Raw genomic sequence first — 71,239 nt, forward strand, 5'->3', positions numbered from 1 at the left:
GCGAAGTGTTGGTACATTCGAGTCATTTCAGAAGATATTAAAGGGGAAAGGGAGTTGGGCAATTATTGAAGACACATACAGGTAAACATCCAGGCTGAGGAGCCAAACACATTCTCCGTGATAGTTATAGCTCAAATATCGCACTTCGTTGATAAACGTTGGCTGACGTTCGCTCCAGAGTCCAATTAATTTACACGGCAATCAAATGAGCTTATTGTGCATATATTGACAATGCATGTATACAGTCACTGTACGACGTAAAGGTACAGCCTGCATACAATGTTGACAACTGTTGGCTCGCGGGCTCCACCTCGTGGTACTGTCAAGGGGCCGTGTTCTGGGTTTCGCTCAACCCCGGTCGACATTTACTCACCTTTGAAAAGGCTACATGAGCTGGAGAAAAAAAAACACAGGTCAACCAACACACTGATTCCCGAGAGAGAGACATATGAGCCTGTTTAGCACCTACCTCAACAGTAGGGGGTTGTTTTCTCTCTCTCTTTCTCTGGGGGCAACTACGGCTGTGTGCGCTGTTTTGGTTTGCAGCAAGGCGAAAGGCTGTACTAGAAGGAGCCACACCTTTCGGCACAGGCGATCCTATTCGAGCTCAATGTACAGTGAACACCCGCAGTTCGGGAAGAAAACCCCTCCGATAACAAATTAAATGTAAGAAAACACGAGAGCCGCTCCACCACATGGCGTTTGAGGATTAGGCCTGTTCAATGGTGGAGAAATCCTGGAACAAAGTTACTTCTCGCGATTACAAAACGCAACTTAATTAGCACAATTAAACAAATGCGTCCTACCGTTGGTTTTCTCTTCGATCCCATTCGTTTCCATCCCTACTGAACTGTAGGCTATCTCTCTCTCCCCTCTGCGTTTGTTTTCCCCTCCTGTTCACTTGATGCGCCGTGTCATTCAAAATTGCTCCTCCAACCTACACAGGTACGAACACTTCCAAAGGCGGCCACACACAAGTGGATATCTACTTGCAGTCGGAGCGGTGTCACTCCCAAAGGCTCCAACACCGGTTTGACAAGACTGCCATCCGAGCTGCGCTGCTGATGTCACAACAGGGAAGGTTACACCTCGACGCGTGTGCCATCAGGCGTGGGACTGATCACCACGACAGACTGACTCAACAGTCGGCGAGTTAAAGCGTGTCACACGTTGCAGCAAAAATGGAAAAACTGTAATTCACGCCATTCATTATTCAGCTCTTTTAAAAAACTTCCTCACCGAAAAGTAACTCTGGGTGTGAATACACAGGGAGGGGGATGTTGACCTTGTAGGCACCCATGAGCCTCAAGGGACTTTGTAACAATGTGGGAATTCACTTCACGTCTATAGCTGATATTGGCTAAAGCAATGTTTGGAAAGTTTGTAATTTCATGCAGACACTTGAACCTCATTTGAACTCAAGGTAAACATGATCAAGAAGGCCGAAAAGCAGGGTTGGCTCACTGCCAGACCCCATATTTGACAGTGATTTGGAGCATATTTGTTGCACTGAATGGATTAGATGAAAGATGTTGTTGTTGTTGTTGTTGTTTTTTCAGTTTCTCCTTGCTTTCCTTTTCATGCGCAGCTTAGCCTTCGCAGGATAATAGCATTGCGATCACTGGTGCGTTGGGGCTCTTGTGGCTCTCAGCACTTACCTTTCAGGCCTGGCTTACCCTCAGCACAATGTCAGCATTAGGATGAGTGGGCTTTAATGCAGCATCAGGGGGAGAGCTTCCGCCCCATGAGGCAGGAGGGAGGTACATACTTTTGCTCTAGTTAGATAATTTAGGATTTCTTGTCCCCTCATTTTAGCCATGTAATTGTCTCAAATAATTAAACACAAAACTGAAGCATCAGCCATCCCATAAACCGGCTGCAAGTCCATGTGTGGAAAACCAGGAAAAGTCCTTACGCGGTGGACATCAATGAAGTGCATCACACAAAACTTCAAAACACTGCAAACAGAAAATGGTGTGGACTTCTCTTGTTAATCGAGTCCCTATTTGCTCGGTGACCGTGCCTGTTGAACAAGCAAGAACAGGCCCCACTGTTTCCTCGTATAACAGCTGATATCATCTGATGCCATGCTGCTTTCCCCCAAAACAACCTCATGCCCTGGGGCCAAATGTGTCAGTGAATCAATTCCTGGATTAGCACAGGATATAGGGCAAAAGAGGAAGTTACATAGGGAACTATAAATAAAAAAATATGTAAACAGCTATCTGATGTGTGTGTATCTGCTGCAAATATTATAGTTATTATTGTTTTAAATACAGTGAGGTATGAACACTGCATCTGTTGAGTACACATGACCATTTGTATGCTGCCGAGTTGTAGGAAGTGACCAACATTAAGTCAAGCACTGTAATAAAGTAAAAACATTTAAGTATTTGTGCTTTTTCTTGAACATTTCCATTTAACCTCATTTTCTCCACTCCACTACATTTTAGACCAACATATTAAACTTTTTACTCGTCTACATTTACTGTGTTTCACAGCTAGAGTTATTACATAGGCCTATACTTTCTGACATTTTACATAAAAAACCTACAATGTCTTTATAAAAACAAGGACTTGTCATATAGCTCAAACTACCCAGCATGATATAAATCACTTAAAGTGAACACCACCTTGACCAGCTACAATATTGAAGTACTTAGATGTTAACAGGAAGGTATTATTTTGTGTAATTTGATTAGACCACTAAATGTTCAACATACAAAATGCATTTCATTTGCCATGAACATGTTTGTAGGCGTTTTAAATAGAGAAAAAAAATATTTATGGAACTCAAATTCTCTGGCGGAGTCCCATTTTTTGTAAAGGCGCGAAATGTTTAACCTTCCACCTATTCTTAGGCCCTTTCCTCGAAAGTTGCATAGCCAAACTAAAAAGGGTGCATCTCTGCAACCACTAGGGCTATTTGAATACTTTGGGCTATAATACAAGGTACACATGTGAGATTTAGTTCAGATGTGGAAATATCAGTCTATATGTTACTGGTTAAGAGTAAATGAAGATGACACACAGAAAAAAATGAAAAGGTTTCAGGTCCACCTAGAAAAAAAGCACTTTCAGGATGATTATTTCTTTGAAATGATGCAGCTGTAAGGTCCAACTCTAATCCAAATCATAGCACAATATGTGAACATTCTCTCTGCAAAGGTTGACTTTGATAAAGTGAAGCAGAACAAAGTTAGAGAGGGTTTAGTACAGAGAAAATTCAGGCGTGGATTCCAACATTTGCATTGGGGCACATTTGCACAAATTTGTGTGCATCTGTGACATTTGTATTTTTTTCATGTACCAAACCATATATATTTCACTTGTATATTATTTATGGTTTTCAATACATCCAAATACAGAAGTTTTGGGGCTTTTTTGGGGTCTCCCCCCTCTTTCTAAAAGGTTTTAATGGTTGATATTTGAAGTAATCTAAAAGTATTCTGATTAGATAAAATGTTTGGTGATCCAATGCATTAACTGAATATTAATCATAAAATGAGTAACTTGTATCTAGTAACTGACTACATTTGAAAGTGATCTAAACTATGTATGTTACTAATCCAAAAATATAACAACCGTCCATTCTGCTCTATGAATACTTTTTCCTTTTGTTCTTTTAGGATTAATTTAATGCACTTTTACTTGTAATGGGAGTAGTTTCTATATTATAATACTCCTCCCACGTATTCTTGTGGCATTTCCAAGAGGACTTTCAAATTCCACTGTACACTAAAGCAACAAATACATTAAATAAAGAAATGCAAGAAAGAAAGAAAGAAATACAAGAGGCCCACACTATGTCGGGTGCACTTTACAGCTTGTCCGTTGTCGAAAGACCAACATATGCATATCTCTGAACTTTATACTACACTTAATACTGTGGTCCCAAGTTTCCGAGACGTTCGGCAGACTTTGCCACACTCAAGATGGCGACGTCTTCCGCCTCCTGAGTTCCTACGTAACGCGGTGCGTCAGTCGTGCGTAAGGTTGTGTTGACAGCAGCGGTAGGAGTTGTCAGCGGACCAGCAGCATCACCGGAGCCGAATGGAGTAACCACAAAGATATTACTCCAGACAGCGTCTCTGTTGTTACTCAGAAGCATTGTTTACGCCCTTCCAACAACGACATCATGGCCGACGACCAGTCTTCTCAATCCTGGACCATCGACCGGGATGACTACGAACTCAACGAGGTGTTAGGTGAGTAGCTCAGCTTGCTAAAGTTAGCCCCCCCTCAACGTCTCTGCAGCGGTGTCGGCTGCCAACAGCCACTAGGTTAGCTAGCACCGCACGTCTGTAGCTAACAGAAGGCCACAGCCCTGAGCGAAGTTACGTCGCAGGGAGGTTAACAGCTCCGCGAACCTCGGCGCCCCCCTCCAGCTAGGCCGCGTTGATACACCGGTTCTCAGTCGGTAGAGGAGCCGAACCGAGACGCGGGTCCTCGGCAGGTCGGCAAGGATCTAAACGGCTAGCTAGCGCGGGTTAGCTCACAGTGCGTGAAGCTCCGGCAGTTTTTGGAGAGGGTGGTGCTCTTTTACTGGAGGTATGACACGGATTATCGTGAGCTAGTCACTCTGGACTCTCGTCGAGGGGACGTGACTAATGACTTCTAACAAAAGAAAAAGAAGGAAGAATGACTGATGCTGTATTGTGTAATACAGTACATGACCCCAGTCCTCAGTCTTAGAAACTAGTTTCAACTCAAATGGTGGGTTTGTTCCGACTGCTGTCTTCAGAAAGCTAAAAGGCCCTGTAGCTCCCGCAGTGGGCTGACGGTTTCCGGTGCTGGTCTTGTTCACAGGGAGCGGAGCCACTGCGGTTGTCCAGGCAGCATACTGCAAGCCGAGGAAGGAGAAGGTGGCCATCAAACGCATCAACCTGGAGAAGTGTCAAACCAGCATGGATGAGCTCCTGGTAAGAACCCAGAGTGGGCCAGTATCTTCAGTCCAGATGTTCTTTGCATCACGGTGGTGTAAGACTGGTAGCTCAGATCAGGGGAGGACAGAGCGAAAGCTGGATGCCACAGCAACCACTGAGTACTGAAGCACAGAGCGAAATCAATGAACACGCACATACACACGCACAGACAAATTACATGTGAATGAATGTAGTTCCTGTGTGATAATGTTTTTCCGGATAGGACTGAATAATGTCTTTTTTACATAATATTTATTTTGAATGTTAAGTGAGATGAGAGTAAAGTCAGTCAGTCCTGCATACACTTCATCACTTTGTTATGTAGGTCACTGGCACCAAATTATTAGTTGGAATTTGACAATCTTCTTCCAAACCAGTGGTAATCAATGGGGTTGACTATTGGTTAAATACTTATGTAATGTAATTTAAAGTGTTTATTTTCAGCTGCAGAGAGCTTGGGAATAGGGTGTAGAGGCCAGTGCAACAGAAAGTTACATCTTTCCCGGACGTTTCTGCAGAGTAACGGGGCAGGATTTTGCCGTATTGCACTTGAAGTGATTGTTGTCCAGTGACAAGCTAGACCATGAGATGAGATGCCTCAGGATTTCTCTGGTTCACCTCAGCAGGTGATTGATGAATCGATCGCTTTAGCTTTGCTGTCAGTTTTCTGAGCAGCATGTTTCCATGTCTGGAAAAGGAAAACCTTTTGAGTACCTATTCCCAAACTGGTTAAAATACAGATAAAAGGTCACAATCAGGTTCCGGTTAAACACCAGGCTGAAGTCAGTTTTACAATAGTATTGACCAATTTATCTTTGGGAAACCTTGTAATGTTCCCTGCATTTTAATTGAGAAAAAAATCATATCCAGAAGGGATTTTCTTTTTTAGTCTAATCCAATAAATTAAAAATTTGACAAATCAAGGTAATTATTCACATTGATGCAATGTCATGTAAACCTAACATTACCATAAAGCAGTCCTCATCCTTGTTTCCTACAGGTCTATCATAACCATCAATCTTAGAGAGATGGCTCCTTTCATACAATCAGTTTAGCAAAATCTTATTTAGTTGTCATGTCTCTATCTCATGGTATGCATATATATTGCCTATAGGTTAACAATACTGTACAGCTACAAGTATGACTTTTTTAAATGTGCTTTTTGTGCTAATGTTTATTTATAGCCCTGCACCAGAGGGAATCATTTACATGTGAAGTTGTTTTTATATTTTATTTTTTGTCTGTAAATTGCTGCTACTTCGACACCAAATTTCCCCTTGGGGATTAATAAAGTATATATTCATTCATTCATCATTCATTGATCAGTCATCTCGTCCTCTTCTCAGTACAATTTTTTTTAATTTTTTTTCAAGGACTGTTCAATATTGACATTGCAATGTTAATATTTGTTAATATTTTTTAATAATGCCCTGTCTCTCTGGGCATCCCCCTAACCAGTCCACATATGATGTATCAAGGTCCTGAATTCACCTGTGTCTGTCCTGTCATAATGTCTTGTCCTGGTGGCTTTGTGATTTGCTTGTTGCCGCACCATTTCTGCTCCCTGTGTGACCTCGTCTCTCATATTTCCTTCTCTGTGTAGAAAGAGATCCAGGCTATGAGCCAGTGCCACCACCCGAACATTGTGTCTTATTATACCTCCTTTGTGGTGAAGGATGAACTGTGGCTGGTGATGAAGCTGCTCAGTGGAGGTATGTGCTGTTGTGTTTTAAAGAAAGAAACTCCTGACTCGATGTGGCTAACTCTTATCTTCACCTTGACTTTGACTTTCTTAGTCAAATGTCCTTACTCTTTTAGTTTTTAATCTCAATAAACCTGGGATTGAACTTGCACTTTGACTGACTGTTTTGCTCCCAGGTGACATATTCTGGCCAAGTAGTAGGTTGTGTTGTTCTTGCTGCTGTCATTGCCTTTTATACCTGGCGATTCAGCGTTTTCTGTTTGATGGTCTGTTTTTCTTACTCCGAGAGATACCGGCCACATGTGGACAACTTTACGTAGTATCAATTTAGTGCAGCCACAATGTCTGATGGTTTATATAACATGAATGTAAACATATATCCTCGTCAGTTCTTTCTTATTGCTCATTGTTTCTCTGTACTAGGACCTGTGTATATTTATGATATCTTCTTACTGGGCTAATGCCACACTCGTATTATTTGCTCCACATTGTATCTATTAAAGTGAAAACCAAATGAATTCAGTGGCCTCACTGCAACATGCTACACCATTTGACTGAGGTGGAGGGACCCAGTTTATAATCCTGAGCACCTATTCCAGAGGTATAGGAGGTCTGGTGATCCCGTTGGCAGGCTGTGTGTTTTGTTGATTTGGGAATTGCTCCATGTACCATTAGCGTGTCTTGTGACTGTCATTTGCTTCTCTCAGGCTCGGTGTTGGACATCATTAAGCATATCATTTCTCGTGGCGAGCACAAGACCGGAGTGTTGGACGAGGCCAGCATCGCCAGCATCCTGAAAGAGGTCCTGGAGGGGCTGGAGTACCTTCACAAAAACGGGCAAATTCATCGGTGAGTTCTAATGATGTGTCACCAGGTATCTATCTATCTATCTATCTATCTATCTGAGCGTGTGGTTTTAACTAGACCTCGCTTCTTTTGAATATTTATACATAAAAGTTCCTCCCAGGAACACTGTAAACCATCGCTGAGAAGAAAGGCCTCTTCGTAGCCTCAGTGGATCGTTGTAGTTTTGAAGACAAAAAACTGTTTTTTGTTTTTTTTTGAAGGTGTTTTACACTAAACACATGATCTATCTCATTGGAAATGTGGTGATTGCCTTTGAGAGTGAGTAGACATTATTTCAGTAGACCGTGAGAGCAGCTGCTGATTGAGCTCCGATGCTGAGGCTAACTCACTTACTCATAACTGGGAGAGGTTAATCCGCTCCCATTCTTTGGGCATAATTTGGACTCAATGTATGCAAACAGAAATCAGGGTAAGTCAAATGAGGCAGATCAAAAGCCGAAGCTTTAACCCGTTTGTGCGCTCGAGTGAAGAGTGTTTGTTCATTTGCAGGGTCAGTGTGCACAGTGTGGCTTAACCACTCCTCTGTTTTCATCCTCCTCTTCACGCACAGGGATCTAAAAGCTGGAAATATTCTTCTCGGGGACGATGGCTCGGTGCAAATTGCTGGTATAGTGTCTCTGCTTCCTCTGTTTCTTTGTGGCTTCATGTTTGTCTATTGACAGTTTATGTTTTGGATTTGTGTGTTTTAAGAATACTGCAAAATGTTTCAAGCTTAATAAACAAGGTCCACATTGTTGCCTTTTTTTTTTTCTTCTTCTGGAGATTAGTTTGTCGAGATCTTTTCGTGATTAAAAAATAAATAAATAAATTATGTTCTCACACACTCCACAGACTTTGGTGTGAGTGCCTTTCTTTCAGCGGGAGGAGACATGACGAGGAACAAGGTTCGGAAGACATTTGTGGGCACCCCATGCTGGATGGCGCCTGAGGTCATGGAGCAGGTAGTAGGCTTATTGTAGATCTCACTCCCCCCTCTACTGTCTGTCTGTAACGCCTCATAACTGGCTGATGGAAGGAAGACAGGAGCGCTTTGTTCACTCGGATCTGTTATTCATGTGCAGGTCCGCGGCTATGACTTCAAAGCTGACATCTGGAGCTTCGGGATTACAGCCATTGAACTGGCCACTGGTGCTGCACCATATCACAAATACCCACCGATGAAGGTAACTTCATGTGGGCTTGTTGGTACCGCTGTCTCTTTGGGTTTAGTGGTGGAAATGCTGGCGACTTTAATTCTGAAGAAACTTTTGGAGTCCATTTGTTTCTGTCAAACCAGTGGCTTCGATAAAGGTGTCCTCAGTTTTGAATGAACAGCTTGTTGAATCAGTTTACTAAAGCTGTTCTTTATGTGTCCATAGGTGTTGATGCTGACTTTGCAGAACGACCCTCCCTGTCTGGAGACGGGCATCACAGACAAGGAGATGGTGAAGAAGTATGGCAAGTCCTTCAGGAAGATGCTCTCTCTGTGTTTACAGAAAGATCCAGAAAAAAGGTCAGCTGGTGCTAAAACCCACTTCTTTTTTTTGCCTCATGATTAAAGTTGCACTTGTTTTTCTTACCATTAGATTCCCCAGTTGTTTGATTAATATAATGAAAAGCCTTGTCTCTTTTTCCTATTCAGGCCAACTGCAGCAGAGTTGCTGAAGCATAAATTCTTCACAAAAGCCAAAGTGAGCCAATCACTATTATTAAAATACACTGAAATGTGTTTTATTGTGTGTTTCAGAGATAATCTTTTATAGATCCTGTAATTACTGTTTGTCTTTCTGTTACAGAACAATGAGTACTTGCAGGAGAGGCTTCTACACAAAGGTCCAACAATAACAGAGCGATCCAAAAAGGTTAGTCAATACTAATGCACACTAGTTGAAGATGTAATAGTCTGGCTATAGCTTTGTGTTGCTCTGCACTGTTGTGCCGTCTTGTCTAGTGCGTGTCCCAGTTTCCAAACTTGGATCTTGTTGCATCTTTTCTTTTTTGTATTATGCATTGTGCAGGTACGTCGTGTGCCCGGCTCAAGCGGCCGTCTCCACAAGACGGAGGACGGCGGTTGGGAGTGGAGCGACGACGAGCTGGACGAGGAGAGCGAGGAGGGCAAAGCTGCTGTGGCAGCTCTGCGGGTGAGCCTCCGCACGCCCGTCTCTTCAAATGTTCAGTTTACTTTATAAGGCCACTTTCCTGTGTTTCTTTCTGCACACAGCGTCCTTTTGGCCAGCAGATGGTGCTAGTGCAGCGTTAGTCTGAACATTTCTTAGCCAAGCTGCAGTGTGCTTTTGCTTCAGCCTCCTGCCTCAATGTAGTGCAAATTTAGGTTACACCAGACTCCAGTGATGTATCACGATCTGTAGAATGACTAGACCCGACACCTGCTCAGATCGCCTGTTTTAAATTATTCTGTTCAAACTCAATTCATGTCTTTGGTGTGGGATTTTACTGTCTGTTTTCTTAACTGTGATTTCAGTTAAGCCCTGTGTTTAAAGTCACCTTGGGTCAAATTCCTTTAATCCTACAATACTCCATCAGTCCATTCATTGGGGGGATAAAAGGAGAATTGCATGATTTTAATCCTGACAATCTGTCATGTCCATTCTGCAGTCCCCCAGAGTGAAGGACGGGCCCGAGAATATGGAGGTGAGTCCATTTGTAGTGGACATGACCTGAAAATCTTGATTTGTTGCAATGCCTTACTTGAGCGATCTGCATGACTTGTCCTGTATGTGTGTCCATGTTTTCCATTCATGCAAAACCCAAAACACCCGCCGATTTTAATTTTCAATCGTGTCTCTTAGCTTTTCCCACCAGCTGATGGCACCTCACAACATCTGCAGCCGCCTGGTGCTGCGAACGAGAGCCCTGCGAATGTGGTCCAGTCAGGGGAAGATGCTGCACTGCAGGCTCCCACTCAAACAGCAAGCCCTTCACATGCAGCTACTGCTCAGGTGAGGGCAGGTTCTATGTGAAACATGAACGTGTACTTTCAGCCTAGTGTGGGAAAAGTTATACCATTCAGCACACAGGTGAGCACTGAGCACACACACCAGCGGACAGAGAGCGTCGAAAAATATGTTGCATGAAAAGTAGACCGCTATATCTGCGTTTTAAACGCTCCCAGGGTGAAGATGCAACAGCAGCTCTCCTGTGAGGAGCAGCGGAGTTCTCCTCGCACCGGAGCAGCTCTCTGAACCCGGAGCAGCTCTCCTGCTCCAGGTGAAACGAGCCAAAGTGCTTGTGTCTTCTACCAACAATGAGCTGTCATTAATAAATACATGGACAAATGCCTGTACTTTCGGGTAAATGATTACGGTACGCTGTTAACAGGTTACGCTTGCACATGCGCGATTTGACGCGACGCCGTGAGCTCCTTGAGCTCGTCTTTTCCTGCTGTTGCGTTTCTCAAAATAATAAAAACAGATCTAAGCTCAATATTGAGCATGAATTGAGAGAGGCTACAACCCTACCAATCTACAACCCCGTTTATAACATGTGTCGAGGAAAGCAGCTCACATATCTGCACTCATTCTGTTTTGTTTGGCAAAAAAAATTAAAAGCTTATTGTTTTCCACAATTAGCTATTTAGTATTAACTAAATAGGAGTTATTTTTTGCACAGATAGAACTTACACAAAACATTGTCTGATGGGGCAATCTGATTTACTTGAAAGTGATTGCAATTTTCTTTATTCTGTTATTTATAAAAGCACAGATGAGTCACACAATTATGTTATTTACAGAAAAAGTTTGAGAACCACAGCTTTAAGTGTTTGTGTCGGAGTCGCCGCCTATTTTGCACTATTACAATACTAATAGGCAACTAGTTATCATGTCTTCCGCTCCATGAAACGCATGTTAATGCTCAGTACACATTTGGTACTTTAATGTATTTGCATTGTAATAAAATGTGATAATTTTAAATGGACATATATGCAGCTGAAACGGGTAGCCTAGTGCATCCCACATTTTTCAACATAACATTTTAAAACATTATAGTCATTATGGCCTTTATAAAAATGATTGTTTTGGGGGGAGGTGGGGTAGTGCACTATAGGCCTCTGAGACGCGGCTTAAGAGTTTGTCCTTAATGGAAGAAAAAAAATTCCCCTTACATTACTTTTACTTTTATACTTTTAAGTAGTTTTTAAACCAGTACTTTTACACTTTTACTTAAGTAAAAAGCTTGAGTTGGTACTTCAACTTTTACAGAAGTATTTTTAAACCCTAGTATCTATACTTCTACTTGAGTAATGAATATGAATACTTTTGACACCTCTGGTTAGGATTAAAGGCACAGTGGGCATGATTTGGTGGCATGTTCGTTTTGGGCTACGGTAGGAAACATGGTGGTGCAACATGGCAAACTCCGTGAAGAGGACTATCCTGTAGATAGGAAAGGCTTATTCTATGCTAATGAAAATACAATGCTTCTTAGATTCAGGTGATTATACGCTAATGAAAAGAATATGAATATTTTATTCCAATTCTGCTAATAAATCCCCAGAAATGCCACATAGTGTGTGTGTGTGTGTGTGCCCTTGAGGTCTAACAAACAAGTTTTATATTTCGTTCCTCTTAAAACATCCAATAAGACCCTGCATTATTTACCTCAGTAATTGCTAGCTTGCAGTCATCTTTCTCACTGCCTTTGTTGTCTGTCAATCAGTGAGAAACCTGGGCCAGGATGTGGATCATTCACAGTATTTTTAAACCTCTTTGTTGTGCATTCTAACCAGAAGGGCTGTTCAGTAAACGCTCCACGTTTGTGCTGTTGCAGGATCCAGCTGCAGCCAATGCCAGTGTCCCCATCAGCCTCGTCCTGAGACTGAGGAATCCCAAGAAGGAACTCAATGACATCCGATTTGAGTTCATGTCCGGCAGAGGTAGGATGCATCCGCTCGCTGTTTCTCTTCGATCTTGTTCGAAGAGGCTCCGGTCTCAATGTCCTCTTCATATCTGCCCCCCTCAGATTCTGCTGATGGAGTTTCTCAGGAGTTGGTCTCAGCTGGTCTGGTTGATGGGAGGGACTTAGTCATTGGTAAGTAAGAGAGATGTACCCCAACATTCAGTGGAATGATGGGGTATTATCAGTGTCAAATCAGCCACCTTGTCTTTTAGTTTTCTGACATTATATTTTATTGTCTAATGTCAAAATCATAATGTTTGTTGTAATAGATTACTTATCTCTGCAAGTTAATTATTGATGATATACAGAAATCAGTAAAAACAAAGTGTTTTTAAGAAAAAAAACTAATGGTTTCCAAAAAGATGTTAAGTGTATACGATTTGTAGTAAATATTGTGGCATGGTATGATCTGAATACTGCTGGTTTATGATTTTTATATTGTGCATGTGGTTCAAAAACCAGTTATTTCCTGTTTCCACCACTGAACGTAAAGGAAAAGTCTTGTCATCTGTTCTTATATCAGCTGGTTATCTGACAAAGTCCTCACACTTTCTTTTATCTTCTGTCTAGTCGCTGCCAATTTGCAAAAGATTGTTGATGATCCTCATAGTAACAAAAATGTGACTTTTAAATTGGTGAGTACACTGACGGAAACATACCTATACTTATTTTATATACAGACATTATATACAGTTTACAACCTTGTTTCCTCCCTTCCAGGCGTCCGGCGTGGAGGAGTCTGAAATTCCTGATGATATTAAACTCATTGGATTTGCGCAGCTCAGCATCAGTTAAGTCAAGTAGAGCCACCAACAGAGGATAGGAATTTACGGTATTGCACAGCTGCATTGTAGTCAATTCCAAGAAACCACTACTGCCAAAGAGAAGCGGAGGAAGAGGAAGACGACAATAATGAGGAAGAGGAGGAGGAGACGGGAAGCTGGCAGGAATGTGACACTACTGCAGGATGCATGAGGACCACATTGAGAAGGAGCTCAGTTCATAACAGGAATCACACTTGAAACGTTTACAGTGCGCTTATACAGTAAATGGGAGGAGAGATGCAATCAACTATATCAACTCCTTAAATCTTTCTTCTTCCCCCCCCTCACTTCATACATGAGCACAATCCAAACCATCTCCTGTCAGTACTGGAAGTGATTGCCTTTTGTTTTTCTTATTTTATTTTTCTTAAATCAACTGTGCCACAAAACTCACTAGAGTGTTGTGCTTTCTTTATATGGCACTTTATGCTACACTGAAATTGAAAAGTGTAAATTCAGCCTTAGTCGAACTATAGATATTACAAGTGTGTTTGGTGAAAAATTGAGTCTCTGTGGTTATTGGTGTATGTACGCCTATCCGAGAAATCTCCTGTAACAGTGATACAAATAACTTAGTGGAACACACTGTAGCATAGTTTTAGTTTTGTAATCCTGTAAATTCAGATGGATTTTTACATAGAATATAAGAAAATCACCAGATTCCTGTATAGGGCAGCCCAAGGTGTGGTGGTTTTGTCAAAACATAACCAAAGAGTTTAGGCTCTGACTGCACTGCTGAAATCTTAAAAATGTACACAAGTCACCCGTAACTGCGCTGTCCCATAACAACACTCGTCAGATGGTGTTTCAAAAGGTATTCAAAGACGGGATTGTTTTTCACAGATTGATACCTGCCTGCTATTCTTGTACTATGCAATAGGTGTTTTCTTTTCACCGTGTGTGACCACTGGTTGCTCATAATATTTCTCTTGGGTTGAATAAACCCCACTAATTTGTGCTTGTGCCTCACTAGGAGCTCATGGAGTCAGCCAGCCAGGCAGATTTAGGAACCTGCATGCAGTGGGATTTTACTTTAGTTTTTTCCGAAGCAAATTTAACATTTAGCACAGCAACAGAAGGACGCCTTTCCCTGCGAGAGAAGGGTCATAAATAGCCTGTTACCCATTATGGAAATTACCGATCAGGACGAATCCTGAATGCTGGCAATGAGTGTCGAGTCTGGAGCGGTTGGTGTTACAGGCTGACTGACGGGTCAAGTAGTGCATGTACAAAAACTGAAAATGTTCAACCAAAGTGAAATAAAGTTTAAAGGGGCAGTTCACCCAAATTGCAAAAAAAAAAAATCGCCTCAAGTGGTATTTAGCAGATAGTTTGGTCTTAGTTGTCTCCATTCCGATACAAAGGAGGCGAATGGAATTTGTGTGGCCAGGCTGAAATAACTTTGTTTAATTTTCCTCTGATGTTACCGGCTGGTCGGCCGTATGCATGCAAAACTAATACTGTTCCCGTCAGCCTCGCTGTACTCTGTGTTTAGTGCTAATTAGCAAATATTAGCTCACATGCTCAACAAAGATTTTGGCCACGAAAAAGCATCCCCGCTCAATACCAGCATGTTGGCGTTGCCCTTGTGAACGTGCTGGCAAGTTGAGATTCGTTTTTGGTTCAAAGCACTTCAGTGCCTGAGTACAGCCGGCAGACTCTTTGTTCGATTCCTTCAGCCCAACAAACCAAAGTTCCATTTGCCGGCATTGTATTGAGGGACGGCAGTAGGCTTGAGATGGATCTCTCAAAAACCTCAACATGTAAAACCTCATCAAATAAACCCCAAACTATCTGCACGTCCGGAAACCCCGCCAGGTCCATTTCTCATATATTGGCTGAAGTAACCCTTTAAACGTCTCCAGAGGCCAGTTTATTATTATTTTTTATTTTGTTATCATATAGGCAAATTGTTCTGACAGTTTTGTCGTCTTTTTGCTTTATAAACACTCATCCTACAACTCCCTGTTGTCACTCCCCTTGTAGCCGCTTGGTTATTTTGTGCCACGTGCAAAGGGCTCCGAAATGGCTCCCTCGGTCTGGTACTGATGTAAATGGTGTATGTAAAGATGTTGTAAATGTACGTATGACGGCAACTCCATGCACTGTCACACACAAACATCCTGAGGTTTGTGTGTAACTATGTAGATGCATTGACTGTTTTAGGTATTGGATAGAAGGATCATTTCACTTGTAAATATGGATCAAGGCAGGTTGAGACTCGTCATGTCCAGTACACAGAGTTTAATTTGTTTTTGTAGTGTTTTCCACTGTTGGCCTTTGTCAGAGCATCACTAATCATGCACACATTTATCTGTTCAATTAGCACCTTATCGATATGTTAACATGAGTATTTTTTTGGAATTACATGGGGCTTTGAAATCATACCCTCTGCTTTTTATCGTCATGATATGCAGTTTTCTCACTGAATCCTGTCCAAGGCTAACGGATCAAAAGTCATTTTAATAAGACGGGTGACGCAGGTCATACTTCTCTCTCCCCGTGTATGCGTATGTGTGTGTGCGTGTGGGATTTTGGTGATAAAATTGTTTATCAAAAGCTGAAAAGGCACTTAGATTTTCTAAATTACTGTCCCCTTTATTGTTTACTCATCAGAAAACCATCATTCTGCCCCTTATGGAGTCACTGAATGATTAGTCCTTATTTAATTGTTTAATTGGCAAATCAATTTTTCTTTTTTACAGATCATTACGTATATTTTTTAAATATTGATTATGAAATGTGTACATCAAATGCATACTTTGAAGTGGAATTATTTGTGATAACCTACAGAAGAGATTCCTTGACATGTATAGCTTATTGGAAAAATGACAACACATGCGAATGATTTTAGTAGCTGAATAAAGTCACATGATGGAATTCAACGATTGAGGACAGTTTAATTGGACTGATGTGTTGTCTTAAAGCCCGGTTGTCATTGTTTTTGCTTCAACAGGTCAACCATTTGTTCCGTGGTAGCTACTGACTACGGATGGTTAAACATTTATTTAAACCCGAGCTTTAAAAGAAAAATCGACCAGAGTTTCACACACCACTTGCAGTGGGAAAAATGGTGGATTTTGGGGAGATTCTGAGAACTGTCGGAGACTTTGGCTTCTTCCAGAAGCTTATCATTCTTGCGTTGGCCTTCCCAAATTTCTTAATGCCCATCTTCTTTTGCAGTTTCCTTTTTATCCAATCTGACCCAGAGCGACACTGTAACACAGACTGGATCCTTCAGGCGGACTCCAACCTGACCACAGATGAGCAGCTGAACCTGACTCTGCCCCGTGAGGAGGACGGGACCTTCAGCAGGTGTCAGATGTTTGTCCCTGTGGAATGGGACATCGGTGCCATCAGGGAGTACGGACTCAATGAGACCACCGGGTGCCGGGATGGATGGCATTACTACGGCACGATGTACGAGGCCACCATAGTCACTGATGTAAGTTGGGCAATGGTGTGAGATTTGTAGTTTCTTCTCAGCCCCACTTATTTTTGACGGTGTTGTTTTTGCAGTTTGATCTGGTCTGTGACAAGTCTAACATGGCCGAAGTTGTGCAGACGACGTTCATGGCTGGTTTGCTTGCTGGTTCTTTCATCTTTGGCCCTACAGCTGAATCGTAAGTGATTTGGGGGGGCAATGGGGTCAAGTGCAAGGGAGCCTAAACCTTTAAACCCTTCATTTGAACTTTTAGGTACGGTCGCAGGAGAACCACCCAGTTACCAGTGGTTCTATTGCTGATATTCATCACAGTCGCTGGCATGTCTCCAAATATCTACGTTTACATGGTGTCACAGTTCATAGTCGCAGCCGCAATCGGAGGCTATAGAATTAACTCCACTGTGTTAGGTATGACTTCTTTTTTTATCTCACCAACATGTCTCTGATTTCACAAGCATGGAATTCCAGCTCTGAAGTGATTTTGGTGTTTGAATTCTGTCTTGTAGCTACAGAGTGGATTGGAGTCACCAAAAGGTCCTTTGCCTCCTGTACGAGCCAAATGTTTGCAGCTGTTGGACAGTGTGGCATGGCTGGTCTGGCCTATGCGATCCGTGACTGGAAAAGAGTGCAGTATGTCATAGCGGGAGGGCAGGCCTTTATATTCTTGTACATATGGTAAGTGCTGTTTAATACTTTATTATCTTTTGTCTGTGTGCTCTATTTGATCACTAATACACCTCCTGATCATACTGTACACTGGGCCAAACCCAGTCCAGCCATATGTGTCTCGTGTTAGTTCACAGACTGAAATCATACGAGGTGTGATTGCGAGAAATGAACCTTGTCGGTAGATCAGTTTCTGATTCAGACTCTGATAAATGAATAACGGTTTGTGAGGAACTCCAACATCCGAATTGTGTCGAACTTTTCAGGTGGATTCCGGAATCTGCGAGGTGGTTACTTGGACAGGGAAGAACCGAAGAAGCAAATAAATTGATCCGCATAGTTGCAGCGATCAATAAAAAGAAAATCCCAGAAAATCTGCTGGATGAGGCAAGTCGGATTCCATTTGAGTGACATCTGATCAAAGTATTTCTCTGAAAACAATACATAGCACTGTACTGGGTGTACTGGTGCTCAATGCTGACATGCTCCAAATGCCAATGAAAGGCAGGGCATGGAACCTATGGAGAGATATTTACCTTCTCTCATAATAATACATTTGCCATTCAGGTAACTGGGGAACGAGAAGTCCAAAGTGGACGTATCAAAGCGATGTTTACCTCAACAGTCCTGATGAAATATTTATTCATCATATCCTTCGCTTGGTAAGTTCTAAGCTCATTTTAGGAATCTAGTTACGCATTAAATAAAATAAATGTTTGTGTCATTTATTTGTGTTCTTGTGATTCAAAGGTTTTCATTAAACCTAGGCTACTTCTGCCTCATTCTGAATGTGGGTAAGCTTGGTCTGAACATCTTCCTGGTTCAGTTCCTGTTCGGGATCACCGAGGTGCCAGCTCATTTCCTCTGTATCTGGGTTCTGGAGTTGATAGGGAGAAAGAAATCCCTCACATTGACCCTCGTGATGGGCAGTTTTTTTTGCCTCTTAACCCTGGCTTTCCCTCGAGGTGAATTCCCTGCCCTTCACATTTGGTGCGTGAAGATACATCCATCTGACTGTCGGTGGTTTAATACACTGAACTTAAATTTGAATTCCAGACAGCGCTATTGTTATCACAGCCCTTGTAACCGCTGGAAAGTTCTTTTTGAACTGGGGTGGATCCGTATGCATGGTCTACATTCAGGAGTTGTTTCCCACCTCTGTCAGGTATAAAAGTATACAACATATGTGATTTTACATATTCTACATACAGTACGTATATGTATTTAAAAGTGAACTCCGCTCTTTCAGGCAAACAGCTGTTGGCTTTGGCTCCATAGCCTATAGAGGAGCCGGCTTGCTGTCCCCGTTGCTCAACATCTTGGCTGTGTACCACTGGTCCATACCCACCATCGTCTTCAGCAGCCTCACACTGACCAGTGGAGCTCTCAGCTTCCTGCTTCCTGAGACCAGGAGAAAAGAGCTTCCTGATTCAACCGATGAGGCCGAGGGCAACAGGTAAAGCAAGCTGCAGGATTTACTGAGGAGTTGTGCCAATAATGACTCCTATGGGGATCAGGGACAACCATTACATTTCATTTAGCTGATGCCTTTATCCAAAGCGACTTACAATAAGTGCATTCAAACATGAGTACAAACTCGGAACAACAAGAATCAAGAAAGTACAATTTCTCCAATAAAGTTAAACTACAAAATGCTATCAGTAAGTGCCATTGAAGTGCTACTATAGTGCTACTTTCTTTATTCAAGGTGTAGTCGAAAAATATGTTTTTAATTTGCGATGGAAGATGTAGAGACTTTCTGCTGTCCATCCAGGGGCATCCATCCACACTAGATCTGCATTTGACAAGCTTGCACTCTCCAACATGTTGAATCTAAATGTAAAAATGACAATTTTTTGGATAATTTGAGACTGGTAACTGTCCCGTACAATTGTAACTAGCCATACATGAACACACTTGAAGTGATTAAGTTAAAGATAACGTTTAAAAAAAAAAGTCAGACAGGTAATGGTCAGAATGATGTCATCTAAATGTTGTCTTCCTTTTTAATTCTAGGAAAATAACCAACAAGAACACAGGAAGTGGCTCCGACATGGTCGAACACAACAGCAGAAAATCGACCAAACTCTAGTTGGAACATTGTATTTTCGCAGATGTTTTTGTTGTGTGTATTACGTGTATCTTATCTTTTGCCCTCAATGTTGCTGAGTCACCTGGTGCGTTTCCTCACGTACGGCGTGTGACTCAATCGCGTGTCTTTATTGCTGTCATTTCTGTCTGTTACTGTTCTCGTAGCAGCCGGCTTAATGCCTTTTTTGAATGCATGACCCCTTAATACGAAGCGAAATTGACTTCTGACCCTTTGACACAGGGTGAGAATTTCTGCTGAGCTGTAACTTTCTCCTCACAGATTTTTTTTAAAGGCCTAGAGGTAACTGTTTTGTTTACAAATAAATAAAATAGAAAACCGAACTTGCCGGATCATGTTTTTTTTCCTATTTCCCATGGTGATAACATTATTTTGACCTACAGGTCGGGAACCGCTCGTATAGAGAGCTGTGACAGAAGCTGCATAGGCAATAAGAACACAATACTGCAGCTGCAAAAAGACGGTTTGAGGGCCAAGCAAATCTGCATTCTCCTACACACAAACGTGCAGACACAACTTTAGTGTTTGACTTCATATACATGTTATCAATTCTGTTTTGGGGCTTCATAGTCTCTCAGTGATTGAAAAATAATGCTCCCTATTTCATTGAGCTCATTGGTTTCTTGCCAAAGTTCTGCTGACTCCATATTATGTAACTGGATTATCTTGTAAGAGTGCTGTCAGAGGTTTAATAAGTCAGTATGTTGTAAAAGTTGGTAAAAAATCAACAGCACTTTCTGTGAGAGATAAGCAATGTTATAGTGCACTGTCACTGCAAAGAATCTCCAGTGAGTCACCACGGTGGCATTGGGTTTGTATTATAGCAGCTCTGCTGGAAATAGCAGATTATAAGTAAGTCTTGTATTTAAAAATACAATTTAAAATACAATCTTGTATTCTGCAAGATTGCTAAAATGCTTGTAATACGATATGTTCAATGCCTGTCGAGGTAAATGTTACTGTCGGCTTCAGGTAAAAGCATATGTCATGAAGATGTCACACAGAAAAGTACAATAAAAGTAGTCACATATCTGGCAAATTAATCAGAAGATCACTTCTCTCTACAACATGAGATGTCCATGTAACTGCTGTCTCATCATTCCTGAAACAGACATAGGTTTAAACATTAACGGACATTGTTTAAAGGTCACTGGGCAGCTGGATCTTCTGACTGAAAACCGCCTTCCTGAACATGGCGGATTTTGGAGAGATTCTCAAGAATATAGGAGAGTTTGGGTTATTTCAGAAGATCACTCTTCTTGCTCTTTGCCTCCCAAATGTTATTCTGCCTTTTCTTTTTGCCAGTGTATATTTTATCCAGTCTGACCCAGAGCGACACTGTCACACAGACTGGATCCTTCAGGCGGACTCCAACCTAACCACAGATGAGCAGCTGAACCTGACTCTGCCCCGTGAGGAGGACGGGACCTTCAGCAGGTGTCAGATGTTTGTCCCTGTGGAATGGGACATCGGTGCCATCAGGGAGTACGGACTCAATGAGACCACCGGGTGCCGGGATGGATGGGATTACTACGGCACAATGTACGATGCCACCATAGTCACTGATGTAGGTCTGTCTCATAGTCATTTATAATATACATATTAAATAATCCTAATCCAATTAGCATTTTGTTTGCTGTTTCTACAGTTTGATCTAGTTTGTGACCAGGCTAATTTGTTGGAAGTGGCACAAGCAGTGTTGATGGCTGGCATTCTTTTTGGTTGTCTCTTATTTGGACCTTTTGCTGAATCGTAAGTGTACTTGACAATGTACAGAATACCAGTATGTGTTCTTGACGCTGTAGAATTTAAAAAAAAAAAACATATTTATATGCTGACACTGGGTTTTTATCTTTTCCAGGTTCGGTCGTAAACGGGCAGCTCAGATTTCACTAATTGAGATGCTGATATTTTCTCTCACAACTGGATTATGTCCCAACTTCTATTTATATTTGGCATCCCAGTTCATGGCGGGAATTGGCTATGGAGGTTTCCGACTGAACGACGTCATATTGGGTGAGGTGTAGGTCACAAAAATGTGGGCTGAGTTTTTGTTAAACCAAGCACTTAACTCATAATGCAAACTAACTCACCATTGTTTTCTTCCCAGTATAACTGCAGTGAAAGTTTCTTTAGCTGCCGAGCGAACACTTAATTTCATCATACAACTACAACAGCCAGAGGAGATACTGTTAATCCTCTAGTTATTATACTGTACTGCAGACTGCTGGAGCAGCACTTTTAAACTAACAGTAGCAGGGCTCTCAAGTTTTTAAGACAGGTAAGAGTGACATATCCTCCGCCTCCTCCTTCGTGTAGCCCATTTATTTTTTTTGATTGGCTGATGAGTGGCACCTCGGACAGAACTCCAGGGGATTCGGGGGAGACGTGCTTGATTCCTCCATGGTGAGGGCAGTGCGACCAGGTCATGTTTGTGCGCTGCGGCACATTAAATAGCCTAGAGTTTTTTTTCAGCGTGAGAAGTACGATGTGTGGCGGGAGGGCGTGACTTAAGACCGAAATGCGTGACAGTCACGCTCAATGCGTGACACTTGAGAGCCCTGCAGTAGCACCTGCACATTAACGCTAACCAAATGCTAACAAAATTAGCTCGCTAATTGGACATCTTCATAACATTATCTCCAAGTGCATGTCTCTTGTCGTCTTTAGATCAACTAATGGATATATTTTGATCAACCAGCAATTACATTATAGATATATATATATTATTATTATAACCATTTACAACATTTTGTCCGTTCTGGGGCTCCATAATTATTGACGGCGGGAGATGTTAGAGTAATGGCACTTAAATGTAACCGTCACTGATTTCTTGTTTTTAGCCACTGAGTGGATCGGGCCTTCCAAAAGATCGTGGGGAGCATGTGTGACTCAGCTATTTGGTGCAGTTGGCAATGCCGTCCTTGCCGGTGTGATCTACTTCATCAGAGACTGGAGACTGGCTCAACTAATCACAGCAGCTCAACTTGCAGTTGTTGCGATTTACATTTGGTGTGTGCATTACTCTTTTGTTATTCCCCTTTGTTTGTTTTAAAGATAAACTACAGATTGCTGATGAGTGTCACTGTCCTTATTTCCGGCAGGTTTATTCCAGAGTCAGCCAGGTGGTTGTTGGACAGAGGAAGGACAGAGGAGGCGAAACAGCTGATTACCAAAGTGGCAGCCATCAACAAACGCCCTGTTCCAGAGTCTCTGCTGGAAAAGGTGCTGATCCTACACAAAAAAACATATGTTTTATGCCACTGTGTCAAGACTTAATTGGAATATAACATATAGTGGGAATAGCAAACACATGATGGGGAAATAAGATAAAATAAGATCATCCTTTATTAGTCCCGCAGTGGGAAAATTACAGGATTACAGCAGCATTGCTCACAAGTAAATGAAAGATAAAAATCAAGTAATATAAATAAACAGTAAAACAGTAATAAAAACAGTAAAGAAGAATATTAAATATACAGACTGAATACAAAATAAAATAAAAAGTATATATAAGTACTCAAACCTATTGCACGTATTAGATATTGTACCAGGTGAATGAATCCGTATTACAAAAGAAAATGTCTCCAACTTAATGAACAGTTTGTCTCTGAATAGTGTCAGAAAGATCTTGACTTCACCCGTTTGTAACTTTTGAGGAAAAAGTTGTTTTAGATTATAATGGCTTGTGCTGGATTGCAGTCAACTATTTAGGAGTAAATAACAGAGCGACTTGCATAAAGAGTGAACGATATATAAAACAGTTTATCACCTCTCTGACACAGTGCCAACAAAGGCTGTCGGATGACAAGATTTGCTCACACAAGCAAGCGTCAGCGTGACATTGTGTCCACCTCTTGTGCATTACAGATTGTTAAGAAAGAAACAGAAAAAAAGGGAGGCATAATAATACTTATCCAATCCTCTGTGCTGAGGAAGTATTTCTTTACCTTAATATTTGCATGGTAAGTCGCGTTTCATTATACCCATAACAACCCTACTGAGCCTATAAATGACGCATTGAGATAGTAGCACCTTTTGCAATTCTTATTTCAAGTTGTTGAACACTTGCTTTGTGTTTGTAAACCTACAGGTTCTCATTGAATCTCACCTACTACTGCCTTTCTTTCAATGTGGGAAATTTTGGCTTGGACATCTTCCTGACGCAGCTCATGTTCGGTCTGACTGAACTACCAGCTCATATACTTTGCATCTGGCTGTTGGAGGCACTGGGGAGAAAAGTGTCCCTAATGGCAACTCTTCTGATTGGGGGATTCTTGTGCATCTTAATCCTTGCTGTTCCCCAAGGTAACGTGTTTCTCTGGCTGGACCACTTGGGTCCACGCTAGTGAAATGTCTCTGGATGGGTTGCAATCAAATTGATTGCAGAATATTTATATTTATGCCTGCGGGGCGGCTGTAGCTCATGGGGAGAGTGGTCGTCCTGAAACCACAGGCGTTAAGGTTGCTGGTTCTACAGTATTTTTTTTAAAATATGTGTCCGACACTGTGTTAATCTGTTCAAGGTGACGCTGTCGCTGTGACCACTTTAGCAATCTTAGGACGTTTTTTCATAAACTGGGCAGGATCCGTATGCAATGTGTATGTTCAGGAGCTGTTCCCCACGTCTTTTCGGTAAGCCGTCTCCCTCTGAGTCTCTCCATCTCACCGTAGAATGGTGCACTTTATAATAACTACAGGTTATTTAGTATTAGTAAAGCATGAGTAAACACTTAATTCATAATTTATAAAGCATTGTTCCAACATGAGCACTCATTAGTAACTATTTAGTATGCAATTCATAAACACAGTAATTAATAAAGCTTTTATTCTTGATTAATAAGCTTGACTATTATGCGTTTCATGATTGGTTTTTGATACTTTATAAATGATGGATTCCCCATTTGTAAATTAAGTATTAGGGACTTATAGATGATTAATAAGATAATTTTTAAAGTGTTAGTAAATGATAAAATGTATTTATTCATGCATTTATTTATACATATAATGATGATTTAGATATGCACTAATGTTTAGGGACTATGTTAACATGTGCTTTATAAACGTGTTTTAATATTGCAATTCATGATTAATTCAGGTAGTTACTAGTCGTTAGTTAAGTTTTAGTTAAGTATTTTGTGTGACCTCATCTCAAGTGAGGGCTATCTATGCTTTACAAAGCGTTAATAAATTACATTGAAAGGCCAGCAGTGCCTCAAAGCTAACAAAAGTCTCACTTATGTTCTCAACAGAAATGAGTTACCAATGCTATTTGTTGAGTTGTCGGCCGCCAGGGTTAAATATTAGACTCGGTTTTAGTTTAGGGAGGCGACAAATACGATGATATGTGGGTCAGCCCAGCAGCTGTCAACAACCCTTTTATCTTATGTGACACTAGCTTCAGTATTCTATTCAGTATTCACTAAATGGTGTTACTGTTGTTATTAGTCGACTGATGTTCTAAATGCACAGATTAAAAGCAATACAACCACCATTGAAATATTTGTATTTGTATACCTTGTATTCTAACTATTTCGGAAGCTTTATGAGATTAAATGAAGTTTAGTATGATACGTTTTCACTGAGTTAAAATAAAGACAACTTGCTCAGACCACAATGGAATACTTTATATAAAAAAGCTGTGCACCCCTGAGCTCTGTATGTCTCTGTTTCAGACAAACGGCCTCTGGTTTGGGCTCCATTGCAAGCCGAGCTGGTGGCTTGCTGTCCCCGTTGCTCAACATCTCGGCTGTGTACCACTGGTCCATACCCACCATTGTCTTCAGCAGCCTCACACTGACCAGCGGAGCCCTCAGCTTCCTGCTTCCTGAGACCAGGAGAAAAGAGCTTCCTGATTCAACCGATGAGGCCGAGAACAACAGGTAAAGCAAGCTGCAGGCCGACGGCCTTCATAATACTTTCACCAAGGCCGGGACTCTGCACAGTCAAAAGTCGGATGTTGTATTTATATTTATATTGCGCCCTTCTGGTCTCCAGACCACTCAATGGCTTTACACTACATGCCATCATTCACCCATCCACCCATTCACCCAAAAACACACACACACACACACACACACACACACACACACACACACACACACACACACACACACACACACACACCGATGGAATGGCCTTCATGAGCACATTGGGGTTCAGTATCTTGCCCAACGACACTTTGACTATTTATTGTGTTTGCCTCAGTGTTTTAACAGGAAAAACTCTTCTGTGTATTCTATTCTCCCACAGAAATAAGAACACCCTGAAGAGCCATAGTGAATCAAACAAGCCTGCACAAATCATATCTACCCATCTGTAGTCTGCTTCCTTCTCTTTCTGACATTCGGGGAGCAACCAAATTCCCATGTGCACACAAGAAATATCAAATTTTAATTGGAAGATTGGCATGAAACTTCCAGAGTATTTTCATGCTTTCCATTTTGGACACTCCATTGGTTTTCCTGTGGCGCCACCTTCAGGTCAAATAAGCATGTAAGATGTCTCAAAATCAAAGGAGCTGATTGCTGTGGAAGTTACTGATAATGTTAATGCTCCCAAGGTTCTTTAAAACATGTTTAAAGGACATCATGGCTTTCTCTCTTGTGCCAGCCTCAGGACAAAGTCTACATTTTTGTCAATCTGTCAGTTTTTACCTCATACTGTTGTAAATTACCTAAATTATTAACTGATCTTGCCAAAGTGCTCAATAAAAACTTTTCACAGTGGTGGTCTGTGGATTTTGCTGAACCAAAGGCACATTGTGGGAAAATGTTACTGTGGAAAAACATACTATTTTAGATTTTCTTCAAAGTAATTATTTGATCCTTTTGAGAGGCACACACCAAATACCATTCACCTATTCGGGTGGGCACACGTCTGCAAATAATGATTCAGTATGTGAACCGGAACTTTATTCTAGTAGTACAAGTACAATAGTCCATCTTTATGAGAGGACAGCAACCTGCAATATTTGAAATGCTCCTGACATAGCACCACCTCCTGTTCTGTTGACATAACTGCACAAGTAAAGTCAAATATCTGGAACCCAAGATCCTGCCAGTTATGGTGAACACACCTACAGAGATGTCTACTTTGATACTTTTTATTTATGCTTCATATTTCATTCATCTGTATGGGACCAAGTGCAATACTGAAAAAAAAATCTTCCAAATGTATTGTGCAACAGAGCTTATTTTAATCTTGTATGGAAACATTGGGTAATAATGAAGTTACAATGTGTTCTAGGTGCCGTTAAGTGCATGATTCAGAAGTAATCAATAATTTTCTAAGTAAAGGACCATCATAAGGATTCACAGATACCCATGAACACGTAATCACATATTCATATTACTCATTGCACATTGAGTCGTCCACAAGCTGATAGCTTAGCAGCTGTGTGTACTAACAATATTCAAGTTGTTTATGTTTAATATGTTTAATATACTTGGTGCTAGTTCAGGTGAAGGTGACATGCTCCTGTAAATGTGAACATGGCTTTTTTTTTCTGTCCCGCTTTAGTTAAATTTGATGGAGGTTCCTTCCACATGTCTCCTCCTCCTTTAGGGCAGAACGGTCACGTGCCAGCCTTCCGAGAAGCTGCACCTCTGATTGATTGCAAATATACGATTGACCGTCGATTTATCCGTTCTGTCCCTCCGTTGTCAAATGTTGTCATATTACTTTTTTCCCCAGAGTAAAATGACTGATTTGAAAACATACTGTGAAAAAATGTGTGATAAATGAAGATAACTGAAATCTGACCTTCAAAGGTCAATCTATTCAAGCACATTTCAAATGCAGGCTGTAGTGATACTTTTGTTAGGCAGCAAGGTGTCAGTTATCAGGTCATATAAAAAAAAACATGAAGCTACTTTTTTGGCAACCTTTATAATATAAAGCTGTTGTTAAAAGCCTTTTAACTAATTGTTGTTTCAATGAAAAATATTTCATGGTATGGTCATATTTCTAATTGCAATAATGTCAGTCGTTTAAAGTGGACATCTTAAAAAGTTGCAAGCAAGTAGTTATGATGTCAGATAAGGCAAAGAAAGTCAACAATAAAAGTCTGAAGTTTAGTTCAGGTAAAAAAACAAAAATACACATGAAAAGAAACGTACTAGGATATAGTTAACTTAGGTCAAACATGAATGTATTAGTGTATTATAAATATAATTGAAGTATAATAAGGTTATTACTAGTATCATAGTTAATTTAAAGTATATGTTAGATTCATGTTCAAAATAGATGTTATTAAGTTCAACTTCAATGTACTAAAAATAAATATACTAACTTTGCAATACTTAAAGTGGTATACTTACTTTTACATCAGCCTTTATGTTCATCAATCAAGCTGACTGAAATCATCAGTACACTTTTACAATTGTCCGGCTGGGGGCTGCTATAATGACAGAGTGTATTTCTAACTCCGTTACATGTACACATGACATCTATTGCATCTGTCCATCCGGGGAGAAGGATCCTCCTCTTTTGCTCTTGAAGGTTTCTTCCTTTTGTCCCTTTTGGGGGGAGTTTTCCCTGATCCCATGTGAGGTCCCGGGACAGGGTTGTTGTATGTATACAGATTCTAAAGCCCTCTGAGGCAAATTTGTGATTTTGGGATATACAAAATAACCTGAATTGAAAACTGAATTGAAAAAAACGGGTCAAATTTTACCCTAACAGTATGTAAGGGTTAGGTTAAAGACGTAAACAAAAATGGGTGGTTGAAATAAATGCCTATAGGTGGTTTGACTCAGCAGAGATGACGTGCAATGAGAAAACTTGATCCAAAGGCTCTCCATTATATTTTAATATTTGAGATGTCAACTTGTGCATGAATTTAGTGTGAAATGACCCGGAAGTACTTAAGTGACCGCCATGATAAGTGCTGGTTGAATTCTTCAAATGCAAAGGAAAGGAGCTTCAATCCTTACTGAGCTCTTTTAGCATAGGAAACACGAAACCTGCCTTTACGAGAGGAAAGGAGAAAATGCCGCCCCACAATTCCTTGCGGTGGCAACATTTAAAGTGACGTACCATTCGGTCATGACCAAAAAATGCAGATCATGTAAATAACCGTTGCTATAACTTGGACATACTTTCAATAATCTGTTAAACCTGCTGGCAAACTACGGACGTTACATTGCTATTGCTGAAAAATGCTGTAAAGTGATCAAACTGCTGTAAAGTGATCAAACTGTATTCTACTGATGTTGTGCAGCATGTACCTAGAATCAGAATCAGAAACCGTTTATTGCCAGGAATGTTTGCACAAACGAGGAATTTGGTTAGGCGGAAGGTGCATACATTAGACATTAGACATTAGACGAGACAAACAACAATCAACGAGAGCAACAGTGCAATGATGTCTAAATCAGATAAAGATAAAGTGCTCAGACAACAGATAACCTTTAATGTAAGTGTATGTTAAAGTGACGTGTGTGTTTAAGTTAAAGTTAAAGTTAAGTGTATGTGGCATAAGTGTTTAAATATGAATTGTGCAGTGGAGTGACCGGTAGGAGGAGAGAAAGGAATAAAGAATAAAAATAAATGGTCCGAAAGAATGGTCCGAGAATAGTCCTGTGATAGAGTCAGTCAGTGGGGAACCCGGGCTCTATTGATGAGCCCGACTGCCAACGGGAAGAAACTGTTAGTGTGGCGTGAGGTCTTAGTCCTGATGGACCTCAGCCTCCTGCCTACAGGAATGTGTTGTTGCAGTAATGTTCCTGGATGCTCACCGGTACCGGAGGAGAGCGTTTACCCCGGCGGAAGTCCACCACCAGCTCCTTGGTCTTTCTAGAGTTTATCTTGAGGCGGTTCCGCTGGCACCATCCTAAAAAGTCCTGGTTCAGTTCTCTGTATTCCCTGTCGGTGGAGATGAGGCCGACAATTGCAGAGTCGTCAGAGAACCTTTGCAGGTGGCAGTTAGCAGAGTTATGCTTGAAGTCCGAGGTGTACTTGGAGAAGAGGAATGGAGCCAGAACGGATCCATGTGGAGACACCAGGTTCGACTCACACTCCCGTATCCACACATACTGTGGACAGTTGGTGAGGTAGTCCAGGATCCATACAGTGAGGTGGTGGTCCACCCCGGTCTGCTCCAGCTTGTCTAGAGAGTTGGTATACAGAGAGAAGAGGAGAGGATCTAGGACGGAGCCTTGAGGGACCCGAGTCGTGAGAGGACAAGGTTCAGACACAGACCCTCTCCAAGTTACCCGGTAGGTGCGGCCGTTGTGGTAGGATGAGAAAAGGGAGAGAGCAGAGCCTGAGATACCAGGATCCTGGAGGGAGGAAACAAGGATCTGGTGGTTCACTATGTCAAAGGCAGCAGAAATGTCGAGAAGGATAAGGACAGCGAAGAGAGAGGCTGCTCTAGCAGTGTGAAGTTGCTCAGAGACAGCAAGGAGGGCAGTCTCTGTTGAGTGGCCTGCCTCGAATCCAGACTGGTGAAGGTCAAAAAGGTTGTTATGGTGGAGAAAGGAGGAGACTTGGTTAAAGATAGCTCGCTCCAGACAGAGTTTTGGAAAATAGGGAAGGAGGGAGACAGGTCTGTAGTTGTTGACTTTTTTTTTTACAGGTAATACATTACATACCTAAAAGTAGAATAACAGATTTTTAAACATGCTTTTAAAACTTTTAGAACTGTCTAACCTTCAAAGGTCAATCGACTCAAGCACCAATGAAATAATTCATAAATCTTTGTAAAATGAGGGCAGCGTTTTTTTAATCGCAAGTTAATGCTTAATGTTTATTTTTATAATATGTTACAGCAATTATATTGCAGATTGTATTTCTAAGCATCAGAATTTGGATATCTAGGATGTCTGTTTGTTAAAACATTTGTGATGGCAAGGATTTCAGAGAAACATCTCCATCCAAAATGAATAGACTTTCTAGAATTATAAAACAACAGTCTGGAGTTCAGCTCAGGTGAAAACTAAAAGACTCATGATAAGGAAAATAATGCTCTTCATTTCAAATGAAATGGAATAGTCAATGAATAGTCTGTCATTGGTTCACAACATAAAGTGGGGTTAAACATTAATTGGAATTGGTTGGAGCTGTGCTGAAGCAGTTTTCAACCAACACAAAGTGAGCTAACTCATATCAACATGGCAGATTTTGGAGAGATCCTGAGGAACATTGGAGAATTTGGGTTATTCCAGCAGCTCACTCTGATTGCACTTTGCTTTCCAAATTTAATTCAGCCTTTTATTTTTGCAAGTTTCCTTTTTATCCAGTCTGACCCAGAGCGACACTGTAACACAGACTGGATCCTTCAGGCGGACTCCAACCTGACCACAGATGAGCAGCTGAACCTGACTCTGCCCCGTGAGGAGGACGGGACCTTCAGCAGGTGTCAGATGTTTGTCCCTGTGGAATGGGACATCGGTGCCATCAGGGAGTACGGACTCAATGAGACCACCGGGTGCCGGGATGGATGGGATTACTACGGCACGATGTACGATGCCACCATAGTCACTGATGTAAGTAATGAGTGTAGAAACTGGAGACATTGCCATCATAAATTCTTCATTCATGTAATGTTTTTTTCTTTCTTTGCAGTTTGATCTAGTTTGTGACAAAGCTAAGATGGTGGAAGTGACACAAGCAGTGATCATGGCCGGTATTCTGGTTGGTTCTGTCATATTTGGACCTTTTGCTGAATCGTAAGTGTTTTGAATGTAGTAAAAAAAATTGCTGTGAACATTTAAAAAAGAAAAGGTCTGTAACCCCACTTACAGCTCCCATTATTTTATATTCATTTTTACAATTTAAGATGCAATTTGTTTCCAACACTGAACTAAATACTAGCAGTGTATCTGCATGTCTTGAAAAGTCTTAAGCTTTAAATTTAGTTTTCTAACAAAAAGGTCTTAGATAGTATTAAAAAGTCTAACCTTTTTGTTTATCATCAACTTTTGTGTTGTTTAACACAAACAACATAATCAAACAAATACTCCGCAAGTATCGGCAACCCTGACTTAAATGAACTTGAATCATTTTTGGTTAATCCAACCATCCATTTTATATTGCTTATCCAGATCACGTTAATACAATTAATTGTAATATTAGGAATTATTGTTATATACTGCTGGGATGTACTGAATAATGTCATATTTTATTCAGACTTTTCATCATACTCCTTCATATTCCTTGTGTATCCATATTAAATACCTATTCAGTAAATACACCTGTACCATTTAGTTAAATTGATTAGATTAGGTGCTTATTAATTGGAGTTTTGGAGCTATTGCAGTCTTTCTGCCAATTTGCACCATCAGTTCTTTTAATTTTGAGCGTTGACAATAAGAGAAGCTTGTCTTTTTTTTAATACTGGACTATTTTGTTCATGTCTTCTGTTGCAGGTTTGGTCGCAAACGAGGAACTCAAATTACAACAGTTCTCTTGTTCACATTTACTGTAACAACAGCACTATGCCCCAATGTCTACTTATACTTAGCATCCATGTTCATGGTGGGAATTGGAGCTGGAGGCTATCAAATCAACTCTATTATATTAGGTATGAACTATATACAGGCATCATTTTACCTCACATGTGACAATGATTTTCATTTAAATAAAGAATTATGTAATAACAAAGTGTATATTTTCCCGATTGCAGCCACTGAGTGGATCGGGCCTTCCAAAAGATCGTGGGGAGCATGTGTGGCTCAGCTATTTGGGGCAGTTGGGCTGTGCGTCGTCGCTGGTGTGATCTACATCATCAGAGACTGGAGACTGGCTCAACTAATCACAGCAGCTCCATTTACACTGGTTGTTGTCTACATATGGTGTGCATTAACTATTGTTTCATTGCCTTTGCTATCCTCATTTGTAAATGATTGACTATTTGAAGTGTCACTTCCCCTGTTTCTGTGAGGTTCGTTCCAGAGTCAGCCAGATGGCTGTTAAGCAGAGGAAGGACAGAAGAGGCCAAGCAGCTGATAGTCAAGGCAGCCGCCATCAACAAACGCTCTGTTCCAGACTCTCTTCTAAACAATGTACATTTCTCTTCCCCCCCCATTATCCATAGTGTTGGGTAATACCTCTGTGCTGTACTTGTTACTACTTTTAACAATCCTAAACTATTATCAATAAATATGTGTTTCACTATTTATTGATAATAGTTTAGGATTCACTATCATTTATGTTACAGATTGCTGTGCAAGATGTTGGGAACAAAGGAGGCATTAAAGTTATTTTCAGATCACCTATACAGACTAAATATTTCTTCATCATAACATTATCATGGTAAGTTAAAATTTATAAAAGCTCCACTAATTTCATAAACATGCACTACTTGAATCTTTAATAGAATTAGTTTTTGCTTTAATAAAAATAACTCTACGTATAGTCATAATTTGGGAAATTAGCTCAAGGTTGTTATTTCTGCTATAAAATGGACATTATGGGGGTGTATGAGGATTGGCTTTTTCCCTATGTAGCCAGCCTCAAGTGGACATTTAAGGAACTGCAGGGGCATGTGTCACACATTGATAATGTTCGGATAGCCAAAGTGGTAGGTTGGGAGGTCACTTAATGCTGCGATTGAGACCAAGATAAGATGTTATTAATACTATATAATATAGGATGTTCAAGGCATCCTCTCCATGACTAATGTGTTTCCTTCCTGTCTTTAAACTCAGGTTTTCACTCAGCCTTTCCATCTTCTGCGTGTACTTCAATATGGGAAGCTTCGGCTTCAGTATCTTTGTGACACAGCTGTTGTTTGGTGCTATTGGAATACCAGCGCATATACTGTGTATGTGGCTGCTAGAGGTTTTTGGCAGAAAAATATTATTTGTAGCCACACTTCTGTCTGGAGGACTCTTTTGCATACTTGTCCTGGCTGTTCCTCGAGGTAATCCCCTTTATATATTTCTATCAAAATGATAACTTCCTGTTTTTGTCCTGTGTGTCTGGTTCTCAACTTTTGTTTTTGTGTGTTTCTTTTTTTCAGGAAATTACATTGCTGTTACGTCCTTAGTTGTTGCAGCGCGTTTTTTCCTGCTCTCGTGTGCTTCTATATGTAATGTTTTTGTTCAGGAGTTGTTTCCAACATCTGTTAGGTAGGTGTTCACAGGCTTTATATGGCCCAGACCATGCAACAGCATTTAAGATGTACTAAACTGATTGTATTAACCGACTTATGTGTCCATTGGCCTAAGATCTTCTGCGCGTTCCAAAGTTGAGGCTTAAATCTAAAGGTGACCTTGCTTTTGCCATCAGGGCCCCTCGGCTTTGGAACGACCTGCCAGGGGAGATAAGGCTCGCAGAATCAGTGAACTTCTTTAAATCACACCGCAGAACACATTTTTATAGACTTGCTTTAATGGGTCTTTGAAGTGATTTTATTCTTTGAATTTTTTTTATATACATGTTTTTTTTAATAGTTTTGAGCTCTTCTACCAGGCTTATCTATCTTTCGTCATCACTTGTCTTCTCTCTACACGTCTTCTGTCTTCTTGTTTTCATTTGCCCTTTATTATTATTCATGCATTAAGTCACGTGTGTGCATGTGTCCATGAGTGACACATGCACACTCATCTCTCTCTCTCTCTCTCTCTCTCTCTCTCTCTCTCTCTCTCTCTCTCGCTCTCTCTGCTCATTAGTCTTACCCACCTCAGTTGGGGAAAGCAGTTTGCAGTATGTTTGGCTAACAGCTCACAGAACTATCAGTCCACACCCTCAGTACATACTGTACCTTTCAACCATTGCTCTGCAGCTCACTTTTGTTTTTGGGACGGTATGTTTGGCTAACCGCTAACAGAGCGACCAGTACACACAGTGCAGCACTACAGGAATATCCTACTTCTGCTGTGCTTTTTCTGTCAAAGCACTTTGGGAACTAAGCGTGCTATGAATAATGTTTCTTGAATTTTGATCCAAATGCGGAAATGTCTTCCATTTCTTCCTTTCCCTTTCAGACAAACAGCCACAGCTATAGGAGCCATAGCAGGAAGAGTCGGTGGATTACTAGCACCACTGCTTAACATCTTGGCTGTGTACCACTGGGCCATACCCACCACAGTCTTCAGCAGCTTAACACTGCTCAGTGGAGCACTCTGCCTCTTGCTTCCTGAGACCAGGAACAAAGATCTTCCAGAGTCAGCCAATGAGGCCGAGAACAACAGGTAACTATCGCAAATGTGTTCCATCATGACATGTCATTAGACTAGTTTATCTCTTATGTCTAATCATTTGCTTCCTGATATCTCTCATCTGTCCTTTGACTTTCAGAGACGGGACCTCCACAGACAAAACCAGTTGTTCAAATCGAAAATCAACTAAGCTGTAGACGTCTTTAAAATCCAGAATGTATTTACTTCAAACTGCACATAAGTCATCACTTCACGTCATATTATTTTGTTTTCTTATTCTCCCAGGTCAAAAAGTAATATACTTCAGTGTATTATAAATATAATTTACACAAACAAAACCAGTTGTTCAAATCCAAAATCAACCAAGATGTAGATGTGTTTCAAAATCCAGAATGTATTTACTTCAAACTATACGCCATTACATCATTTAAAACAGACAAACAGCTGGAGAAATTCTAAAGTGTTGTACGCACAAAGGTCTCTTATCTTTAGCTTTTGTTTTCATTACTCAGCTTAATTTGTCCAGAGCTAAGTTTTTTGTGATTTTAACACATATACATGATACAAATCAGATGTTCATAATTTAAGCATTAAGAATGCCTCTATATATGTGAATAAAGTTTCTAAAAATAAAGCAAACTGTCAAACTGCCTTTCCGAGATGATTAACAATATACATGGCATCTTTTCACAAGATGAAACACTGCTGTCTTACTCATCAACATTACAGATTGGCTATTTACTTCCATATTTCACAACACATGATGGTAAATACATTACCTACATACCAAATGTGCCGACGGACCAATATCAATGGCCCTTATAAATGTAGAAACATATACGTACAGCCTTATTCCAGAAAAATAATACAAATCAAGCTAATTTTTTTTGAAGATTGACAAAAAATGAATAGGAAGTGAAATATATAGTTAATACTTGTTCTCGCCAAGACTTAGATGAGAAAATTGATGCTTTAATGTCCGTATGGTGAATTTGAAGCCACCACCAGCTGCTTAGCTTAACTTAGCACAAAGACTGGAGAGGTGAAAACAGGGAGCCTGCTCTGTCGAAACAGCATCCTCTAATGCTCGCACAAAGTTTGATCTCATTTGTGATCAATGTGAAAGGGGCAAGTTGTTCCCAGCCCAGACACATAAACACATAAACCCCTAGTAAAAATCTCCAACACTTTATAAAACGTGTTAATTATTGACCTTGCTATGTGCAGGTGGGTGATTGCCTTACCTTTGGGCAGAGCGAGGTCACCTGCTCACCTGATCAGTTCACGGTCAGCAGATGTATTTATATGCAGCTGTAGAATATTCAGCATTCCAGACTGCATGATGTTGTGCTGATTACCATGGTTATTTGACAAACACTAGGCACAATGACACACTAGGAACACTTCAACTTCAACTGATTGTCGACAGGTGCAGGGCAGATGAGCCTGGCAAGATCTGTGTGTATATACTGTATATATATATATATATATATATATATATATATATATATATATATATATAGATATATAGATATATATATATATATCTATATATCTATATATATATATATATATATATATTTATATATATATATATATATATATATATATATATATATATAGATATACCATGCACACATTTAATTCAAAGGAAGCAATATCTGGTGACTCTTTAACAGACTAGAATTAGCTAAATGTTCACCAGTTTTAATTTAACAAATAACTAAAGGTACTGCAATCAATGTACATAGAGAAAAGAAACAGGCTCATACCTGAACTCAAGCCCCTTATATCAGCCCTAATCAATCCAGGCCCCTCCCACTTCCTGCTCCTGCCTTCAGGGCTCTTCACAACAGCAGCAGTTTAATTTAATTATTTTTATTTATATTGCATCACATCATAACAGTTAACTAGTTATCTCCAGGCACTTTTTACATAGAGCAGGCCCAGACAAGATAAATGGTTGCCCTGGAGTTTAGTATACGAGATGCTGTCTGGCATTTAAATTTAGTTCAACCTAAAGAGGTCATCAATCAAAACTCCCTCAGTGCTTTAAAGTTGCAATTTTATTCCAGAATGATCATCAGTAGGACACAGCATTTCATATCAGAATTTACAGTTTTATTTTCTAGAATGTATACAGACTTTTCACAGTCAAGTTACGCCTCGTTAATACTCTTGAGTCTTTATTAATTATTTTAACATGTGGAATCACTTTAAAACAAAGTTATTCAGAAAATGTTACATCCTTTACTTCTCTTTGTATTAACTTTGGGAAAAAATCACATCTATGCCATGAATTGGATTAATTTTCCATCTATAATGTAAAGACACATACTGTAATTACCACACAAAATTGATATAGCATATTTGTTACAGATTATGTTTGGTATAGATTTCTTAAATTAAATCAATATTGCCTGTGCTTTTTTAAAACAAATTTAATGTGAAGTGGTAGTCATATCTGTAGTCTTTAAAAAAAAAAGAAGCTTTTTTTGGTACTTTCCAACGATGTGTATAACATCATTTAAACTCTTGCTTTTACCCGAGCAAATCATCCATCCAGCTACTATTTGTGACATTGCATTCAGATGTTTGCTCAGTGCTGTTGTTACCAGTCACTAGAAGATTGTCCACAAATACATTTACATCACTTGGCTCAGACACGGGCAGCAACAGCGGTTCTGATGCAAAGATGTCATCAGCAAAAAGACCTGTCTGAGCGGAAGGAGCAGTAGTAGAAGATGTATCTGAACCAAGCAAATCATTAAGGGAGTTAGAGGTGGTTGGGCTGGATGGCAGCACCGTAAAGACATCACTAACTCCAAAAATGTCGTCTGGAAAGTTGGCTGGTTGGTTTGAAGAAGCAAAAGCTCCTCCTTGATGAAACACTTCCACAGCAGGTGGTTGAGTGAACAGAGTGTTTTCTGAGCCAAAAAAGTCAGCACCCTGCTCCCTTGTCTCGCTGTTTGTACCGGAAAGACTTGAGGTTGGAGCGTCATCTTGGTTCACGGTTGCTGAAGCAGGGACGATAAGCTGATCAAGCATCCCGACATTCTCAGCCGATGTCATGTGAGAGTCAAGCTGGCTGAAAGTATCAGTGGAAGCAGCTTCGGGCCAAGCTGCGTCCATGACAGAAGATACAAATGTATCACTGGGGCTGGCTGGATTAGAGGAATCTTGAGGAAGTTCACGGTTGAGATCAAGAAGCGCTCCACCTAACAGGTCTCTTCCTCCTTCGTCTGATGCATCAAGCACTTCATTTGGCTTTTGAGCAGATAGGTCAGTATTTATCTGAATGGCCAACGGGTCATCGGGGGCTGAACTGACACTGTCCCCCAAAAAATGTGCATTAAATGGAGTGCTCAAAATGTCATCATAACTTGTCTGAGCTATTAACTGATTGATTGACTCCTCTGATGCTTGATTCACTGACTGACTGGGGAGATCTTTAGACTCAGCTTTTCCAGGATCAGTTACAGACAGGCCTGTAGACTCACTGCTTTGTAAATCTGATTCATGCTCATCAGTTTGTTCTGGAGCTGTTTGGTCATCTCCTGTTTCACTTGTTGAAGTATTGTGCAGGTTGGATGGCTCTGTGGATTTGCTGAAAGCCCCACTTGTGTTGCTCTCCATTGTGTTGGGCTCTGCAAAATAAGACTGTCCCTTTATATGCTCTCCAGCCTCTTGTTCCTGAGGTGGTACTTGAGACATGTAACCCTGCTGTTGTATATAGTTTGTAACAGCCTCCTTTACCTCCTCTGTCTTTTTGTCATCATCAGGTTTTTTGTCATTTCTTTCATCTTGCGCAGCCAATTTTGTGTCCTCAGCCTTCTCCGAGGATGACTGAAACAGTCTTCCCAAGAGGCCACCACCAGGTTTAACATCTTTCGGTTCAACCTTGCTTGTCTTGTCGTTTCCACCTGATGTGAAGAGCTTGGACAAAGGACTTATTCCTTTGGACCAGGATCCCAGTTTGACTTTTGTCTTCTCAGCCTGTTTTGCAGAGCCCCTCAGAGAATTTGTTCTCACGACAGGTTTCTTCTTCCCATTTTCATTGTCATTGGCTGACTCAGTCTTTTCAAACAGATTGTTATTCCTCACAAGACCAGCCTCCTCTCCATGTTCTGCCAGACTGTGCGGAGTGCTTGGACTTTCTGATTCACAGGGGTTGATGGAGTTTCTTGGAATGACATGCGATACCTCACATGGCTCTTGGTGTTTCACATACTCTTGAGTTGAATTAAAACTCTGAGTATCAAGTGATTCCTCAACCTTGCCCATAGGTCCATTCAGAACCGTTATATCAGTCTGTGGGACCTCTTGACTGCTCTCCACTTCAACGAAAGGCTGTCTTTCTTTCAAAGTACTGCTTGTTTCTCCATGGCGTTTAGTTTCTGGGATTTCAAGGTGCGCCCCACTTTCATGCTCTTCTCTGCCAAACTCAAATGACAATTGATTTAGGTTATTTTTTTCTCCACCCTCTTCTGTATCCCTGGATTGATTTACTTTGCTCTGTTCAGTTTGGTCGGAAAGCTGCGCACTGTGCTCTTCACCTCTGGCTTCCGTGGTCAGTTGAGAGGACGGGTCATACTGAGCAACATCAACCTTTGGAGCAAATCGTACATACTTCCTAACTTTATTCGGATAGGTGTCCGGCTTGTCAGATGTTTGATTGTTTGTTCTTGAAGTGGTTGCCACATTTTTTTTTGTGACAGGATTGCCCTTTTCTACAGATGGCAGAAAAAAGTTATGTCCTGTCAAGGAGTCGCTGTCTTTGGTTGGATCGCTCCTGAATTTTGTTTGCTCCGATGACAACTTCTCACCTAAGGTATAGCCTGTTGTCTTAGACCGCTTGTTGACACCTGAAATAAAGGAGCTTGAAAATGTCTTCACTTTATCTTTCATTTCTCCACCATGGCTGATCTTTATTTGGTTGTTGTCACCTTTGTGATGCTCTGCAGTCGATGCTCTGCCAATGTCAGATATCATATTCTTCACGTATGTTCGCTGTGCTGGACTCTTCTTCTCTGGTGGCCAGCTCATCTTTAGTTTGCCCTTAACATCAACACCATTGTTGTATATAATTTCTCTTGCAGGCACATTTTGTACATACACACCAGCAGAGGACCCATCAGCTCTGGATCCATCAGATGTGTTTGAGTTGCATTTTGTCATTTTGGGAGTGGATGCAGTGGCTGGCTCATCCATGACTTTATTTTTCTGAAGCCAGCGGTCTTTATGTTGCATGTGCCCAAATCCTTCATCATAATTTCCTGTTCTTTTAAAAAGCTGCTGGTAGTGAGAAATGCAGTAGAACTCTCCATAAAGAGATGAATAGTTGTGGATGCTGCAATAAAGTAAAACAAAGTATTTTATAATATAAAGCAAAAGCTAAAATCAGATAGTTTGATTTACATATGATTTATTTGTGCTAGATCAGCTGCAGATGATTGCAATGCATTAGAGCCTTGCAATAGTCATAGCGTAATTTCTAATTTCTTACAATGTTTTAGCTCATTCATGTTATAATTTGCATTTAATTCATGTGTAGTATTAATTAGTGTGAATGTCGTTTTTACAACAATTGATCTGAGTCATTTTATTTTACTGTGGAAAATATCTCACCTGAGTTTCTTCTGACAATGTTTACAACAGAAACAATGGCTGTGCAGGATAAGTTTATTGGCCACCATTTTTTCCATTGGATAGACAGGTGTCAAACAGGCGGAACACATATCCTTGGCAGGTGAATCGAACTATGATGATAAAACAAATTCAGTTTAAGGTATTTTATGGAAAACATTTACATTTATTTGGCCTTTCTGTCATCATTTGCATTCTCAAACATTTTTACTTATTATGGTTTCAAAAAATTGTATTATTTTAGTTATTTTTCAAGCTTTGCAACTCAACAAAACCCAGATTTGATAGATTAGTGCAGCTACTCTCAACCACTGGGCATGGGCCCACCTAGATACTGCCAAAGGGTTAGATCAAATTACTTTTTGGGTAATTAACAAAGCTAGTTATTATCAGATTAATAAATAAAAAAACATAGTAAGTCAAACAAAGAATAATTTAAATGACCAGTTATGTTTAAATATCCCCACACCAATAACAACATCATCAGGTACAGCGTCATCATCATTATCATCATCACCACCACCAGATCTGGACTCAGGGGGGTTTGATCTTTTTGCTGATCGGGGCAGACGGCCCTCAATTACAAATCTCCCTGTAGAGTCCATGCGCCAAAGGATCTGTCAAGACTTTATCATCACATATCATCTGTTTACAATAAAAAATATCCTTTCTTTATTTGAATGGTCTCTCCTGATTGATTTTCTATTGCTAGAATAATTAAAGGATGTGCATAAGGAGTGACCATTTTGTAAATTCCACGACTGCAAGCTAACCTGTCTGTAGCGCAACATCGTTGTTGATATTAATATAAAAAATGTCCATATTTAGTTCACTTTAGGTTTTAAAAGTTGTGGAATAATAATGAGAGACTAGCATGAAGAATATAAGTCACTTTTAAACTGCTGTTTATTTGACAATGTACACAACAGAACATAAAGTATCAACTGCATATGTTTAATACAAGAACTTAACAGTTTCACATTACAATTACAGTATAAAGTCCATAAGACAATTTTTTTTAATTAAAATTGAATTAAACATTTTAGTGATTGAATAATATCAATTTTATGACTAACAAAACCTTCTCATAAAAACATATTGTAATAATTACACAAATGGAATAACTGCTTTCCTAAAGGGCAGGTAAATGCACTGCATGTCTTACTCAGTGCTTTTCCTTTGGTTGGCTAAATGTTACAAACACCGTCCCTTCCTCATTGGTGTGATTCAACACTTTATCTTCCAAAAGGCGACCAGATCTTCGAATTATTGGCGATGTCATGACTTCGTATCTGGCTGGGCTACCGACTACTTCAAACAGTGCTGATGATTTACTGTCGGAATGTTGGGTGACAAATGTTGAAGTCACAGATGAAACGAATACATTGCCAAAGCCATCAGTCTCTTCGTAGGTTTCACTGACAGTCTTTGTGCCAACTATTCCAGCAGGTTCCTCTGGGGCCGTTTTCACTTCGATCACACTCACCTTGCGATGTGCAGGACTGTGACCATTTTTTGATGGTTCATCAGTAGCAGACTTCTGTCTGAGATCCCCATTTGCATCTTGACAATTTTTAGAATTATCCTCTGTTTTTGGTTTAAATGTTGACATGGGTGCTTTTGGTTGTTCAACAGACTTTCTGGCAGCCGAATGGATGGAGATGAATGATGGAGAAGACTGGGAAGAGGACTGTCTGATGAGTGGCTTGTTGTGGACTTTTCTGTGCACGTCTGGTTTAGAAGGACTTGAATCCAAAACTGCCTCTTTAATTTGACCCGATTTGGCCTTGCTTGACCCAATACTTATTTTCCTGATGTTGTTGGCAGGTTGGATGTTTTGCTCAGATTTCAAAGATTCATCAAATAGTCCTGACAACCCTGCGATGTCAGCCTCAGATTTCAGATTGGATACGGAGTACAAAGCCTTTTTAATGGCCTCCTCAATGTCAAGAAGTTTTGCCAATGTTTGTTCCTTCAGATTCATTATTTCCTTGCTTGCCTTTTCCAGATCTTCAAATGCCGTTTCAACTGACGAGCTGCTTTCTAGATCATCGTCCTGTGTCTCTACTTCAACTTTCTTTTCCTCTGATTTACTTTGCCTTGAAATTCCACTTGGTGTAACCATCCAAGCAGGGACAGTCTCATATAACGTATTGAAGGAGCTAACATCTACACTGCTGTCATCTCCCTCTATGTCTTGCACTTGAGACAGGATTCCTTGGAGTTCCTCTCGTTTCCTCAGATTTTCAAAGATTTCCATAGCTGCTGTCACATTTCCCTTCATGATCTCCTCTTTGTGGACAGAAAGCCTTTGTCGTCTTTCATCATCTGTCTCCTTTAATTTCTTCTCTCTTAAAACCACTTTATCCTCGAGTTTTGGTTGCTTTTCCTTGAGATAATTTTGCTGTTCATGGCATCTCTTGGTCTTTGATGTTTGCAGTGCGTTATCGGTGTTGAGTTCTTTCCTGAGAGGTGATTTGTGTTGTTGAGCAGTGGTTTTGTTGGTTTGTTTATGGTCATTTACACTTACTATCTTGGACAACAAAGGTGCTCTTCTTTCTTGCGTCTCACTTTCCTTTCTTTCAAAGTTCTGTAGAGCAGCCTGCAAGCTCATGTTCATTTCATATTTACCGTCTTCTGCATAATTCTTCATGCACATTTGTATCTCATCAGCTGCATTGATTTTCTGTATTACATTTCTCTCCATTTCCACTTGCGCCACCATGCTGTTCGACATCATGACTTGGCAGTCTGATTTGCTCCCTGTGTGGGTTTTCGTTGTCTTCTTAGTTTCATGAGCCTTTGAGTCTGTTGGTAGACATTCGTTTGTTTGATTTAAGACTAGCGATGCTTCAATACAGTTTTGGTGAGATGTCTCATGGAGGGTCTCTTTACTGATCTTGCCATGTGATATGGTTCTTTGTAGTTGATCTGGAGAGGGCCCAGGAAACGATTTGCTTTGTTTTGGAGGAATCCCTGCACTTGTCATGTTGTCTTTCATGTGGCAAGTGACTTCGGGAGTAGCTAAAATATATGGTTCTTCTACACCTACTGATTTTGTCCATTGTGGCTTTGGTGGTAAAGCTGGCTTCTGCTTCTGATGTTTCTCACTTTTCTTTTGAGGGAGTGGAGGTGGAGTGACACTCGCAGAGCTGGATGATTTAGAAATTCCATTTTCTACAGGGTTGGGTGTTGAATTCTGTGTTGTAATGGATGGTTGTCCTTCACAGGTTACTGAAATTGAAGGAGACAACACTGTGTCAGACGGAGGCATAGATACCACAACACACTGCTTCTGATTAGTCTTGCTCCTCCCTGAACAAGCCTTCCCTGAATTCCTGTATACCATTGCAGCTTTATAGTCTCCTTTGGATACATTTACACTAGACTTCTCAAGAGATTGCAAAGCCAATTGGACATTACCTCTTACAATATCTTCTTTATCTATGAGCTTCTGCTCTGTTGCTGCACTCTGCAGAGACCTAATAGATGCCTTCACATCTCCTCTGATAACTCCTTCTATCTCATCTTCTGTTGTCTGACCATTACACTCATAACTTACAAAAGGTGGCAGGGATTCTGGTGCACAATTACTGACTATCACTGCACTTTGTTGACAAGCCTCAGAGGAAACATGGCTTCCCTGATCTTTCTTTGCATTACTGACCTTTGGATAAGTCTTGATTTGCTGGCATCTGGAGGAAGACGAACATGTAGATTGCATCACTTCGGATGAGCTTTCCTCTTGTGCTGTGACATTCAGGTTGTATATTTTTCCAGGAACAATGACTTCGCGCTCCATATGCATGCTTTGCTGCTTCGCCATTTCAAGAGACCTTTTAGCTGCTTTCACATCTCCAGAAATAATTTGCTCTTTTTGTGCGAGGCTTCCTTCTATCTCAGGGCCTGACAAGTTCATGTCATAGATAGTTCCAGGTTTAATGATCTCCCGCTCCACACTCATGCTCTGTTGCTTTGCGCGTTCTAATGACTGCATTGTTGCCTTGATGTCCCCGGCCACAATTTCCTCTTTTTCCACCAAAACAGGTTGTTGCACTGCAAGTTGTTGCTTTGCTGTTAGGATATCCCCAGGGATTATTTCTTCCTTTGGAGCGCAATTGTCCACACATAGAGAGCACTCGGATGAAAACACTTTTTTGGTGTTCTTTACATCTCCTGGCAAAACATCAGAAATGGTTCGCTCTACCTGCTCTTTTTGCAAACAGAGACTTCTCTTTGCTTCCTTCACATCGCCAATGCAGTCCTCAGTCAGAACGCTGTGATCAACTTCATCTGCTGTAGTGTCTGTGTGAAGACTTTTCAGATAGTGCAAGTCTCCTTTCTCAATGCAACTTTTGTACAGATTCACATTTCCCTTTTCATTTTCATCCACTCTACATGATGCCGCAGTCCTCTGACTATTAGCAGTTGCTAACAGATTTCCAATTGTAGACTTTATATCTCCCCTCTCTATAACGTGACCCTCGGTTTTGGTTTCAGAATTGTAGATGAGTGAATATACAGACATCTCTGCTTGCCCCCCCGCAGTCTCTTGCATTATGATTCCTTTTTTGAAATCCTTATCTTGGACAAGCAATTCATCGATCTTCTGGACAATGTTTTGTATTCTTTGATCCCTCTCAAGGTTGATGATTGTGGATGACTCGTAGACTGGAAGTTCTACTACTGTGGTATTCACTTTGCCCTTTTCCACTTCTCTAAGAAGATTAACCTGGGGCTTTAGGGTTGGTTTGAGTAAGAGTTGTAACATGATGTTCCTGATGTTACCCCCCACAACCTCTTCTTTCTGGATTTGCACACAGTCATTACTTTCCAGCAGATATTTTGCCATCATAACATTTCTACTCTCATTTGCTTCTATAATAATGCCGCTTGAGTGAACAAAAGTCCTTTGGTACAGATAGGACAGGGTGTCAGCAACACTGTCTGCAGTGATTTTATCTAATGGAGTGGTCTCAAAGAGCCAGGTAGTGCACTTCACATCAGCTTTTGGTATTTCCTCCTCAGAACCTTGCACTGAGGTATCTTCAGGCTCCTTTATTTTGTCAAGTGGCTGTGATTCAAACAGCCAAGTGCAGCGTTTCACATCTCCTTTCTGGCTGTCTTCTCTGTGGACCGTTTTTACTGGACCTTGCTGCTGAGGTTCCCCTTTCAGACTGTCAATGATTTGATTCTCAAAGAGCCAGGTGGAGGTCCTGACATCGCCCTGCTGGACGTCAGTGACACTAACCATTCGCATGAATTTCTGGCATGATTGCTCAGATTCAAATATCTGCTTATTGAGTTGCACATTACTGCTTCCCAAGTCTTCAATGACCCTGACAGAGGGCTCATCTCTGCTGGTCAGGGAGTCCAAAGGTTGTGTCTCAAACTTCCATCTGGCTGATTTCACATCTCCTTTCTGGACATCTTCCTGGGTTACAGCTCGGATGACGTAAACTTCCTTGTCTGCCTTGATGCTGTCAAGGGGTTTTGTCTCAAACATCCATCTTGCTCCTCTTACATCACCACTTATTACCTCCTCTTTCTTCACAGTTGTAACTTCATGAAACTGTCCCTCTTTATCTCTGATGGCATACAGTGGCAGGGATTCAAACATCATTGTGCTAGACTTTACATCAATACTGCTCACAGGCTGTTCCACAGAGTCTGACTTCTGTTCAAGGGGTTGGTCCTGGATTTTGTCAAGTGAGGAGGTTTCGAATACAAACTTTTTTCTCTGTACATCGCCACCTTCTTCACCACTGACTCTCTGAATGTTTGAACCCTCAATGTCCGTATTCATCTGGTTCATGGGACAGTTCTCAAACATCCAGGTAAATTTATGTCTGGAACCTTTTACAAGGCGTTCGTCTTGGTTCTGTTCATCAGATGTCACCATTTCTGATCCTATTTCATCAAGGGAGTGGGATTCAAAAAGTTCTTTGACTCGTGAGACATCTCCAGACTGAAAGTTGACCTGGCTGACACATCTCAGATCGTGTTCAGAGTTTGCATCCTTTCCAATTCTATTGAAGGTTTCAGTTTCAAAAACATGTTTGACTGTTTGAACACCAACCTCCGATTTGACAGAATCCTGAATGGTGTTGCATTGCTTCAGATTGTACTCTTCGCCATCTTTGACAATGTCTAGAGGCTGTGATTCGAAATGCCAAGTAATGGACTTGACATTGGTATTGTCAATGGCTTCTTTATCATTCATTTCTTCTGATTTTCCATCCAAAATGTTCATTGGTTGTGTCTCAAATAACCATTTACAGTTCTTGACATCACCTTTACGATACTCCTCTTCTACAGAAGCATCCTGCTCTGTCTGGTTGAACTTGGAGTGGATCCCATCTATTGTCTGGGTTTCAAAAAGCCACTTCGCCATCTTGACATCGCCCATTGTATTCTCCTGTCTGGTGATGCCTTTGATCACCTCAACATTGTTTTTTCTTTCTGCAAGCTCGTCTAAAGGCTTTGTCTCAAACATCCATTTATAGTTTTGGACCTTTCCTTTGATTAATTCTTCTCGGCTGACTGTTGTGACCGTATGGAGGTTTCCAGAGCCGTCTTTTATTGCATATAAGGGAGTTGTCTCAAACATTGCTTTGGTACCTTTTACGTTTCCTGGTGCAATAGCTTTTCCCCCCTCAATAAGCTCTTCATCAGACTGAGCGATTTTGCCCAGTGGAATTGTTTCAAAAAGATGTTTGAATCCTTTAACATCGCCCTTTTCAATCTCTTGTTCTTTGAATGAGGTGTTCTTTTGAATGTTGCAGCTCTCGAATATTAGTTTTTTGCCTTTTACTTCTCCTTGTTCGTCAGCTGAAAGGGTAACTTTCTTTAAACGCCCAACTTCATAGCTGTCATTCAGGGTCTCCATGGGTTGAGTTTCAAACAGCCACAGAGAGGTCTTGACATCTCCCGCAATAATTTCTTCTTTTTCCAAAGACTGCTCTGCGGAGTCTCCTTTTAGTGCTGCCAAGGGTTGCATCTCAAAGAGCTTTCTCTTGTTCACGACATCGGCCTCTCCAGCGCAATCAGCCACTGCTCCTTCAAACTTGTCCACTCCGACGACCTCTTGTATGGTGTCAAAAGACTGAGTTTCAAACATCCACCTCTTTTGGTCAACTCCTCCTCTGTGCCCCTCCTCCAGAGATATACCCCGAATGATTTTTACCCCATCGGTTCCCTTATTAATCAGGTCCAAAGGCTGGGTTTCAAAAAGCCAACGGGCAGTGCTGATGTTGCTGCTGTTGATCTCCTCCCTGCAGATGGATTTAATCTCATGGATATTGCCACTGTTGTCTCTGATGGCACAGCAAGGGTCTGCTTGGAAGAGTTTTAAAGTCTTCTGGATATCTCCTTTCTGCTCCTGAAGCTCAGATCTCAGTTTGAGGAAGCTGTGGTCTTCTATGGAGTTGCAGCGTCCAAAGTCACTCAATGGTTTAGACTCAAAAAGCAACCGAGCCCCTGTCACATCTCCTGGCTGGATAGGTTCTTTCAGCACTGCTTCAACTAGTTCCCCCTCTTCTCTTTCTGATTTATTTAGAGAATCCAAGGGCTGGGTCTCAAACAGCCATTTGGATGTTCTCACATCCCCTCTGACAGAAGTCTGTCTTTCAGCACACATGTGTTGGGTGCTGTCAACTTGCTCAAACATAGAGGAGGTACCTCTGACGTTTCCACCTTTTAACTCCTCATCATCCAGCAGCTTCTTGGTTGCATGAGGATCCCCAATATTGTCCAGAGTCCAATTCTCAAAGATCCACCTCATGGACTGCACTTCACCTTGATAAGCTGCGTCCGCTGCTTGAGTATTTTCTGGCTGCACTGCCTTCATTATCTCATCGTCCACTGCATCATCGAGACTTGCCCTTAGGTCTGGGTGGATGTGTTTAAAGAGCCTCTTTAGCTCACTCTTATTCCGTTGCTGGTAAAACATAGAAAATGTTTCTTTAGGTGGAGGCAGAGGGAGACCACCTATTGCTGAAGGCCCCTCAAAGTCAAGGGGTCTAGGTGGTACGGGAGGAGGTGGGGGGAGAAGCAGGTCATCTTCATCATGAGATGATTGTAAAACTGTGATTTTCCTGCCTGCTTCAGCCATCTTTAAATGAAAGACAGATGGGAGTAATATTGTCAGATTTCAATAATCAAAAACAGCATTAGTTAAGGTGCAAATATTAGAATAGGATGCATGTTTGCAAATTAAGCCATACTTTACCTTTGTTTATGTTCGCTTGATGTTATTCACAGCAAACCATCCTCTGTCACACCAGAGTTAACGAAACACTATAGCTGTTAGTAAGCAGACATCAAACAGACACCTAGTCTTTACTCTAAATGCACCAAGTTACATTAATTTCTAAATGTCTCCCGTTGGAAATGCAAATTGTTTTTGGGGTGTTTTTTTCTTTTCGCTGCGAGGGTCCAAAGACAGAGGATTGAGGCAAATTTGTGATCTGTGATATTGGATTATACAAACAGATTAAATTGAATTGCATTAAATCAGCATTAACTTAATGTTTTTCGCTACATTAGGGCAGTGGAAACAAGTTGCATACACAAAAATGACATACTGTAATGTCACATTTTTAATGGGAATCTTGTAGACCAACAGTGGTACATCCAGCTGAAACGGAGCAAAAGTATCACTCATTTGGAGCTGGTAGGGTACAGTGTTTGTTTTTTCTGGAATCAGATGCCTAGAGTAGACGAAAACTGGTGAGGGCAATGCGACCGAACCAAAATAGTAAAGTTGTGGTCGCAAAACCACAACAATGAGTTGAAAGATGCTGAAACACTCCATTGACCTAGCGGGAACTTCATAGTTGGCTGATATATAAAGGTGGCTGATGTATAAACGTTTGTCACCATGAACAGCACCTTTCACATACATTTAGTCATTCGATCTAAATCAATACAGCATAGTTCCGCGATATTTCTCGTCACAATAGTGTGTCGATACATGGACGCCTAGTATCAATCTTTTATTATACAAGCTATGAATATTGCATATACAAATTTAATCTTTTGGTAAAATTGCTTTTTCAGTCCACTAGATGGTGCTGAGTTTTCTCTGGCAAAGTTATTGGGATTGAACTATGTAGACTGTAATACAAACGGTTGAGTTTGTCAGGTGAATGATGCAACATTTATTACTGTCAGTCTGTCTGCTTGAAAGACAACCCTATATTGCTGCAATAAAAAGGATTGAAGTGAGATGAACTGAGTGAAAACTTTATCTTACAAGATAAATAGGGAATACATTTTGTGGTTTCATGATAAAATAATTTAATAGTGTTTATATTGTGTGAATAGTGTAAGAATTGTAGCTCCGTATTGTCTACTGTTGTCTAAAGAGGCCTTTGACCCAAGATGAATGTGACCACCCTCAGCACTTAAACGTAAAAGATGGTTTATTTTATATTCTGTGTAATGGAAAGTCAAAACAACATAAAATGTGTCACAGTCTAAATATGCAAGTATCTGGCAGATAGTTTACTTTTTTTTGCCACCCTTCATAAGTTAGATCTATTGTGTTCTCATATGTTGGTGGAGCCCATTGAAATTTCCTAACGTTATAGTTTTAAGGAAATCTAAAATACTAATGGTGTTCAGCTCTGGGTGATATACATTACTGTGAAATACATTAGTCATTAGTCATTGTCTGTAGACTGTAATGCCAAGGCCATGGGAAAAGAACATGGTAAACATAGAGCAGTTACGTTTTTCCTGATCTGATGTGAGGTCCCGGGACAGAGGATGTTGTATGTGTACAGATTGTAAAGACCTTTGAAGCAAATTTGTGATTTTGGGCTATACAAAATAAATGGAATTGAATTTATTGGAATTATATTGTGCTGTTATGTTGCTTCTTGATTTTTTGAAGGTATGTCAAAGGTTAACCATGTCCTTGGTCAAACAAGCACAATACGAGTCAGTTACAAAGCACACATACTAATAACACAACCCACACACTAAAGGATGCTGAATGAACTATACAGTACCTTACTGTTTTTAGATCTCGTTCCTGGAGTACTGACGAATTCCTGTCGAAGAACAGAAAAATAAAGTGTGATTTAGATCAGTTTGTATCATAAGTAAGTTACATAATTTTCTGTAAAAGTATATATTATTACTGTGCTGCAGGTGTGCTATAAAAGTATGCAATAGTTTTTTTTAGTAAAATGTTGAGCTGCTTCCATTGAGAAAGAGCATTGTGGTTATTCCCTATTGAAGCTCTTGACCTCAGTGTGTGGAGAGGAATGAGAGGCATTTCAGGAACTCACTGGCTGTGTTGAGCCTCCTGTGGAGTCGATAGCTGATGCTCTTGACAGATAGACGGCCGATCTGTCTCTCACCGAGGAGGAAGTAGATATCTTGTTGCTGCTTTGTCTTGTTGGAGCGCTCCCCTTAGTCAGTGATGAACTATATTTGTCATCTGCAATAGAAAAGACAAAATAAATCCAATAAATAAGCCTCAGATATCTTTATTCTTTTAATAATTTGCTCAGAATAATAATATATATATAATAATGTCATAAGAATAACTGAAGGAAAATAACCATTTAATGGTGTCTCCTTTGTTTAGATTTGTTGACACACACTTATATATAGGATTCCTTTTTAGTGTCCAGAAATAAGTGTTGTGTGTGACCATTGCGAGCAACAAGTGAATGATAACACTGTGTGTTTATTTTTAGTAGGAATCTTTCTTATCACTGTTGCAGCTCCCTTTTAACTTGTGAAAACTATTCCATCTGCAACAAGGCCTACGTGTGGCATCCTAACGGGGATTCTGAGTAGCTCGGAGGACTTAATTATTAAAACGAACCAACATATGATTTATTGTGCTTAAGGCAAACATTGTAACAAACAAGTGAGTTTATAAAGGCTTTGATTGCAGTAGCTGACAGGACAAACAGGCCCACACAGCCTGCCTGCTGTTGTGGGACCATCACCAAACTGCATGCCATAGACTGACCATGACGCCTGAGAAAAAAAAAAAAAAAAAACAGCAACTGCTAGCTCAGCTGGAGTGACACAGATTGTTTGCACATTGTTTGTGAGAGCTCTCTGCCATCTAACCATCAACACCTGACCAAAAGGAATGCGCCTGCCTAACCCGTAAAAAGTATAGCGCTCAGCTTGGTGTGCGTTCGATCCACTGGTTTGGTTTACTCTGCAACAATACAGTTCTTTGATTGGAAAAAGCCAATGTCCTCAATACGCATCAGCTGAAAACAGTTGATCGGTACATGGGGGATGTGTAAAATTCCGAACGTATTTCAACAACAACAACAACAACTGCACTACGAACAATATGACCAGAGGTCGACAGTCCAGAGTGCTGCACAGGCCATCCGGCTGGACAGATTTGAACACACATCCCCTTTTCACACTAAGCCCTCGGAGGACAAAAGGATGGACCAGCAAGCTGGTGCCTCTCACGAGTCCGGACTTAAACTATTTTCATAGATGGGTGAGCAGACTGAATGAGGCAACCGAGTGCTATGCGTGTCCTGTTGAAGTCCTCACTGACCGAGGGGTCAACTTCATCACTTTCACATGTTGAAAAAACTGATGTGTAAAAAACAGTGGTTACCATATCAAAAGTGACTCCAAGCTTAATTAAACTCTGATATCTTCCTCAGTGATTCCGACCCTTTGAAGTGCTTTCTGCTGACATCTCTTTGATCTGAGGTTTGTTCTCCAGGAATGAAGAGGAGCTATTAGCGGCACAGTAATGTGGAGGCGTTTTGGGCTGCCGGCAGCTGTACAAATGATGCTGAAATGCAGTTGGTATTTGTTCTTCACTACCACTACCTTCACCGCCGTCAGCTGTCGGCGATTGCCGCCACATTCACAGACTGTAATGAAAACCAGAATGCCAAAAGGCTGCTCACGCTGGAGGGCCACGAAGAGCTCATCACACCACTGTGTAGGACATCAGTCAATAAAAGTTAGGTCTGATTGTCCTTATTGCTTAGATGGCAGACATGCCACGGTTCATCATGACTTGAGATAATAGAAAGACGGAATGCCACTGATTGAGTGGTCCTGTTGTTTGACCTCCCATTCCAGACATTTCTATGAATAATGGGATGAACACTAATAGCCACTTAAGACTTAATGAAGATGCCAGCAATATAGTTACACTGCAATTTGTGAGCTTGTTTAGCTCTGATATCACATAAATAAATAGCCATAAATATGAGGAAAATGGAAAGCATTTAGATCATCTTAGTTATTTCTTTGAACAGCTTGAACAGTAGAAGAGAGAAAGATACCAAACTTGTATCCATTAAATTAATCTTGTCATCGACACAGTTGCACAAAATTAAACTTAATATTTTGAATATTGTTATACTAAAAATAAAGCAAGGCGCATCCACTAAACTCTATGTTCATTCGCTTATCCTACAGATCAATCACGTCAGATAGATTACCAAAACAGAATAAAGCTTTCTCAGTCATCATCACACAGTATATTTTACATTGGTTACGCATTCGCCTCAGTTTCCCCTAAGTCAAAACTCATGATACTCACTAAAATACCATCCAGCGTCGTTCTCTGTCACTTCTCTGTATATCTCCGCTGTGCTGGATAACTTAAGGCCCCTGTGATGTGCAATACAGCCTGTCTCTTCTCTCCGTGCTTCTCGGTTCACTGGGACTGAACTCTTTCTAGTCCTGTGGCCTCGGCGACAGCTGATTTTTATCAGATCCCACAGCCCCAGTGGAGGACTCTGGCTATTTTGGGAGGGTGGGCTGGCGGCTGCTGCTACTCGGCTGAGTCAATCACCTCGGTTAGTCACTGAGAGACTGAGGCACCCCTCCACCTCCCATTCCCAGAGCTACATTGTCACCCACTATAACGGGCACTGGGTGGGACCTGCAGTATGTGTGTCAGTGGGTGTTTGGTGGACAACATGATTATAAAAAAGAGACATACTGAAGGTATTTTGGTAAAGTGGCACACGGATAATGCTGCAAAAGAGCCTATTTCATATTAGTATTGTCACATATGTTCTGCTAGATAATGCTGGTAGAACATAGGAGGATTATCTAGTGGTTGGACAATTCGTAGCTGAGGTTTTTTCATATTTACATTGGTGTTAAGAAAAATACACAATGATTATTATCAGTCATTCTCTAGCCATACCGGACACTTCTCAGAGTCAAAGTATTCAGCTCAATATACGCATGGCGCGTTATCAGTTCCAGGACACAGTGGGCCTGGCTCAGAGGGCCACGATCTGCGTCATGGTCGGAGCCATCGCAACAGCCTCACTCCTATCTTAAGCATGTAAGCCAAACACATAGTTATGCCTTTACACCGCAAGATCCTCGTCTTTATTTAGCTGTTTCCCTGCAACCCACAGGGCCAAAGAACACAGAGGTCAGTGTTTACCCATGTCAGGATGTTCATGGTGACACTTTAAATACCAGAGGCAGTATTACTCGGGAAACTTAATCTAGATTCATTTGAGATACTTGATGTATGGGGATGCTCAAGCACTGTGTTTGACACAGACGTATAAATGCCTGAGTCCACATACATATTTCACAGACCCAGCAAGAACACAGACTTCCTCAAGGGTCAGAGATTTCAATAGACCTACAGACTAGATTGTGAACCATGGTACCAAAATACAACAGTGATCTAATGCCTTTGGGGAGGCCTGGGCACCAACCCCATCGGCCCTATCAGATGGCAGTGCCTATAAACATGAAAACAAGCATCACAGCTCACCTTGGGAGTATCTGGATGCTCTGGCTGAAGACTCTGGGAGTCCATTCATGTCCTTTCTGCCTTCCACCTGGGCGTCTCTCTGTGGATAAACAACATATATTGTGGTGAAGACGGTTAAGACACAGTTTTTGGTGTTTCTAGTGTCATGGCAGACTATATCTCTTTTTTACAGAATCTGTCCTGCAAATCACTGATTTCATGCTTTTTTTAGCACAGTTTCTCTTCATGTTTTTTGATTACCAGCATCTTGAACAGTGAAGCGCCATCTTACTGTTCATTAGGACGGACCAAAATATCACTGTTTGAGAATGCAGGCTGCTAAGATTACTTTCCGAGTGTGGGATGAGAACATCAATACCTCTGTCATGTCTGCCCATTTAATATGTCCAAGGTTTTTAAAAATCTGCCGGCCAGTACCCATTAAACTAAGCACGCAACTCTTAAAGAAATATATTTATATACATTTCATTATACATTGCATTATACATTGCATTTGTATACAGGTTAAATTAACGAGGCAGATAATATTATTTAGTGAGCTTTACAGGTGCTAGGAGGTGCTTTGTTACAGTTGGACAGAGTCAGGCTAGCTGTTTCGCCCTGCCTTATGCTAAGCTAAGCTAACCACCTGATGGCTCTAGCTTCATATTTAGTGAACAGAGGGGTATCTGTTTTCAATTTTTTTCCCAAAATGTTGAACTATTCCTTTAAAAACATGTGTGACGCCAGATTGGCCGCAGCATCCATGGGAGCATGTGTTTCTGTCCCGAGTGGAAGGTGGTGTGTTCAATGTTTGGTTGTTTACTTACAATGTCTGCATCTATATGCCAAATTAACTGTGAACTGGACTCTAGGGTATAAAGAATCAAGGACGGCATCACTGAGCAAAGTCGATGTTGTGAAATCTGGAATAAAAATACTAGCAAACACACCTGAACGCTTGTTTCCTTGTGGCCTCTCCCGTCCAGCAGAGGGCAGTCTCTCACCACGCTGCTGCTGTGGAAGCCTTGCTGCAGGGTGGCCTTGGACTCAAACAGGGCACACAGAGCTTTGGTGACCGATGACTCCTTCTGAGGAAGGACGTCCATGGAGCGACTCCTGGACAAATTAGAGCTTCTTCCAGCTCCCCAGAGGGCCACGTTGTCACCGCCCTCCAGCTGCCTCCATCCACCATTCACACAGCTTTCTGACACCTGAAAACAGCAAATAGAATTTGAATGCGTGTTTTGGGGCAGTGTTGTTGTTGTTGTTGTTGTTGTTGTTGTTGTTGTTGTCATATTTCATTACTTATGATGAAGGTAGGAAAATAAAAATATGTATTACCTGAAGTTGATGCTCCTGTTTTTTAATACCCCTCAGGTCAGCACAGCTTTGGTAACTGTTTGGCAAAAATTGACAAATTTATAAATTCTTTTTATTTGTGTCCAAGAATCAGCTGGACATGTTTGAGCAACCAAAATGAATGAAAACGTCTACGTGCCCTTGAGCAATGCTCTCACACTCAACTCTTTTTCTTATTGGCTACCATTTCCACCGCTAGCCTGACGACACACAGCTCTACGTCTCCACCAAATCCGTTACCCCCACCACCCACTCCACCATCACCAACTCCCTCACAGACCTGGATGCAAGCCTACTTCCTCAAACTCAACAGCAACAAATCTGAAATCCTCATCATCTGCCCCAAATCACTCAACAAATTCCACCACAACTTCTCCCTCTGCATCGATGGTACCACTGTTCCTGCCTGCACACACGTCTGTAACCTTGGCGTCATCTTTGATCCAACCCACTCCTTTAAACGTCACGCCTTCTTCACCTCTCGACTGGACCACTGCAACAGCATCCTGTACGGCACATCCACCAAAACCATAAACAAACTACAATACATCCAGACCTCAGCTCTGATGGAGAACAGAGTCTGCTCTCCCACACCCGCACCAGAAACCACATCACTCCTGTCCTCCAAAACCTCCACTGGCTCCCCATAAAGCACAGAATCCAGTTCAAGATTCTCCTCATCACTTATAAAGGCTCTCAGGGCCTTCTCCATTGCTGCCCTCTCCCTCTGTAACTCTCTCCCCAACATCTCAGACATTCTCCATCATTTGGCACTTTCAAAACAGCAACTAATTTATCTAAATCTGCTTTTAACCTGTGATTCTGAATATGTTTTTGTTTTAGTTATTACTGTAATGTCATCTCTTGTGTACAATGTTATTTTTTTTATTCTTTCTGTTTTTACCATGTAAAGTGCCTTGAGTGCCTTTGAAGGCGCTATACAAATGAAATGTATTATTATTCGCTCCCAATGTGTGTGATTTAATGCAGTATGTGCACAAACAGTATATTGTGCAGAACTTACTGTTGTACCAGCTGAGAGACAGATTTCCTGTCCCAGCGGGTGGGTGCTGGCATGACCCATGACCTCTCCTGAACCCCAGAAAGACTCCTCAGGGACTGGGTCCTCCTCAGGCCAAATGTCTCCATTCGCAGTCCCTCTTAAAGCAGCTAAAATAAGCTAATGTTATAGTAATATTGTGTGGCAGCAACCTTGAATCACCTCACTATTGTGTGTTAATTGACAAAAAGTAAGAAAGTATATGACTTGTAAACGCTAAATCACATGAGCTTATTGTCACAGAGTAAAAAAAAAGAAAAGAAAAAGCATTCTGACTAGAAGCACAGCTGAGGTTTAACTTAATTTGAGTTACTCTATAACAGATTGTCACACTGCCAGTCATATGACCCTGTTAATGTTTATGAACTCCGACAGTAAACACAAATTTGCTCCTCTTGTATGACTGTGTCTCTTTGTACATTCATCAGGATTATATTGTAGCTCAAATGCCATACTCTCAAAATAAGAAAAAAAGGTTACACAATCTACATTTTGAACTTAGAAAGCTATATATATGTTCAAATATATACTCTATAAACTCATATATCGTGAAAACAAACAAAAAAATCTACAAAGCAGAATATAGCTACAATATTGCCATTGTGAATCAGACTATGCTGCTGTTCTGTCTGCAAAATCAAAAGAATATTCAACACCCTACCTGAAGAGAAGACGCTGAAGTCACCTGTGCATCTCTGTCACTTGTGGCTGAGGAGCATCTCTCACAAGACACAGCAATTTCTAGTGGCCAAAGTCCCTTTAGCACCTTGTGATTCAAGGCTTCCGGATACACGGAACACTACCATAATACCATCACCTGATACATTTCAAAGAGGGATCAAATGAACCCATGTTTTTTTATTATGATTATGCAAAGCAGATCATAAAAATAAAAAATCTTCTTTCAGTGTCATTTTGCTAATGACAGTGTGATGACAGTGAGATGCATTAAAAAAACAGTGTGAAACCAGAGAGCGGACCTGTTTGTTCTAAGACAGCTGCTCCAGTCAGATGCCAGTGTTGAAATGCCTGGCATAGCCGCTCTGTTACTGCATCTCAAGCAAATAAGTCACAGCAGCATTTAAGCTGCACCTCACATGCATGATCTCAACCACTTTAAGAGCAGCAGGAGTGCCACTCATTCACGTCTCACACTGATATTTCTTATTGTGCTCTGACTGTAGATAAGAAGTGCTCTAACAGAGGATAATGTGTCATGTGGCTTGCTGCCGTACTGCTAGTACAGGACAGAACGGCTGACGCTGCACTATGATTACAGGCGCTACTGAGTGAGTGGAGTTATTCTGCCAAACTGTGAATGTTACACACACCAATAAGTCAGAGAGAACATCGTATAGGCTTGACCTTTTCTTTGACACGAGTTACATGAGGTAATCATTAACTGTCATTAAGGCTCACTAGTGTACAACAAATGTCAATATGCATTGCACTGAATCCTTCAAATTATGATTGATTTTGGTTGTTGTTTTTAATGGTTTGTTTGTGTCACTTTTAGCGCACTGTAAAACTCACCTACTGTCACCTAAAGTTGCTGCTTTGTTAATATGTGACGCCATGTGTTCACGTTTAGAAGATATCCATGTCAGGTAACAGAAACACCAATCCAAGTGAGCTATTGTTGCTGTATGTGTAAATAATAACAGTTTGCTGACATATGGGCCAGGTTTGTTTTTTTGTGCTTAGCTGCACGCTTCATATTTTGCATTCTTACGAGGCTTGTTAGACATCAAAGACTGTTCTTTTCTGTGGTGGCATTTCAAAACAAAGTTAATCAATAAAGTATCAAATATAATATTTCTTTCATCTGACCACATATCATCTCATGAGCATTTACCATGTCGACCCCCAGTGGAGAAAAAGGTTCACTGGAGAAAAACACACCACTGACGGTTCTCAGGTCTCAGTATCATTTAACAGCCACCAGATGGCGCCAGAGCAACACGCCTGCCTCCATCTATAACAAGCGTGGTTAAATGGCATCGGACCTGCTGAACAGAACGCTGTTGTAATACCAAACAGTCAGGTGAATGTTTTCATGGCAGCTATTTGCGATACTACCGAGTGGGTTGTTGGGCCGCCTTTGTTCGCAGACATCTAATGCACATATAGAGTATCACAATGCAACTTAATGCGTTCAAGTTTCAAGTTATTTATTGGCATATGCAATTTACAGTAGAAGCAGTCGATGGCATCTCAGGTTCCCGCCAACAATGGTTTTAATATGTATAAAAAGAAAATCATGCAAGTGAAATAATTAGAATCTAAGACATTAAATAGTGCATATAGAACATGTATAAAATACATAATAAAATAGTAAACTATATGTTTGTGGTAGGACAGGTGTACAGTCATTGCAAAATGAAAAAAAGATTGCACAAACATGTGAATACATGTCAATTAACAGTGGAGTCATCAGACATCAGCGAGAATCCCACCCAGTGTCTAACAGTTGTGTTGTCAGCCTGTAATGCATGTGTTTTGCCAGCTGCAATGGAAGAAAAGAGAGGCAATCAGTGGGTGATTGAGTATGTAAGGGAGGGAAGGAGGGAGGGGGGAGTCAGACCTCACCCACACGGCTCAGTACTGGCCCAAACAGCTGAGAACAGAGCAGGTCTCCTTCCTCCTCCTCCTGCTGCTGCCGTGCCGCTGCTGCTGTGCACTCCTGCAAAGGCCTCACATGGAGCCACATGTGACAGCCAACACCAACAGCAGAGTACACTCTGCAGGATCTGGGAAATTAATGAACGCACAATAAGACAGCGGAGACGTGGAGAGAAATGCTATTGCATGCCTCCAGAGAAGACACCGTTTGGGTCCCCATTGTGTCACACAGGCCGGTTTGTAAGTTCGGTAAGAAAGGTCACCACAGCTCTCTGGCTGACCTTGACAAGAGGCTCATTGTTGACTGGGGGAATGTCAAACCCAATCACACAGCTGCTTGGCTGTTACGGCTTGTGCTGCTCACATGCAGCGAGATAAGATCAGCGCTGTTGAACGTTGTACTTGTGTAACCTAATTTGCACTCAGGGCTGCAGCTTGACTTGCTTTTTGCAACAATGCTGCAGAAGTGCATGAATAATGTCATGTGGGAATAGAAGGTGAGAAATGATACTGTCAATACAAATGATTTGATTCATATCAGTTCATGAAAGACTTACTGTACATTGCCTTAAAATATTGTCACACCGACACCGCTGTTCGTGCGAGGGCATTTGAGTTCTTCATTGCAGTTCATCTCAGTCCACGCACGGCGCCATTACAGCCCAGATCTCTCTCATACTCAACCTACATGTTGTAGGGAGCACCCATGGGCTCCAGGATGTTGCTGTAGCCCGAGTGTCTATGCCACGGAGATACGATATCGCCGCTGGACCGGCCCCAGGACTGAGCAGACGTGCATTTGGCACGAGGCCCTCGTCTGCCATTAGGGTGTTGCAGGAAGTTCTCTGGTGTCACCCCCTACACTGATACCCCCGCGCAGACAAAAGGATGGCAGTTGACGTGTCACTTACGGTGTGGTGTCACTGTTGTGAAATTTTACCCAAAGTCTTTATCTGATGCCATTTTCCAGGTTGGAGAAAGTGAGGCTGGAGTCTCTTTGACGGAAGTTTGGCACAGGGTTGAGTTTAAAGGGGCTGAAAGCGCCTTTTCGCAATCAGCTTCTTCGTGGAGGCAATGTATATGGGGGCAAATCATTGTCAAAAGTAGAGAGCGCAAATGATTTGCGTGCTCTCGTGGAGCTCATTTGCGCTCTCTAGTTTTGACATTGATTTGCCCCCATGAATGTGGCCCAACATGAACGCAAGGTATTCTGCCAAAGTTGGAACAGTTTCAACTGGTTTGCCGTGAAATCTTGGTCTGCAAGGACAGAGGAGTTACTGAGGAGGAGCACAAGGCCAGCAATAACACTAGTGTTCGGAGCGAATGCTACTTCCAATTAATTGTACTTGATTGTACAGAGAAAAGTATAAAATGTGAAACCAGACTTTCAGGGCCTCGTTGTCTGCATTTAAACCTGAAACCATGAAAGGATCAGGTCAACCTCTAGCTCACCCAGTAGAGCGTGCACCCCATATAGGCTGAGTCCTTTGTCGCGGCCTGGGTGACCTTTTGCCCCCCTCACTCTCCAGCTGCTCTGATAAAGGTAATAATAAAAACCCTACAAAATAATCTTTAAAAAAAAACATGACAATAATGACTGCAAAGATGTTGACAATGTTGAGGAGCAGTCATGCCGCTGCTGCTGATGATCGTGATGAGGAAGGCGAGAAAAATGAATCACTGCTCTACCGCCCTCTAAAATAGAAACAGATGGACTATATTTGCCCTTGCGACCATGGTGACGACAGCTAAACATGACATCAGAGGCTATGTATAAAGCAGTCGACTCATGTGTACTCGTGACATTTCCACGAGAGGAAAGTATAGGAGTAAGAGAGTCAGAGAGAGAGAGAGAGAGAACGTAGGAGTACATTCTCTCTTTCTCAATATCATGAGGGAGTGAATCGCGTTCAGTTTCTTTTATTGCCTGAGCTGAACTTATTTCACTGAGTCTCTTTCTATCTACCTGTCTGTCTATGTAGTTACCTTGTTATACGTTTCTTTTAGAAAAACAAAACCATCTCTGTGAGGCACGGGGCTCCTTTTGGCATCTTTCCTTCCTACCTGACTGGAAAGCAATAACACACAGTTCAACGCCACCTGACACTTCCTGCTAGGCCCAGGACAACAAAGAAGTGATCTTTACAGTAGGAGAGGGGTAAATCCCTGAGTTGGTTTCCACAGGCAGGAAGGAGGAACCGGCTAAATGAAGCTTTGTCAAACTCTGTCAGTATATTGCTGTATGTGGGCCATCTCTGGCACAGCTTGGCTGAGCAAACGGGGCCACAAGAGCCAGTGGCAGCGACCTGAAGGGCTGCGAGAATGTAGGTTAGCTATAAGTTATGTAATGTGGACTCCGGACAGAGAGCACGCTGAGCGAGGGTTTACTCTGCCTGTCCTCAGTGCGAGCAGATATGTGACCGGATCATCTGTCAGCCACAGAATTATGAGGAGAAGACAATGTTGAGGAGGAAAGTATGAATCTGTACCATTGCGCAATATGGCACTCCATTGACATGACGAGCCAATGAATCTACACCTGGAGGGAGAAAGGGTAAATAAATCAGGATCCGTATCTGGGTTGGTTTATCAGTGATTGCTGCATAAAGTGAATATACAGTAACTTGTTAAAGCGATTTGTGCTAAACTAGGAATAACCATCGCAGTGCCGGTGAGTGAACTATCCATTTCCATCCATGACTCATCAGTAGTGCTGCGCTACACTGTGGCACAGTGAAGCGTACAACAGAGTCTCAAAAGGAACAGGAAACTCCAACTGTTTTGCACAAATGTATTTTTGGACGGGCTGCGTGATGGCACTATAAATAGCCAGGTTAGCTATGGCGTAGCACTTGGATCATGTGTTGCGAGTATGTCACAGATCTCAGAGAGGATACGCTGACTGGATGATGTGCCTTCAGGTTGCAAAAAACCTACCATGCATCAAATGCCTTTGAGTTACACACTCTTTAACAAACAGACAATTGGTTGTGTATGTGCTGTTTCACGATATTAGTAATTCCCTCCTCTCCCTTCTGTCTCCCTGATGTTTACTCCCCACACATACATGCACTGGAGTGATCCTAGCCAAAGTGGGTCACAATCCACTGAGTGCTGAGGACAGGATGGGGCGAGCAGCCCTTCTTCCTCTGGCCAGATTATTTGGACCAACAGGTATTTTAGTGCAGTTGTTCTTATTATTCATACTGAAGCACTAATGTGTATCAACATGGCGTTAAAGCTCAAGAGTATTTTGGACTTTTCTGTCTTTCTGTTCGTCTGTCTGTCCATCTGTTAGTCCGTGGCTCTGTTCCTCTCACTCTCTGAGCACTGCAGCTTCATTTTTCTCCCAGTCGGGCAACACACTATGATTATCCTTAAAAAGCAGAGACACTGGAATGTTAATTAATCTCACTAGTGCCCCCCTCACATTTTGAATATTTGAAAATAAGTACATGAAAAGTTTGCACAAAGTTAAACTTCAATTTCTGAATGCTTACATCTGCTATCAAGCAATAGAACGTAACAGGAATGCAGGGTGGAGGATTTTACACCCAAATCCATGATTCTGCCATACTGCTTCTCCGCCCTACAGGGAGTTTTCTATAGTTTACGAGTGTCTGACTTAAACCACCATCTCACAGGAATGCCAGTGAGTCATGTTACAGTAATGTAAGATGAATACTGGCAGCACGTGCCACCTTTAATAGAGGTCTGATCGCCATTTTTTATGAGAGGTCTGAAGGCAAGTTACACGAACGCAAAAGACCAGGTGGTCTATTGAGGCAACGAGTGGGCCTGAATTTCTGATGTATCTGCCACAAATGAATGCACACAATGCTAATCAAGAAATACAGAAAGGAGAATGAAAGGAGAGAAGAATCTTTTTTTTTTTAAATGACAGCGTCAACTGTAGGGTAGAAGAAATACTACCGAAATGAAGTTGAATCAACAACTCTAACAGGCCGAACAAAAGCTAATAAGAATGAGCTTCACCTATTGTGCTGTAGGGTGTACTTATTATTTTGTCCACCCTCAAAATATCCCCGAGTTTCTTTTGTTTCTTGGCTAAAATTAGGAAATGGTCCAATTAACTCGTGTATAGTGCAGCTGTATTAGTTATGTATTTACCACCACTTCACTGGTTGCAACAGCTCAGTGTGAACACGACAGACAGAGAGTCTGTGGGTAATGTGGGCAGCAGTGACGAGTGCGTCTCCTGCCTCTGCATGTGTGTCACCGTCTGCGTCAAGACAGTGGGGAGAGCCACAGAGATGATTTGTATGAAGCAAGATGATATCGGCTCCACAACCACTTCTGGGTTCGTTTGGGCAGAAAACCTGATAGCCGGCTAACTGTGGGATTTTGCAATTTCGCAAAATTCAAGCTATAGTTTAAATTGAGGTATAGCGTTAAAAGTTACTACATTTTGAAGATGTCTTTGGTTGTTTTAATCTGAAGAAGATGCAGCTGGTTTGAGAGCGAACGACGTTATAACAGTTGCGCTAAACGTCTTTAGGTTGTTGTTGTTTGTCGCGTGTGAATCGGTAACAAGCGTTATTACTGTTTCAAGAGATGAAACTATCACGTAACTATCGCTTTAGCTTATGTCTGACTTATCCCACCTGGAGTTGTCAGAGAGAGCTACGATAGCGCTTGGTCTGAGGAGGGTACTATCTTGCAGCCAGTTTGGTTGCTGCCAGCCAGTCCTCTCGTGTTCACACTGGTACTAGTGCAGCTTCACACCAACACAGAGGGACGCACAGTGCTCAGCTGGCTGGATCCGTAACTTCGTGTCAGTTTAAGATGTTTGTTGTCATCATGCTGCGTTTTACTTCCTGGTGAGTTGCCTGCCAAAACTAACACCGCCGTACCCGCTTTAGGGTCAGTTATTGCTGTGGGGTTACATGGGGACCGGATCGTATTGACTGTTTATCACGTCAGTCTGATGTTCATTTTAACGTAGTCTATAAGTCTGTGACATTTGGGCAATTTCTTTACAATCTCGGCACATTTGACTTTTAAGTAGACGTAAAAGTACTACAGCCTGCACATATTTTAACAAACTTCCTATCACGGCGACGCGCGCTCCGCTCCGGGGCTGCCCTGCTGAAGTTTGCTCCGGTTTGAATGGGATCGTGCTGCTGCTGCTGCTGCTGCTGCTGTTTGGCCGCTGCAAAGACAGGGGGAACAGTGTTGTCTTTGTAGCGGACATGATCGCCGTGTGTCTCCGCGAGGGGTGAAGAGGTCAGCTGTCTAATGACTGTTATTGTGCCAAACAGGAAACGACTGTTTGCACCCCTCCAATGAAAACTCGGTATGACATCTGCGCAACATTCCAGTGGGGATTTAAAGTGCGCCTGTAAGTAATAATGACATTATTGTGAACCCCCCAATACTGTAGCTATAAAATGCCCTGCAGCCTATTAACTTCTTCAGTACATTATACAGTAGAGTACCCGCACCTGTTTCACACTAACGCGCACGTGCACGTGTGCTTCTTCTGCTTTGGACCTTATAAATTATTGATGTAGTTTCAGTGGACACCCACATGTACAGTATGAAGTCTCTCCGCTCTGTCACATATCAAATGTAAGAGATGTGAAACAATTGGTTACAAGAGGAAGCTTTATCTATTTACTTACTACATACAATCAGAAGACCCTTTTCTTTTGGACTCAGAGTGAGTGTGTGTTGGTGAGTGTGTGTTGGAGCAGTGCAGTGGCAGAGTCCATCCTGTCGGTGGGTTAACACAGCGTTTTCTGACCAGAAACTGTACTTCGCTCTTTTGGAAAGTGCACATGCTGTACTCGCCTTCCCTTTCTCTCTCAGGACTTAAGGGGAGGTCAGTCTAAATCCTGGTCAGCTGCTTGTATTACTGTCACTTATCGGACCCCGATGGTGTTTAAAGCACCTTGAGGTCAAACAGTTTGGACTGTTTTTCTTTACAGTTGTAAAGAAGAGTGCAAGTTTTATGTGAGCGAGTAATCCGTTTGCAAATGTATATGTTTGCTGGTTTTCTTTTAACTTCCATGATAGTAAACAAAAATATTGTTGGGTTTTTGGATTGTTGCTCAGGCTGCAACAAGACATTTGAGTAAGTCTTTAGGGAAATTATACACATTTTATGGACCAAGATGATGAATCTGTATAGAAATAATCACTTGATGCAGCCCGAAACCAAAAAATATCAGTGGGTCATGGGTTCTCATTGTTTCCCAAACTGATGTGACAGTTTCTACACACTGCTAAACTTAACTTTTCTTATGGACTCTGTTGGACAAGACTAATGACGGATTCTTTCTTTACTTTACTCACCCCTCTGCTTAGATCTGCTCTGTTACTCTGACGCTTTGAGCAGCCCCCGGCCCGCTTAGGTTTGTAACCCTGAAATTACTTGTTTTTGGACTTCATTTTCCATGTTCACATCCAAAAATAACAGCCACTTGAACCATTACAACCCCCTATCCCCCCCCCCCCCCCCTCACCCCCCAACCAGTCCTCAACATGCAGCCATTGGACAGTCCGTTTCCACGTATTCTTCACAAAAAAACTTGAGGAATCATTGGAATGTTAATTACTCTGCAGGGAGAAGAAGAAGAAAAAAGAGGGTTTTTTTCTCCTTTTTTTACTCTTTTGACTGCCCAGCTGGTTTGTGAGCGAAAGTAAGACTGTGATTCATATTTGTGTATCTATTATGTAACATCAGTTTGTTAGATGATTAGTATTGAGACGTAATTAACCTAAACAAACTTGTGCCCTGAAACCGGCTCGACCAGCAGCGCTCAACAGGAAAGACACAATCCTCCCGCTGTCATCTCCAAAAGACGCAGCATTTGACTGTGTACATTTGGGAGAGGAAACACATCGCTGTTAGTGGCCGTGTTTGTTATTTCATTATTAATTCACGGATTTACAAAACGTCTGGATTTATATTCCTGGGTAAGGGATGCTGAAAGGAGTGCTACTTTTTGGATGGAGCAACGCAATGCACCATTAGTTTTTGGATCTGTGCATTCGCTCCCACAGCTCCTGTGTGATACGTTAACAAACCAGTGTGCCTCTTCCTCTTTGTGTTCATGCAGAGTGTGCCTCAACATCAACAACAACAACAGGCAAACAATGAGAGGCATCCTGAAGAGAAAGTTTGCCAAGGTAGATGACAATCCCTTTTACTCCTCCTCCTCTCCTTCGTCCTCCCTCTCCTCCCCCGCCTCCTCCTCCGAGTGGGAGTCCGATGGGGAGAGCGACCCCTCTGACAACCAGGATTTCACGCCTCACAGTCCTTCTTCACCCGCCGGTTCACCCAGTAAGTCTCCCCTCTCCCTCCCCCCTACACACACACACATTCAAATAATGCAAACCTCCTACATATCTGCCCCCCCTCTGTGTTTTATAGGAGTGTCTCTTATCAGCCTGCAGCAGCACCGATATGAAAACGCTAACCTTCAGGCCGCTCTAGATAATGCACAGTGTGAATAACTCACTTGGTTGGGGAGAAGATCATTTGCCTGAGCAATGGGAAATTGTGCAATCAATTTGAATAGCAGGGCCCTTTTCATTTATCACATAATACAAACTGAGACCAGCTTGGTCAGCTGGTCTCACTTGTTTACTGACTTCTGGAGCTTGAGTTCAGCCTCAGTTATGTGTGAAGGTTTGACAATTTGCTGAAGCCAAACTGTTTAACTAAACAAGGACTTGATGGAGATACATATACATATTATATATATTTGTTATATACATATGATATATATATTATATATAAGACTAAACTGTCAAGAGAGGTTGTAACTATGTTCTGGTAAACCAATAGACCCTGGTTTACTTCATCTCTCTGTCCACTGCTGCGGCTACAGACCCTTTGCGTGATATTTCCTCTCCACATGTATGTTAAACAGTGACCCAAGCCACTGGAGTGAAGCACCTGTAGAGTGTCATCTGGTGGCCACTTAGATACCTACAGAAGCCTGTGTCCACGTTCAGGGCCGCTATTTATCAAGGGCCCAGGAATCTTTTCTAGGAATTGGTCTGAAAGTTTAAAAAAAGAAGTCCTGTTTTAATTTGACATAAAGGAGTAAAATACTAGAACCTAGTAGATTTCACCTCTTGTAGCTCACTGGCATTTGGTCTGGGGGAAAAGGGGGACAGACATGCTGATGTTTCACAGCAGGTTGTTATGGTCTTACTTGTTAAAGCACCAGACACTCTCTTTGAACCCAGACCCGACAGTTCCTCACTTTTCCCGATGTTTTTTTTGTCTCCTTCTAACACAAACAGTTCGGCCCATCCTGAAGAGGCCCAGGCTCGCTGGTGCACAGAGCAGTGTGCGCTTTGACCAAGTCACCGTGTTTAGTTTCCTGCGCTGCCAGGGTTTCACCAGCGTGCCCGGTCATGGAGGCGCCACCCTGGGCATGGTGCGAAGGCACAGCGCCCTTCAAAGATACACGCTGGCGGAGCATGCGCTGGAGCGGCGGCACGGGCGCCGAGAGAGGCTCCGAGAGAGGCGGAGGAGAGAGAGGCTCGAGGCACTGAAACACAAAGTGAGTGCACGTCGTTCCCCCACGTCAGTCTGCGTGGCCTCTTCCACGCGGCAGACCCCTTACTTTTATCTGTTGCGCTGATTTCAGTTGATCGCCAGCGGTGCCGTTGACCAGAGAGAGGCCGACAGGCTCACGGTGGATCAGATCCCAGATGAAGACACGGACGTCCACATCGGTGATGTTGACCTGGAGGATGGGGGATTCCTTCAGCTGTACTCCTCCAAACAGCGGCAGGCTCTCCTCCAGGCGGCCGGGGTGAAGCGCATAGACCGGGAGGAGAAGAGGCAGCTCAATGCCCTGCGTGTCTCCAGGGAGGCCTGCGGGTGTGACTGCCGAGGCTTTTGTGAGCCAGAGACCTGCGCATGTAGCCTGGCAGGAATCAAGTGCCAGGTACGACACTTACACACAAACAAACTGACATACGTGAACCCCACAAGGGCTGATCATGAGCCTAATTTTAAACAAATACAATTATTACAATCATTTTGGAAAAAAGACACTTTCCCTGATCACGTGTCTCAGTGTTTGTTAACTTCAGATCCTAGTGTCAATTCTTACTGTATTGGAGTACCCACAGCACTGATTTCCTCTTTCTGCTGCTGTTACACACAGGTGGACCGCTTCAACTTCCCATGTGGCTGCACCAAGGACGGCTGTGGAAACACTCAGGGGCGCATTGAGTTCAACTCCAGACGTGTGCAGACGCATTACATCCACACGGTCATGAAACTGGAACTGGAGAGGCGACTGCAAGATGAAACACAGAGCCAAGAGGACCAGACAGGACTTCCAGAGGACCTTGAAGAGTATGTGGACCAAGACCAGGACCAGGACCAGGCCCGTCCAGTGCAGAGCGCCCAGGACAAGAGCTGCCCTTTTGGGTTCCTGATGGAGGAAGACGGTCTTCCGCTCACCATGCCCGCCACGCCTTCCTTTCATTTCACCCCAGAGCGGTTGGTGGTGGAGGAGAACAGCTGCAGCAGCGACATGACCGACTCCTCCTGCTCCGACTCTGACTCCGACGCAGGGAGATGCCTCAATGGGAGTCAGAATCTCTCTGATGTGGATGGAGGGTTGTCGCGTGCCCTCAGCATCTGCGACTCTGAAAACAATAACCACAGCCAACCGAGGCACACAGGAGAACCACTGATGCAGCACAGCGGCAGCCCTGCCACTTACAGCATGCCCGCTGACAGTACGGGACCACTTACAGCCAACGCATTCACAGACAATGTGAGCATGACCTCGCTGTCGGATTACCTCGATGAGAACGCAAACCAAGCCAGAGACTTCTTTGACAATGACTCTCTTGAGGGCTTCCCCAACACTCCCTCCCCCACCGGGGACTATTTTTCAGGCAGGTACATGGACCTGAGTCTGTCCTCCGACTCCGACATTGAGTTCTTCGACAGTGACTATGCCTCCGGGCCTCTGCACAGCTCCTTCAAAGTACACAGAAACCTTGACAGGTTTGGCCACCTCCAGCTGTTTAGCTCTGTTAATTTGCCACAGTACGAGTCAAGCGCCTACCTCCTGGAGTCTCTGATCGGCCTGACTGAGCCCAGCCCAGAGCAGGGTTACGCACTCAGCAGCACCCAGCTTTCATAACTGATTCAAGGGGTTGACACGAGACAAGAAACTGTGTCAGGGAATTTAATGTATAAAGCACTGCTTTAATGTATTTGTAAGAACATTTAAATGTACAAAGAATGAATAATGAAATATTTTGCCCGTCGCTAGACAATTTCTTTTTCTATTTCCTAAAAATATTATTGCCTTTATTTCAGAGAAACCACACTTAATAATTAATATATATATATATATATAGTTGTTTGTATTTCCTGAACCTATATAATCATCTCTAATATGCTATTTAAATTATTATACTATGGCCACTAGGGATATTTGAATTTGTCCCTGACGCTTTAGCCTCATTACTGCACTTAAAGTCCTATTTATTCCAAAGGTCACAAAGATAGAGGCAATAAAAAGTTCCCATTTGAAAAAAGTATTGCCTCATGTGTCAACAAAAATTTGCATATGTTGCAGGTAGCTGGCCATGGTATAAGCAGGATAATCCACGAACATGAATGAAAAATGTCATTAATCAACCCCAGAGTTGTGAATTTGTTTTCTACTGCCTGTCTGATTGTGTATTATCCTGTATATGCTTAACATGTTTGAAATATTTATGTATTGGAATAATATAATAAACCATTTTGAACAAATGTACTACTGACTTGAAATGTATTTAATGAGCGGTACCTGTCTATTCATATAGTTCATGAGAAGAAACCAAGACGTTATAGGAGCAATAACGACAATAATGGCTTGATGTAATGACTGTGGTTCATGATTCTTCCAGTGCAAAGCTGAGAAGATCAACTGTTTTCATTTGACTTCTGTTATTATACACACACAAATATTAATATTACCCAACTCAGTCCCATGGTTTGCAAATTGCTGCAAAAGGCCTCTAAGGGCCTCAATGTGACTTGTCGTGTCTCAGCGTACTGCCACTGTTATAAATATGTGCTCTGCGTCACCATTACGTCATTACATACTCTATAAAGTGTTTTACCATAGAGTTTATGCATATAGTATTATAGTATAGCCTCATTAGCACAATTCCAATGTATATCATCACCGCCCGACACGAAGCAGCTCTGCCACTATTTATAATAACAATAAAAAATGTAAAAAATAAAAGTATCCCCTGTGCGCGTGCGTGTGCGCATCTACTCAAGCGACGTTCGACTGTTTTGGACTGCAAACAAGATGGCCGCGGACTGTCAACCGTAATAGTTATCCCACTCTTGTTATTTTCCGATGATATAAGCTCACATTTGACGGTTCCTCACAGAAATGGGGCTATCACAGAGTTCAGAAGTGACCGAAGGAGGGACGTATGGGTACCACGTGCACGGCGTAAGACCACCATTATGTAGCGTCCTGTGAATGTACAGCAGCTTATGACGTTGACATGTTACTGTACGCTAACACGGCTAGCCGAGGCGTCTTGAACCGTCTACGTGTTATTAGAAGTTGACTCAATGCACGGAGACGTCTATTAACGTGTAAAATAATTGAATTCAGGCGTGTGACTTATCTCAGGAAGCATTCCAAAGTGAGCTGCATGGCGTCTCACTAAAGATGTTAGTAGTAGTAGCACAGTAACGTCAGCTACATGCGAGCTAACCGCGGTGACTAATGTCATGTAAAGTTAGCCGATGGGTTACAGGGGGATGGGAAATGAGACAAGATGGTTTATTTTGTTACTGGCCTCCGATGAATCTCCTTACTTAAACCGGTCATGTCTTATGCAAAACAATAGAATACTTGTACATTACATTACATGACATGGCTGCTGGATAGATTCGGTAAACTGATTAAGCAAAAATGCCAATCATTTAGCTACTGGTCGAAACTTCGCTGCTTATTTGTTCAGTATTGTAAATTGGATATGTTTTAGTTAAAGTTGGTCCGCAATTTAACATCCCAAAAGACAAAACATCTCTGGTTGTACATTTAAATATTTTTTTATTATTAATTAGTAATAATAAAATAATATTCTATCAACGTAAATTTGGTGAAGCGCCAGGATTGATCACAAAGCTTGTGTCTGTTTTGACAGGTGCAGCCAGACTCCCCTGCACAAATGGCCGGACTGCAGCCGTTCTTTGACTTCATTCTGTCTCTGGACAACAAAAGACTTGTAAG

At 41.7% G+C, this 71,239-nt stretch overlaps 8 protein-coding genes across 8 annotated transcripts in view; 6 read left to right on the top strand and 2 right to left on the bottom strand.

Moving 5' to 3' along the window:
• The window catches only part of LOC306746384 (1-phosphatidylinositol 4,5-bisphosphate phosphodiesterase delta-1-like), a 16,140-nt gene extending 15,610 nt beyond the window's left edge, over nt 1–530 (bottom strand). The window contains exon 1 of the mRNA XM_079229295.1: nt 470–530. The gene's annotated coding sequence lies outside the window, so the exon portion shown is untranslated. The remainder of the gene's footprint in view (nt 1–469) is intronic.
• Nucleotides 531–4,138: 3,608 nt separating this feature from the next.
• On the top strand, nt 4,139–16,099 carry LOC306747570 (serine/threonine-protein kinase OSR1-like; the record flags this gene model as incomplete). Its single annotated transcript, XM_079230629.1, has 17 exons — nt 4,139–4,208; nt 4,810–4,922; nt 6,529–6,637; nt 7,335–7,476; nt 8,045–8,100; nt 8,326–8,435; nt 8,556–8,657; nt 8,853–8,986; nt 9,116–9,164; nt 9,270–9,335; nt 9,492–9,614; nt 10,090–10,125; nt 10,284–10,433; nt 12,262–12,367; nt 12,454–12,522; nt 12,961–13,025; nt 13,111–16,099. 17 exons carry the CDS (start codon nt 4,139–4,141, stop codon nt 13,183–13,185), a joined length of 1,575 nt encoding a protein of 524 aa, XP_079086755.1. The 3' UTR covers nt 13,186–16,099.
• Nucleotides 16,100–16,284: 185 nt separating this feature from the next.
• LOC306748164 (solute carrier family 22 member 13-like) lies at nt 16,285–19,708 on the top strand (the record flags this gene model as incomplete). The annotated part of the gene is made up of 10 exons (XM_079231298.1): nt 16,285–16,659; nt 16,734–16,837; nt 16,913–17,067; nt 17,166–17,334; nt 17,592–17,712; nt 17,893–17,987; nt 18,076–18,290; nt 18,382–18,490; nt 18,575–18,781; nt 19,342–19,708. The coding sequence occupies 10 exons, from the start codon at nt 16,285–16,287 to the stop codon at nt 19,415–19,417; spliced, it is 1,626 nt and encodes a 541-aa protein (XP_079087424.1). The 3' UTR covers nt 19,418–19,708.
• Nucleotides 19,709–20,627: 919 nt separating this feature from the next.
• LOC306748174 (solute carrier family 22 member 13-like) lies at nt 20,628–25,813 on the top strand (the record flags this gene model as incomplete). The annotated part of the gene is made up of 10 exons (XM_079231308.1): nt 20,628–21,002; nt 21,084–21,187; nt 21,297–21,451; nt 22,279–22,447; nt 22,540–22,660; nt 23,306–23,400; nt 23,529–23,743; nt 23,962–24,070; nt 25,111–25,317; nt 25,688–25,813. The coding sequence occupies 10 exons, from the start codon at nt 20,628–20,630 to the stop codon at nt 25,755–25,757; spliced, it is 1,620 nt and encodes a 539-aa protein (XP_079087434.1). The 3' UTR covers nt 25,758–25,813.
• A 4,736-nt stretch (nt 25,814–30,549) lies between these two features.
• On the top strand, nt 30,550–34,739 carry LOC306747672 (solute carrier family 22 member 13-like; the record flags this gene model as incomplete). The annotated part of the gene is made up of 10 exons (XM_079230745.1): nt 30,550–30,924; nt 31,004–31,107; nt 31,807–31,961; nt 32,064–32,232; nt 32,322–32,442; nt 32,598–32,692; nt 33,088–33,302; nt 33,402–33,510; nt 34,369–34,575; nt 34,682–34,739. 10 exons carry the CDS (start codon nt 30,550–30,552, stop codon nt 34,737–34,739), a joined length of 1,608 nt encoding a protein of 535 aa, XP_079086871.1.
• Nucleotides 34,740–41,098: 6,359 nt separating this feature from the next.
• Nucleotides 41,099–56,443, bottom strand: xirp1 (xin actin binding repeat containing 1; the record flags this gene model as incomplete). Its single annotated transcript, XM_079230864.1, has 7 exons — nt 41,099–48,301; nt 50,205–50,246; nt 50,487–50,638; nt 53,954–54,032; nt 54,886–55,146; nt 55,277–55,331; nt 56,319–56,443. 7 exons carry the CDS (start codon nt 56,441–56,443, stop codon nt 41,354–41,356), a joined length of 7,662 nt encoding a protein of 2,553 aa, XP_079086990.1. The 3' UTR covers nt 41,099–41,353.
• Nucleotides 56,444–66,098: 9,655 nt separating this feature from the next.
• Nucleotides 66,099–69,726, top strand: LOC306734756 (cysteine/serine-rich nuclear protein 1-like; the record flags this gene model as incomplete). The annotated part of the gene is made up of 4 exons (XM_079216143.1): nt 66,099–66,285; nt 67,257–67,519; nt 67,607–67,909; nt 68,132–69,726. 4 exons carry the CDS (start codon nt 66,099–66,101, stop codon nt 69,125–69,127), a joined length of 1,749 nt encoding a protein of 582 aa, XP_079072269.1. The 3' UTR covers nt 69,128–69,726.
• A 582-nt stretch (nt 69,727–70,308) lies between these two features.
• Nucleotides 70,309–71,239, top strand: part of gorasp1a (golgi reassembly stacking protein 1a) — a gene marked incomplete at its 3' end in the record, with an annotated part of 3,230 nt that continues 2,299 nt past the window's right edge. Inside the window, exons 1-2 of the mRNA XM_079221138.1 lie at nt 70,309–70,447; nt 71,154–71,234. Coding sequence (XP_079077264.1) covers nt 70,385–70,447; nt 71,154–71,234 — 144 coding nt within the window. The 5' untranslated portion in view covers nt 70,309–70,384. The remainder of the gene's footprint in view (nt 70,448–71,153; nt 71,235–71,239) is intronic.

The sequence above is a fragment of the Taurulus bubalis genome (genome assembly GCF_910589615.1).
Source record: "Taurulus bubalis genome assembly, chromosome: 1".
In the NCBI taxonomy this organism is placed as follows: domain Eukaryota; kingdom Metazoa; phylum Chordata; class Actinopteri; order Perciformes; family Cottidae; genus Taurulus; species Taurulus bubalis.